We start from the raw sequence: 72,089 nt of genomic DNA on the forward strand, positions 1-72,089 counted from the left end.
TATTAAGGAAAACAAGATAATTCCACAGTAAATAATTCTGATATTTTTTCAAACTGCCCTAGTATTGTAGTGTAGCTAAATCAAGAATCAATTAAACAAAACACTAATTCAAGCTCTCCAGTATAAAAAGATACAGAGTAGTAATGCCTTATCAGAAACTTCAATAAAACCAAACTAAACAAATGCAACCAATCACTCATACATCACTCAAAAGTAAAATCAATCACTCCTTTTAATATCATTAAGAAAAAAAATCACTGCAACAAATTCACCTCATACAAATATGAATTTTATTTACAATTTTCCAAATTATCAATCAAATCCAACTTCTCAGTTAAATGTGTAGCATTTGTTCTTTAAAACAAATTAAACATTGTGTTCTTTTTACATCTGCAATATGGAGTCCATAGGTATATGTTATTTGGGGCATCTAATGGAACAAATTTAGACCACTATGTGTGTTAAACACCGAAGGTATTCTGTGAAGACTCTTTCTTTAAAATTTATCTGCCTCAGGGACAAGCATTTCCACAACCACTTTCTAATGACAATTAATTAGGAAGGTTTAAAAACCCAGTATTTTATACCAGGACATACTGTTCACATATACTTCAAGGTGTGTTATCATGTTCCTATTGCAAAGCTGCCTGCTCTATAAGCAACGCTACTGAAATCAGACTAAAGATTACCCACAGATTTAGATATTATTCAATGTGAATAAAAATGGCCATTGATGACTTTTACTTGAGTATGTGTAATTATGGGCCAACCTGTACCTGATCTGGTACCAGCGTGATGTGATCTGTTCTGAAACTTGAAACCGCATGGGTCATTGTCATAAAATCTTTTACAACTGTATTGCACATAAGGTTCCTCAAAAGCACAAATCTACATAACTGCATCCTGAAATCAGAATTTACCTGCTAGCTCTCATGAAAAAATCAACCAGATGGTAAAATCATTTATTTTTCTCATCCCAGTGTCTGTGAATGAAGAGAAGAGGGAGAAGATATATACACTTTGGAATCCATTCAATTGTTTGTTTCTTCTGCATGTGATTTGTACTTCAGAGATGAGGATTTAAAAAAAAATAAAAAGCCAGACAGACCTTGGATTTATCTTTAAAAGTACCTCAAAAACATAACAAAAATTCAATTTAATTTTGATACATATTAAAATTTTAGTCAGTTCTGCCTGACAGCATAACACGACAGAAATGCACAAGACTTTAAACATGCTTTAAAATGACATTCAACAAAGTATTTAAAATTTAATAAATAGCATACAATCACACACAAATACATTTCATACTGGATCTTTAAGCCTACTAAAAACAGACTGGCAAAGAATAAATAAAACAGTAGTTGACAGTTTTGTTTTTAAAAGGTGTAGTTTCTTGTTGTCACACTAGTAGCCACATATTAACCTGCTTATCACAAAATTGGAAGTTATGAACTTTTATTCTCACTGATCTGTTTTGCTCCAACATGTAATATCATAAAAAAATACACTAAAAGGGTTTTCTTTTGGTTTATTTTTTTAAACAACCAGTCTGTGACCGAGTAAACCAGTTTTTAAATACAATGAATAAATAGGGAATTAGTAAAGCAAATTCAATTGCAACAAAAACGCAACACCCCAAGAAAAGAGCCATGGAAATATATAGCCATTGCAATATTAGACAATAATAGTACTTAAAGTGATAGTGCTTGTGCACTAAGCTCATTAGAGACCTTAATATGATTTTAGTGCAAATCCCTTGAGTCCAAACAAGCCTTATACCCTACAGTATTAGGGAAAGATCTATTACCAGTTGGAACTTATTCTGTAGTGTATTTGTACATATCGGATATTTAAAGAACCAATACATATTGTAATATCTTCGGCCCTTTTTTACTTCAAATCAAAAAGACTAATGACTGGGGATTTTACATACTTATTTGGCTTGTACCATATTAGACTGCAGTTTAGGAAAGTCAGTGCTAAAAAAGCTTTTGCCATCAGTTTATCTATTATACCTAAATAATTTCATATATCATTGCATTTTGTACTTCTGAAAGAAAAAGAATGCTCCTGGAGAAAGTTTCTCCTCCCTTTAAGTAAGTTCACATTATGATGAAATTCAAGAATATTTAGACAAAGTTTGAATAAACTCAAAAAAAGTACATATTTTACATTAACAATCCTTACCAGTATTTAGTATATTAAGTTACAAGTATGTTGGCAATAATACAACAGAGTCAATTCCTAAAGGAAAATAATTCTGTACAAATTCACCTGTTAATATGGGGTTAAACAGGCAGCCAGTAAGTCTTGAGCAGCCATGTTTCAGGTTTGAACTATAGTACCAGGATAAACTAAATTTGAAACTAATGGGGAAAACTTCAGTTTAGAGAGTAATCTGATTATACTGGATACACACATTGTGTATTCAGAGCCATTAAAATGTTCACTCTTATAGTTCCATAATGTCATCCAGTATAAGAAAAGTTTTATCAACCACACAGGCTAAAATAGCTTTAACATAATGTTGTCCTGGATTTTTTAAAACTAAAAACTAATTTTAACTGTGAAGTACAAAACAATGACAGATATTGCTCCAACTTGTACACAATCTTTCCTAAACAATCCGTACCTAGCAGAGTAATAATGCCTCATCGTCACTAGTTTCATTTTTCACTGTTGCCTCTAAGCAAGTGTCGGGGATCTGGGCAGTGTGTACGATGCCACAGCTCTCACAGGGGCCGTCTCGACTGCATGACCTCACACTGTGATGTGTTGCACTGTAAGGCTGTCTAAGCCCTGGTCCTTGATCTGCGCTGAGATCAAGTAGAGGTCTTGAACAGTCATTCATGTCAAAGTCTGATGCTACATCAGAGACTGGAATTAACATTTCAACATCATCATCCTCTTCTCTTCCACTTACCCCATTATCAAGCTGTCTCAAAGGACTTTGGTTCTGATTCACTGAGCTTGATCTTCCTAAAGTAAAGCGTACCCAGCGTAAGCCTTGAGTCATACGGCTTAGTGCGCTCGAGAGCTGGTGGCGTGCGGGACTTGTGCTCGGGGGCTCTACACTTGTCACTTCTCTTCCACCATCTGTGGTGCTGCTACTGCTGCTCTGAGCAGAGGAACTCCCACACACTCCCACTGTGGCTTCTATTGCTGTTGCAGGAGGGACTTTTTGAGGCAAGGTGGCAGCAACACCACCAACTGCTCCTGCTGTGTCTCTCCTTTCATTTTCTGTGTCTGTATCATCAGATTCAACTGAAAACAAGCTTCTGTGAGTATTATTTCTTTCACCTTCTCTACTAGTACTTTGGCTGGCAACATCATCTCCATCCGCTGAGACCAATGCCAATGATCCAGAGTGACGTGACCTTGCAAAATTAAAAATTCGATTCCAAATGTTACTTGATCTGCCAGCAATAGGAAGTCTGATTGAGGTAAATCCAAGCTGAGATCGTACTGCCAGCCTCAGGTTTTCCAGAACTGAAGCCTAAATGAGAAGACAAGCAACAATCAAGCATTGGCAGTCTGCTGGTACCGTTCTAGCAAAAAAAAGAATGATAACTATTGTGCAAACAGCATTTAAAGAAGTTAAATGCAGAATCTTAAATATTAGAAAATGTTGCATCTTTCTTAATAAGGATCCGGTATATGTAGCAATAAGCTATTTAAAAAACAAGTGGGCATGACAAAAGTCTAGATACTCTAGAGAAAAAAAATTATAAACAAGCAACTTAAGTGGAAATACATATGCAAAGGTAATAAAAGAACAATGACTTCTATATAAGGTATATTTCTGCCCCAATCAAGGATCTCTAAATAAAGATAGTATGAAAAGCAAGGCACTATAGCCTGGATATGCAGCACTGATTGAAGGAAAGTACAACCAGAGCCAGTAGAGCAGGCATATAAAATCTATTACAAACAATCTTACCAAAAAAGTAGTCAGTGTGGATTTTAGAGTACAGTACACAGAAATACGTCTCAAAAAGTTTAGGATTTGTAAACGAAGTCTTCCAGAAAGATTTAACAAAGGTGGTCACCTTCTTTATCCACTACCACAGGGATGCCTCAAAGGGACTAAATTAAGTATCTTCTCCAACAGAGGCTTACAGTTTGATTTTTTTGCCCCTTTCTGGTATAATCAGTTATTTCCAGTTTCAAAATGTTTTAATGCTGCTGTTTAAATAAAATTATCTTATATGTTCTAAACTATAAATTTCCCAAATTCAGTACACCTTTTCCAGTTATCGCGCTGAAGAAGAATGCATCCCTGAATTTTCCTGTTTAAAATCCTGCCTAACTTTTCAACTGTAAGGTAACACAAACATATGAACACAAACTCTTTGTCTTGGGTATCCCTAACTCAAATTTAAGAGAAAACACTGTCTCAGCTAAGTAGCTCAGTTCTCAAATAGGGTAGAAGATCTTCCAAATGCCCATCATTCTAAAAATATTGACAAATGTTTTTAATTAGAGGATAAAGCCCACATTCACAACTTTTCATAAAGATTATGGCAAAAAAGTAGAATATTCATCAGAAGAGCCATTCCCTGATTAAAGCCTTAACATATATATGCACGTATTTCCCTTCATTTATAAAAATTGAAATTCAGTGTTCTCATGCTGCCACATTCATCTCCCTTCCACCATCCTACAAAAAACACAGCAGAATATCTGAACAATACTTCCTGTACAACCTACCTCTTCCCTTAGTTCACAGAACGACTGAATTCAAGCATGCAGTATGCATGTACAGCAGCCTTACTTTCAAAAGCTACTGAACAGACTGCTAACTCATCTTTGAAAATCCAGCTCTGAAGGCATCTATCAGTTTTAGGCAGAAAGTGCTACATTGAAATTAGAGCATCCAGCATTCCTACAGCCTGAGCATTCCTATAGCTTGAATAACCATCTTCAGTCCTACACAGATTTGCAATTTAAGATGAGTATTTTGCTCAAAACAAATTTTAACACACCTTGACTTAATACTGACTCCTTTCCCCAACACTTTACCATATTAAAAATCGAGTTTTATAATTTGTATAATTCAATTTACATTGCCTCAAGTTTTTACTAATGTTGTCTCCTCTGGAAAAAAAAAAGGTTTTAAACAATTCAACTTCACTGGTTAAATATGAGTAAAGTTTTTATCATGGAAGCACCAATGTTCTAGAATGACATTTTCATTACTTTTGATGGCCTGCTCATTTCTTATTTCTATGCTAGTTAATTGCTCAGTATAGTTACTTCAGTTTTCAAGGCCAAAAGTCTTATTTGAAATACTGGTGTTCATAATGGGAATTCAGTAACACTGTCACTGTTCAAAACTATTGTACATGCAAGTGTGAAATCATGATTAAACAGAAATACTATGAAGCAACTGCATTTTATTATGTTTAATTACAAAAGTTTGCCATGTAATTCCAGTATATTCTGAAATGAACTTAAAATATATCCAAAGAAAAAGCTGTAAATTCAATTTAAGTCAAGCTAAAGAGTAAAAAAAATTTCAGTACTTACAGATTTTTAAAAGCTCCAGTACCAGTCTCTGACAGGTTTTTGTCTGGGTTTTTCAGAACTGTCCTCTATGAGGACAGTTTACTCACTCTCTACTCATTTTAGTAAATCCCAAGATCTTGACATCACCTTTATGGGATTTCAAGATGAAAAAAGGGTCTGAGCAAGCTAGGTTTTTCTAACAATTTTAATTGTTCCGACACATATTCATGTACACCAAACCTGAAGTGGCCCACACAGGGTAGGCATCTGCAGGAAACACTAGTTTGTTCCAAGTTACCTGTACTAGAGGACTTACACATCTGGGCATGACATCTGCATTGTCTCCAGAGACTTTCTTGAGCTAACCCTACCTCAAGAGACCTGTGAACACAGATCCATCATAAACTGCTGAAGGTTAATTTTTTTGGAAAAGAGAACAGCAAGCCAAATTTGTAAAAGTACAGAATTGGTCTGAAACAGCACCATACTGATCTTTATTATAACCACAGCAACCCACTGAAAAAGAACAAGGTATTCTACACCATTCACTACATTTACTAAATTCATTAATGAAGTTCAGTGCTAATTTAGCTATACAAAAAATCCTTACAATGTTTTTTTAAAGCCTCTCGTGCAAATTGCAATTTATTTTCGTTTTTTCCTCTGCATAATCTTTTGTGACAGATCCCAGCTGCTTGTGAACATGTGAGCATGAAAGAACATGTGATAGTAATGTACTTTTTTATCATAATAAACTTTGCTGTATGAACTGCAACACAATATAATTAATGCCAACTCTGTTAACAGAGCACAGCAGGATTCCCAGACTAAGACTTTTCTTCTATTTCTCGCAAGAGCTCTATAACCGAAAGACATTTTTAACTACTTAAAAAGTTTTTTTGAAAGAAATTATCAAGCAAGTAAGAAATGCACTAACCATCCACCCCTGAATCTGGATGACTAGAAACTATTAACTGCCATTTACTAGTTTTTGCTTTGTTACTCATTCATGATAATTCTATGTGATATTACACCCTGACCTTCTCCATCCTCTCATTATGCACAGCAGGCATGAAATGCACCTACACATTGTGCATGTGAACTACCACTGTGCATTAGAAGTTTAGATCTTCTTTCCCAAACCAGAAAGTGCCATCTTGCAATCTTTACTTTTACTACAGTAATACAGAACAATTAGATCTACCAATCTATTACTTTTCATGCAAGAGGCAGTTCTACCATGTGCATTACTGGCATAATCAACAAAAGAAAGCCTGCAAAACAAACTGTGGTTTATATATCATGGTTACTATATCATGGTTTCGTTCAAGGGCTAGTCATTTGTATAACATTATTGACTTGAAAGGAGAAAAAGGAAATGCTGTGGAGGAAAAGGAAGCAGATGAAAGTTAAAATATCTTTATTTCAGTCTCCTTAAAATTTAAGGGGTCTGTCTGCTATTTTGAAATCTTACCTGATTTGGGGAACAAACAGGGAAATCTTCAACTGGTGGAATTAAACCCTGGGCAATTAATTGTCCATAGGATGGAGGAGCTTCTCTTCGTAACAGTTCAGCCTCAACCCTTGACAAATGAGTTTCAAATGATCTTTCAAAGAGAAAAGAAATTTCAGAATATACATGACACTGATTTATATATATATCTATAAAAAAGAATGAAAGTACATCAGACTACTATAATGCAAAATAAAAAACTTCAGAAGATGAAGTTTTACTAATTTAATTGAAATTTAATTGGGAAAGAATATAAAGCCATTCCTGTGAGTCTGTCCAGCTGAAATGAGAGTAAAAAAACCAACCCAACAATAAATTTCTTAAAAACAAACAAACAAGCCAGCCCAAACCCACGGGCTAGATATAAAAAGCACAAGTAACACTTATATTATTGTAAAAGATTGAAGGATATGTAATCCTGGTATGAACTAGCCTACAAGAAAAGAAACATGCTGTTATATACAGAACTGTGATATAAATTGCAAATTAATTAAATGCATTTTCCCCGCACTTCCTTTTTGGTAACACCATCTGAAAGCTTTAACCCTCTACAGTGAAGTGATCTTCTCTCCTCTTTTTTTCACTAGGGGAGTAGGCAGTCCCTGGAACAGGCTCCCCAGGAAACTGGGTCATGGCACCCAGCCTTCAAAGTTCAAGGAGCATCTGGACAATGCTCACCTATAGGTCTTAGCAAGGTTTAGCTTCAGATGTCCTGCAAGAAGCGGGGAGTTAAACTTGATATTCCTTTATGCGTCCCTTCCAACCTGATAACTCTGTGATTAACTAACCTCGTTTTACTATCAAAGGAAAAGGAGCAATGTCTTTACAAATCACGTGCAACAACATCTGTATGGAAATAAAACTATTTCAGAAAACACCAAAACATTTAATAAAGTTGAGTTCTACTTACCTTCGCTCAAACATCCTGAGTGAGTACAATTTACAAGTACATCCCAGTGCAATGACAAGCAGCAATCCACAAATAAGACTCCCAATGACAGCTGCAGTTATCACTCTAGTGGGCACAATGACCGGGCAATTCTCTTCATCACTGCCATCGCCACAGTCATCTTGAGAATCACAAACCCAGCTCTCAAACACACATCGGTTATTCTTACAGTGAAAATTGCCTGGCTGACAGAAGAAACAATTCTTTTCATCTGAACCATTAGGGCAATGATTCTGGTAGTTGCAGCGATCTGAACGAGGGTAGCAAACACCATTTCGAGAGCAGGGAAATTCATCTCTTTGGCACATGGTGCAGTTGGTTTCATCCCTTCCATTTGGACAGTGCCAGTAGCCATCGCAGCGTTGCTGCTCTGTGTAGCACCCCCAATTTCCACCGCATGGGATTTCCCAGGGCAAACAGAAGCCATCGACTTGATAGGTTGCATTGAACCCTCTCGCAGCATTCACTTTGTCAGCACAAAAATGCACTCTTATCTGCCCTGAGGATGAAACAACTGTGAGGGGAGCATGAGAGTCAAATGCTGTCAGTACACGCAACAGCCTCCGTGGATTCTCCTCTAATCCATCATATATTTTGACATAGTCTCCATAGCCTGTACCATCGAGTTTAAAATCGGTGAATCGCAAGATTACTTTGCGATGATCACCAGTGTCTATCAGCCAGGTGCAGTTGCTGCCAGGTGGATAGAAGTCAGGATAGTTGGGAGAGCTGAAAGTACCATAAAAGTATTTTAACCACTGCCCACATGTTGGCACATCACAGTCTATTTCATCTCCCAGGTCAAGACAATCAATGTTACCATCACATTTTAAAGATTCTGGAAGGCAAGTGTAAAGCTTGGTGAAGCGGGAAAGACACTGGAACTGATTGTTTGCACAAGGCTGAAAGGAAGAAGCTGTTGGAGGATTAGCTTTGGCACAGATTTCTTCGTCTGAGTTGTCTCCACATTCATCCATATTGTTACATTTCCAACTTTCTGGAATACACTTCCCATTAGCACAATGAAACTGGTGACAATCACAACTTGGCTCATCAGATTTCCCTGAAAGTAAAAGGAAAAAAAAATTTCTTAGAGTTTAGCACTTTATGGTTTGTGTTGCATATTTATTTGCTGCACCAGGCATTTAAGAAGGGCAAAGCAAATGCCTGAATGACATGACATGACATGCATGACAATTTTCAGCAAATTTCAGGACAAAACCATTTTTTCAAGTCAAAATTCCATCAACACATCAGCATGAACCTTATCCTTAGCTGATTTTGTCAAATAACTTTAACCCAAGCAAGAAAACAATACTCATTAATAGCTATTGAGAAATCTGACTTCTAATATGCTAAAAATAAGCAAGAAAAACACTCTCTCATCTATCACTCAAAATACTGAAACACTTTGTGCTGCAGTACCAGTTATCTCCTCAAATTCTTTCCCAGAAAAGCAGTCAGACTTTTGGATGTTCCTGCTTTGTACCAAAGGTGAGAGAGAAGCTGACAGCTGAAGATTATCTATTACCACCATCCAAAGAAAGAAATCTCTGTCCTCTCCTTTCCCACTGGTTGCTCCTGCCTCTCCTGCAGCAACTAAGATGGGAGTGCAGCAAATGCAAAAATGCATGCTTGCATTTTCTTTTTAAAGTTCCAGCCATGTTGGACAAAGAAGCATACCTGGGATCCAAGTTATTTCAGCTCTGCAACAATTCAGCTGAGTCAAACACTGCTGTATCCTTTTCAATCACTGTTATTTCTACAAACCACAGTACAGACTGTAAAATTTGCTATAAAACAAACTGTCATGGTCAAAATATTTAAAACAAGTCTGCAATGCAGATGGTCCTACAAAGCAGTAATTCAGAAAATAAGCTAGACAAATATAAATTCATTCTAAGGAACACTATACCTAAGGTTTTGATAAGGAAATGGGAAAGCATGATGAACTCACTGAAATCCTCTAATGCTCTCAGGAGAAGCATGTTCTTTCTTTTTTTATAAGGGAACAACTCAGATTGGAATGAAGGCCAACTAATAAAATTATCTCAAAGCAAGGCCAACTTGTGTTTGATTAGGCTCTTCAGGGCCTTCTCCAATCAAGTATTTTTAAAGTTCCAGTGCTTCACTATACAATATGATAAAAGTTTTCACAGCTAGCTTGAATTTTTCTTGCTGCAACTAATCTGCTGTGATAGGTCAAGTCATATCTTACTTCTATTCTCCTTTTTTTCTACTTTGATGTATCCTAAAAAGCATTAAAAATAAATAACTTAAAATAATTTTTCTTTATTAAAGTCAACACATAATTTTTAAGTTTCACAAATGCTAAGGCTTTTACAAAGTGAATGCAGGAAATAATGAAATCATGGAGAGTGATAAATGTTATAAGCACTGCTAAAGCATGTTTAAGTCTACAAATTTGCCTTCAAAGACTGGAGAATGAAATGAGAGCAAAATGTACATGCTGCAAGTGACTCATTTTTAGAACATGTTCATTTCACAAAAAAAAAAAATTGAAGAACAGATGCAGTATAAATGATACTATCTTCTTGTTCTGTTACAGATATATAAGTATTTATATATATATATATGTATAGTACTGTCACACACATACATATGGTTCACAATATTAGCATGGCAAAGTTGGAACCTTGGCCTTAAATTTAAATTTGAACTGCTAGACTAGTCCTACCTAAATGGAATGACAATGCTCCATAGGTGGAGGTAATAATACAATAGTAGGTAGGAGGTAGTAGAATAATGCATCATTGAACCTGTTCAAGTACTGATTATAATCTAGCTCAGTCCTTCTGCATTGCAGAACCTGGAAAAGGTTGAGAAGAAAGCTGTAACATGGCTTATAAATACTGATGGGAATATTGCAGTAACAAAACAGGATACAATTTCAAACCAAGCTCTTCCTTCTACAAGCTTTTAAACATCCCAAAAAAGAGCTCGGATACTTGATCCTGAATTAGCATTTGTAATCACCAATCTTACAATCATTACACAAAGAAAATTTACCTACAAATCAAAAATTAGAGTCTTAAAATCATAAGAGATGTACCAAGTAAGACTAACTTTGGGAGCTGTACCACAAAAGACTTCAGGATAGCACAAGATCATTAGCAGCACCCATATACAGTTGTAGCCAAAGGGCTAACAGAATTCTTCCCTGCATTTACAGTGGACATTGACCTCTGTGCTTTTAATAACTTTCTTTTCCACTCTACATCACCATTTGACAGATCTGTCCCATTTCAACTCCCATGCTGAAAAAGGCTGATAAATAATAAGCAGTGGGAGGAAGACACAGTGAAGAAAAACAAATAAAAGTGGCATAGAATTTACTTTCTAGTCCAGTGCCCTTTCTACCTGTAATGCTTTTTTCTTTCCTATTGTTGGTTTGTTTTGAGTTAAATATAAATATTTACCTATTATTTTCTTTAAACAGGAATTAATTAAAACAATTCATATGACCTAACTTCCACAGCAGATTTTAAACATGGGGCTCCCTAATGGTAACTTCTGTACTTGGAATCTGTAGTGTTTCTATCATTCCAGCACAGATGGCCTAACTTGCATCCAAGTAACTAATGTATTACTGTCTTTTCCCCTTTTTCTACAATGACTTGCCTACTTTGAGAGTTGCCTTAAAAACACCAAATTAAATTGTCTGTTGAGGTATTAATCAGAGCACTACTGCATGATGCTGATGAGACAAAACCAAACATAATGGCACAGCTGAACACATAGCAAATGCGTTAGCATTTCAGGAGCCTTTTTTGACACTCAAAGGCAGAAATGACCACATTATTATTAAAGCAACTCTCAACTCTTCTCCTATATACAGGTTAGTTTAGAACCATTCTGATCACTGAAACTCTACACTTCCACCTCAACTATAAAATACTTCCTAAGTATTGTATCAAACATAGAGAGCAAACTCGAGCTAAAGTTTCAGTAAGGCTTGCTTGTTAAAAAATGAACAAACGTCCCCAAAAGAAAATTTATTTCTTTTAGAAAGGACATTTTTAAACATAGGAATAAAGTCTTAAGCACGCTAATCTACAGCACAAAAGAAATCAATTAACAGAAAAAACTGCTTATTATTGTAAATGTTACAGCTTCTTCCAAGATGGGTTACATAATGAAATTGTCTTGAGATCAGAGAAAAAGAGAGGAAAGGGTTTTCAGAAAAATTCTACAGAAGTCCATGGCTTACCTCCCCTAGCATTCCACACTCTTATCCAAGGTATACTTCCTTCACAAAACCCCTTAGGAAGGAATGTTGCCTTTCCTCTGCACCTACTTCGAGAGGGAGGTGAAAAGGGAGGAAGCTGGCACCTAACACAGAGTAACAGTGTTCACCTGGGCCACTGGCAGCACAGGAGAACTGAAGAAGCCTGTGGCTTCTTTCCTCTCCCTGACATGTTTTTTGGTGAGACAGTGCACAAAACCCAGGTAGAACATTGCCCTGAAAGCTGGGCCAGCACCAATGCAAGGCTGCATTATTTCCTCAAGACCTGCTGAAGTGCAAGGAGCTGAACCACAGAAGGAGCTTTTTTGTAGACTTGAGAACAGGTGACAGAGAGGAGTAAGCGTGCTTGAAAACTTGTTTGTGAGAGACTAACATAGTGCAGGAAGTTACTAGGTAAGAAAAGTGCCGAGTACAAACCAGGAGTAAATACATCTTAGACTAGCAGAGATCAGGGGTAGATTTACTGAGTCTTGCTGGAACAGTTTTGAAGGCTGGGTAGCACTGGATATGTTTACAAGTATGAACTGTTTCATGGAGAAGCCAGAAGTTGATGTGCACAGAGACCTGGAGCAGGCCAGTTAGTGGATATAGGCACACTCCGAGTGAGCAAGGTAACATGAAATCATTGTGAAAACGAAGAAAAATCTAATCCAGTATTCAGGATGATCATGATGTGGAACACCATAATCATGCTGTTACATATAACTGTATTAACTCTTAAAACCAGGAAAAGTTTAGGACCAGTCTTGACCCACAACTGGATTGCTCCTCTTCCTTGGCAACCTTAAATAGAACAACAGTGGCTCACAGAAAAGTCTCAAACTATTACTACTGGTAACTAGTTTTTATCACATCTTGTAATTATACAAGAAAAATTCTGCAGGTACAGAACTATGTCTACACTTGGCTGGACTAATCTATCATATTAATGTGGTGGGAGGTTTTTAGGTTTACTTTTTAGAAGATAGTATGCCTTCTGGAGATGGGTAAAATGATGCAAATTCTGTGAGAAACGTAAAAAAATATATCCTGCCATTTTTTTCTGTTCTCACTGTATTTATAATGTGCAGAAGTTTACCCAACTATAACAGATTTATTTTAGTCTGATGAAAACATTTCAAATCTTACTATGTTAAAGAACTTCCGGGTGCCTACTACTACTGGCTAACCTTTTCTTCCCAAATATTCAATCTGCTTATTGTTACTCCCACTTTGAATATTAAAATTGTGCACGGGATCAAAATACACAACCTAATCTGTAATTTCTCTGATTTCTTTGAGCTGACTACAGGAAAGACACATAGTCAGTACTGTACCCTGTTAGAAGGAAGTAATTCTTGAAACAGGAAACAAAAAGTGAAACCATAAAATTATACTAGGTGTCATTTGAAACATACCAGCAAAGTAGGCTAATCTGAAGCCTTTTCTGGAGATGGTATCATCTGAATGAAACCTTATCCAAACATGATCCTGTGAAGAGATGTATGGTGAGGGAATGGAAGAGCCACATGCTCTATAGCCTTCAATGTTCTTGTAGCTTCCAATTGTTAACCAATCCGAGCTGCATCGTCGAGATCCCTGAACATCAAAATCTTGAAAGCTGAAAAAGAGAAAAGGTCAAAATTGCTACTGAATTGAATATTACACAAAAAAAACCCTGCTGAATTACTACACATAAAACTTAGCTTGATGTTCTTTCTGAAATAAATACTTCTTCTGAAATAAAAAGAGTAGCTTGTCTACCCATGTAGAAATAGGATTTAACCTTATGCTGATAGTTTCATATTATGAGGACAGCAAGTATCCATTCTGTCAAACAAAATACTGCATCCACCATTTAAGGAAATGCAATTTTGCTACAAAAACACACATTGTTTTAAGCTAAAATTCTGTTCAATAAATCATCCTTATGTGTCTCATTTAATGACTTTCACACACTACTAGGTGATTTTAATTTAAATTTCACCAAAATTTTAGCTAATGTTACACTTATGACAATAAAATATGATTTGACAATATAAATACAGCTAAATTTTTCAAAATTATGTTTTCAGATTAGACTTTCTCCCTGTTGCAATACTCAGCTACCCAAGCATTATGTCATGGACTGCCATGGTAAGGCTGCACTCGGTCAAGACAAGCTGCCACAGTAATGACGTGTGAAGGGAGACTGTGAAAACAGGCCTGTACAGAAACAGAGTACTACAGAACTGAAATGATATGTATGAGTGGAAGTAAACAACATGAAAGAAAAAAGGAGTTTTATTAAAAATAAACAGTATGAAAAGTTTAGAAAGCATTCTAGCAGATGAACAGTTTTACCTACTTTACTTTACATTGCATTTATGCCAGTTAAATATTTAGTAGAAAGGTTGGTTAAATTAAGAAGCAGAATTTAAATGAGTAACTGATGTCAAAGCAAATACTTCATAATGAAGAGCAGTTTCTTAGGTCAGCAAGTCTGAACTGGAAACTGAAGAAAATCTGCAGGTAATGCAGTTTCATAATCAGCTCTATGAAACAGTACTAACTTATATGTTGATGCTAGAAGAAATCAGTTATCAGAAACAAACTGATGAGAACTTGACTCCATAAGTTTTTTACATTACTGCTTTAGAAAAGTTACAAGATATTTGAAACTGTGAGGAGCTCCCTGCATCAAAACTCAGCCTTTCATAAACTGCAGTCATATCTATAGACTCGCTATTTGTTCCTGCCATTTTTAAGAACACCAAGAGACCTCATAGTAATGAAGCATTACGGCATTTAGTCTACACACTTTTTAATGAAAAATTCCTATGTTTCAGACACATTGAAAAAATTCATGTAAATGGGCACAATTAAATTTTTTCTAGCCAGATGCTCCAGCCAAAAAATAAATGCTACATGGCTGTGTGCTAGCAAATCAGATAAAATGAAAGGCAAAAACCAGAGAGAACTGAAATCTTTCACTTCCAAGAAGGAAGAGAAAACTGGTATGTACACAACTGGCAGTTAAAAATGTCTGGTTAGTACTTCTTCAATCCACATGGGTAATACAGGAGCACTGTTACCTTATAGTAATGATCTCCCCTGGGTTGGCATGGATGTACCAGCTACAGTTAATTCGGGCAGGATACTCAGAGGGCCACCCTGGGCTTGTGATTGTTCCGCTTGGTGATCGAATTTGTTCTGGAATATCTCCACAAGCTAAAAAATACATATACATTGAAAGCAACTTGATTAATTCCACTTTTTTAAAAGCCAATAGGACAAAAAATCCCACCCAACCAATCAGCACCTAATCAGGGAGAATATCAAAGTGAGTTAGATGACATACCAATTTAAAAACCCACAACTTCTAACAGAGTTTGTAATGGAATACGCCAGCCAAAAGATGTTTTCCAACACTGCCAGTGCAGCAGTTTTTACTTATGTCAATTACTATTACAGATTAAAAAAGATTATTCTATCTGAACTTTCACAACCTTATTAAGGTAAAGATTTTTTATTTTTAAATTTTATTTTTAGTCTTTGCAAAGATTCAGTTCAATTTAATCATGCATTAAGACTTTATACTGACAAGTGCATTAGAAGGTGAAAAACAAATTAAAGCTAAATATTCAAGCAGCTGAAATTTCCTGTCTTAGGCAGACCCAGTGTTTGCCCATCATTCAAATACCTTTCCCCTTCCAGTTCTTGCCATGGAAATGACCCCCATACATGATTCCAAATGCTTGAAAGGAAAAGAGCACTTACTGCAGCAGAGAGAACTGCATAGCTACACTTCTGATAATGGACTAGAAAGCTTATATTTACAGGTCTAATTATATGCAACTGAAGTAACTCAGTCATTTGTACTCTTACTTTATAATAGGTGTAGCTTTCTGCATCAGCCTTAACTCAGCTGCTGTTCTTTCCACAGCTCTAGTGTTCTCAATTCTTCTGATTTTATTTGAAGTAAAGTACTTACACTTAACTTCGTGGATTTTGTTTTCCTGCTTTCTCTCCCTCTTAGCAGCCTCATATCCAACAGCTGTCATACAGCATATACACAACCTTCACATAAACAGAAAGGCTAGAATACTCTCATTGCAGAGCTTTAAATTATGAGGAAGTCTCACTTGCAAGAAAACACATTAAAAATAACTGCCCTTTGTGCCTTTATTTTTCAATTCCATCACTTATAGTCCAAAATCTGTCAAGCTGTCAAAGTTACTGGTAGTCCAGTAAGTTACACACAGTAGTTTGAACAAAAGAACTATTACAAATAAGGAAGCTCTTCCAGTCTGATCGTCAAAAGCTTTTAGAATTCCTACTTGATTAAAATAGCCAATCAGAACAGATGAATAAACAAACATGATGAAGAATGAACTGTATTTATTACAGTGGAAAAGTTGTAATAATGTAATTTGTGGACAGGTTATTTTTTTCTATTTTTATATGCAATCAAGCTTTTAAGATAATTTTGCAATAATATAGGGATCTGAAATTATAAAATGTTATAATCTTAAATTATTATTACTTTAAAGAATTTCTATATGGCATACCAAATACACTTTAAAATATGTTTTAGAAAGACTTAAAGACAAAAATATTGATGTACATCTGAATTTTCTATATTAACTTATAATACCACAGCAAAAATAAAACTCAGGAAATTTTTTATTTTCCTGTGTATCTGTAAGAGAATAATGCTTTAAACATTAGGACACAGAAGCTGCTGTAATAATACTAGGATGAAAGTCACAAATACAGAAAGGTACTATTTCATTTGAATATGCAATCATTCACTTTCTTTTTAATTTTTGAGCAAACCCTATAGGTGGTGCTCTAACACCATGATAATTTGGAACACAGCTCCTGTGTTAATGATCTTTTGATACTTAACATTTGTTCAGGCAATAAATGTAAGGACTACAAAGAAAAGCTGGTTATTCAGTTGTTAAAGTAAAATAGCGGTTTAAACAAAAACCAAAAAACATACAGAACAAAAACATGCAAAAAAGTAGAAGAATGCCTAAGATACTTTGTACCAAGCTTGCAAATGCTGGCAACAATTCCACATGCTACTTGGTTACTACTGAAATAGTCCCCAGTTTCAAAAAAGTTGCTTGAAAGTGAAATTAACACTACCTGCTATCAGATATTTCCAAACTGACAGACAAAATTTTGTCACTGAGAACCTCTAAAGAAGCTATTAAGTTTACCTGACAAAGGAAACTTTGCACTAAAATACATAAAACCCAATCCATTCATCATGGGTTTGTTCAGTTTTACAGAGTTCACCTCCAAAAATGTTAGATGCTACAGCCCAGTAGCAGTACAAAGAGTAATATATTTGCACACAAATATGAATGGAAGAAATTCCGCATGAAAATCCTGTATAGCCAAGGTAGTGCTTTCAGAGCACATGAAAGCTTCCAGTTTTACTCAAACTCAGTATTTTTTATCCTTTGCAGAACCAACCTTATCCCTGTAATTTCTACATTCTTTTATTAAGGTGTCTTTTCTCTGTTTCCAGTAAAGCTCACACTACAGAACTGAGAGCAAAAGATAACCATTCCCCAATATGGGGAGAGAGAAGCAGACTATGGAGGGCACGAGGAAGCAGGAATGAGCTCCAGCACAATAATACAGGGTGAACAAAACTGTACAAGTGCTGTAGAAAAGACAACACTGAAGAAAGTATTCACGTGACAAAGTGGGGATTCAAAAAAAAAAAAAGGGAATGGACTTGAAAAGCGAATTACAGCTTTCTTAACTTCAAGTTTGCTAGATGAGCTCAACACACCTGCATACTTGATATGTATTCATGCACTAAAAATCTCTTCCTTATAACTCAGGAGACAACAGAAATTTCCTGTTTGCTTAAAGAAGCAAGATATATCTATAAAGATCAAGATCAACTGTGCAGAAGCTGTACTTCAGAAGTGGCGTCTTTTTGAGAGAGAATAATTTCTCAGAGATTTTTAAAATCACAGATAACCTTTTGAAATAGAACAGCTTTAAAGGGAATATACTTTATAAAAACAATAGCAAGCCTTTAAAATCAGTAGACTAACTGGAATGTTTCTCCTACACCTTTATAGACTATAATGCACCATGCATTTTATTCATGCATTTGTAAACATGCAGAATGTAAGCAACATTATGAAAGATATGGGATAAAAAAGAATCCAACTGGCAGCATGTAAAACAGAAATTCATCAATAGAGGCAAACATCCTTACTTTAAGTTGAAGAAAATTTGGACTTCTAATCTCAATTGCTAGCTGCCCTATAAGCATTTGTCATATAGGTCAGTTGTGTCTAGGACAACTTAAAATTACAGGAAAACTGATTAGGTTTAGAATAATTTATTTAAAGTATTAAAAATACATAAGAGAACAGCAAAATAAAAATTAGACGAGCCAGGATAAAAGGAAATGAGTCTGCAACCAAGGCAGAAGCAGGGAAGAAACTGAGAAGGTTGCTTTGTAGAGAAGCAAAGACACCCAGTGATGCATGCCCAAGATGTTCTCAAATCTCATGCTAGTGGCTGTAGTATTTGAAGGAAGGAACAAATTCCTCTTGCACAACCATTTCTACGTCAATATTGTGTCTGCTTACATTCCCTTCAGTGCCCTTGTATTCTTTGGCACAATTCTGCTCATCCATCTCCTACCTGTTTCGAACTCTTTCATAACCTTTATTCTATTAAAATCTATTTGCAATTCTACTTGTTATTCTGATATAACTGTTCAGTAAATTGCAATACTGCAATTAGGAGTGAGGATGTTTCATATATTACAGTGTAAAATAATGGTCAAAAGAGCTTGCACATAATTTTCTGTTGTATATAGATTTTCCTGTTTCTTTAAAAAACAGACACAACACTTTTTCTTATTTCCTTCTTCCTGAAATTTGTTTATAATCCCACATTACAGAACATTATAGTAAACTACAGGATATTGACCAGTAAACAGAAGAAAGCCAATTAAAGGTTTACTGTACTGAATTCAACTACCAAGTTATAACAATAAAATAAGAAACCTGTGCAAAAATTCTGAAGCAAGATCTAGAGAAGTAAAGTACCTGTAGTAAGAGTGAACAACATGTCAAGGAAAAAAGTCACTTCAGAAAAGCAGGGAGAGGGAGATTAGGGATTTATCTTCACAGTAATGCCAGGAGATTAGTTGAAAAGATAAAAGAATTAGCTTTCAATGTGAACCACAGGATGATAAGGTATGCATTATATTGGACATGGTAAGGACATGAATGCAGCTGGATAAATGATCTGAAGGTGTTTAAAACAGCTTAAAGTAAAAAGAGAATAATGTTGTGATAAAGTCTAAACTGTGAACAGGGAGGATAATTATTGCATTGTAACTCTCAGGAGCCACTGAAAGTCTTATGTGGAGAACTACAGGGGAAGAAGGCATAGGAATCTTTGCCTCCAGGCCAAGCCAAAAGGCTTTAATTTAAAATGCCCTTTGCTCTGCAATACAGAGATATATTCAGTTAAAAATCACTATCTATATCTATATCTATATATAAAACAGTGCTGCAGTTCTTTAAAATGCAGAGTGAGGGGTTGGGGAGATGGGGAATTAGTTTTGCAATTTTGACAATTATGGCTCAACATACCTCAAAGACAGACCTGAAAATATTTCTTAACTCTTTAGATTTGAAAGGCATAAACACTTGTTCTGTAGTGATAGCTTATAAGCAAAGAGACAACATTCCACTAATTGCTGCTGGCAGAAAAAGCATGCCCATATATTAGAGGGGTACCTGTAACTTGGCAATATAATATACAGCAGAAGCATAAATACCAAAGGCCACAGAGGTCTGTGCTATTAAAACGTAATTTAGTAAGGCAGGTCATGTAGTCTTACAGCAGCAGCATGACAGGAAATCTACCATAAAGACAAAAATTTCCTCTTAAATCCCATCTCCGTACAACTTTCCAAAAAAATCGCTTGCTTGGTTTCAGCACCAAGTGAAAGTTGGATGTAGAAAGATTAAAGGCCAGATGTCTTTGGTTCTATTTTACAGAAACACTGCTTAAAATTGTTCTGCTAAATAAAGCTACCTGGGTATGCTTGATGAAACATAACCTGCAAGTTCAAAAATATTTCTGGGAGACCCAATTTATTTAAAAGGAACTAAAAAAATAATTTATCACCATCTTGGGCTATACACTTAAAATTTAAGCTGTATATACAAAGAGCAGTAAGGGAAATGCTACTGGGTCAGTCTATATGCTTTCTTCAGGTTGTCCTTAACAGATCACTCCTTCCCCATTACCTCGAAATTCCCCAGTGAAAAACTTGCATTTTGTATTAAAAAAGAAACTTAGAAGTACAAATTTATTTTTTTCCTATCTGGAAAGCTATTTAAAAACACAAGAGCATCAGAGATACCTTTTTTGTTGGTTTTGTTTTGTTGTTTTTCTTATTTTTTATTTCTGAATGGATCTTTCTTGTCAGTATTTAAAGTTCTATCTCCCATCTGCTGTTATCTTGAGTACAAAGTACGTGGTGTTCTGCTCTTCCTGGCACTGTCTATTCAAGCATGCTGGCCAAAGTACTGGAAGCAGAGTCAAAAATTCCATCCACCTCTTGCCCAGCAGATGCTTTTCTGCCTGTATTGTGACCTGTGACACAACCCTTGCAGTAAACAAAGGCATGAGGGGTTGTTAAAACATTCCCTGAAAGCTACATAGCGAGATTTTAGTTTGATTTAGTGTCCAGCAATAATTGCTCCAAGAGGGGAAAGTAGCTATGTTGACATTTATAATTTACAGTGTGCCATAAATGTAGTATATATGATACTTGGTGCACCAGTACTGTTAAAAAGCATCTTCATGATGCAGCACAAGAATGGGTAAGAAAGATCTTCTATAAATAGACTTTTAACAGTCCTTGAGTGGTGAACAAAAAAGAGGAAATAGAAACCAGTAGGTGTAACAGAGACCACTGCCCATAAATTTATCCAAAACCTCAACCATACATATTGCAATGTAATGTTTAAAGCAATACTGCAAGGATAACTACAGTGAGACATACAAGCTGTTCTCAAAAAGGACAACTTTGCGTTTTGACTCTTCTCTTAGGCAAAGGGGGTGTGAAAATCAGTTTGAATTCTAGGGATTAGAGGCAGTTTTCCTAGGAAAGAACCAGGCTTGTATTCTGCTACCTGCTGAGGAGCCTTATCTCCCCATTTGCACAAATTCTGGGTATCTGTATGATAAACCACACCCAGCAGCTGCTGACACTGCACAGCGTCTGAAGAACAAAGCCTGTACACCTCAATGGCCACTCAAGTCCCACCACTAACACACAAAAGACCCGACTGTGGCTGCTGCCCAGAAGGGGCCTAAAACTGACTTATTGGAAGAGAGCACAGTGTGTGCTGCTTTTATACCCCACATTCTCCCAGCATCTCATCAGTTTCTGAGTTCTATTTTTTTGCTTGTATTAAGGAAACTGTGCAGTCAAGTATAGTGTCGTTCAGTTAAATCTAATCAGGTGAAACGCATAACTCTTGGATTTATGTTATTTGATACTAGCAGTGTCCAAAATTACATTTCAGTAAATTTCATTTCACAAAAACTTTACTGTGGAAAGAAAATATCAATTCAACTTAAACCAACTTTTCTCTTAGTTCAATGTTTGTATGGAAAAATAATTAAGCAGTCCACTTAGAAAGGCATAATCTGTTCATGAGCATGCAGGTATCAGTTTTATCTTATGAGAATTTTTCCATGTTCCAGTTGCTTCATTCCTTATTACATGCTGCAAAAGGCAGTAATAATTTTTATAGCCAAATATCTCTTCATAAGATACCAGGTGGCTTTCAATATTTACTATTTAAGTCATGCATGAAATTTAAACATTACAAAAAATGACTTACCCGTTGACACTCCTGAAATATGCACATTTTCAGAATGTTCTGCAAGAGCACCATTTCCTAAAATTAAACATAATGAATAAGCTAATTTCCAAGATAAAATTTGTAAAAATTCTTCAGATACCTTTTTTACAGAACAGAACGAACAAACCTGAAGTTATTTTAATTAATATTAAACATGAAAGGTCCTACATAAGTTTTATCATAAATTAAAGAAAAAACTAGAGAAAAGTTACCATACAATTAAAAATCCCCCCACTCAAGCCTTGTTGGTTTACTAGGAACAAGGAGATATACTAGGAACTTAAGGAATAAGCAGAGACTGATACTGTCAGTTTTGAGAAACTTTATGCATGTTAGATGGTAGACTCTGTATTTTGCATCAAGTGCTATTTTATTTTCAAGAAAGGTCAGTTTCAGTGCATCTTCCCCATCTCCTTCTGAAGCAAGATTTGTAAGTAAATGCTATGCAAATAAAGACATCGAGGGGACTACACTCATCTATTTCAGAAACACTGCAGCCTATACCCTTTATCCAGCTTAGATGCAGCAGGGAACCAGCTCCCTTGAGAGTAACTCCCCACCAATGTTCATTAAAACAAACTAGACTTGCCAAGGTGAACAAGATTCATGTGGTCATCAAGAGTAAGAGACCACAAAAATGTTATCCCTCCAAACTCCATACTACTTTATACTCTCCAAGGTAAAAGAAGTCTGCTAAAGCCAACACGTTTGCTGGCAGGTGGCAGTCCTGGTACGTGATGTGGCACATCAAATTGTATTTGTGTGTATTTCACCCCTCCTTTATCCGTCATTTTTTCCTTTAACCTTTACAATAAATTTTTAGTAAAATCTTTCAGAAATTTTAGGAGTAAAGAGCATACTTTGATACATAAGCTCCTTTGAACATAGGCAGTGAATCTAAAATGTAAAATAAGCAAATAATAAAATAAGCAAATCCCAAAACCACAACTCTTAATCCTTCTAAGTTTTGTAATATTGAAGATTTCCCACATCAGATTTTCATGCATATGGTATTAGTTGTTCTACCAGTGCTGCAATGTCAGCACTACTGGGTAGTACTGGGTACTACTATATCTGGGTAACACGAACCTTAAATATATGAAGAAAACACAGATTCCTTTTATACCAATTTAAAGATTGTTATGAGTTTACCAAGAACAGAGTATACCTAAGCCAGCACCTCAGGGCTCCTCTGTACAGGGATTACACATAAGATGTTTCAGAAATTGCTCCCAGGGTTGACACCAGCAAACTTTAATTTTTACCTTCTTAAAGACACAATACAGTTAGAAACCTGATTATCAGAATTTGTAGAAAAATAGCACGTTTAATTATTTTTTAAAATTAAATTCCTTGGCTCTTCAAAGTGCCACATTTCCCACCCTATTTTCAAAGTACTAATTTCACTGCATATATTTACATACCAAGTTGCTTTGTCTCAGTTATTAAAAAAATTCCACACTGCAACAATTCTCCTCAATGTTCAAAACACTGGAGTATTTTTAAAACAAAAGCTATTTCAAGTACTGTGCTAGTGAGCAACTATTTTTCAATTAAATTATTTTCAAAGTAAAATATACACCCAAGTTTTAAAAACCTGTTCTCCAAATAATTTCTCCACTTTGCATATCACTGACATACCAAGGGATGTTGCCACTCTAATTTTGTGTGTATGGTAACACTTAGATCTCAATTTACAACATAAACATCTTTGCTGGAAAATGATTTTACTTGTAACTAATTCTATAGAAGCACATTTCTGATTGCTTTGTTTTCAATTATTTCCATCAGCATAAAGAAAACATCAACACATTTCAAGACCTCGTCTAACCTAAAAATAACTTACTGACATTTCATCTTTCAAATACACCAGGGATTATTCACATTTTACTTGTAAAATGGGGCAGTAGCACATACAGCTGTATCTGTAGTCATTATTGAACACTGAAAACAAATATCATGACAAAAAGAAGGAACTCACAAACATCTAGCAATATGAAAAACCCAGAAGTAATTACATTGAAGACAGTCAGTATCTGAGCACTCCATTGATGCTCCTGGAATCGGAATTCCTGACAAGCTGCCTGTACATAAAGACCAGTAAAACAAAAACCCCAGAATACTAATGAAATCAGCTCTGATAAAAATACAACAAAACACAAAAAGACTGACATAACACTGAAGTGAGGGAAAACAAAGCAAAGTGTATATATATCAAAGATTGACAAAAACTATAAATCAGTAATAATGAGAAGCATACTAAAATGGAACTTGCATACAAATCCTGTATGTGTTGACTCAGAATTAATGGGTTAAGAAAATTTAAGCCAATACCTAAAGACAGAACACTTGAATATTTTCCCTCTAAATATGCCTTACCATCTAACAATTAATCTCTCAAGATAAAGCGACGTCAGATTTATTGTCAAACTAAGTTCAGTGATTAGTCAGAAGTGGCACTAATGCGTGATGATGATGCCTAAATTCAGATCCAAGTACTACAGTATCAAAATAAGGTCTTTTTATAAAAATAAACTCCCAATACATTAAAGATGAGAAATATCTCAGATTATTACTTCCTCTTTTATAGAAAACTGTCATTGAAAAAGAGTGTGTTCAGATGCCACTTAAGTGTTACTAACTGCTGACACCTTTATGAAATTTTTAGGCAACTATCCTTATATGATCTCAACAAATAATCAGAGGGTTCCATATAAAGTTAGCCTACTAGAGGATCAATATAACAGATAACAGATCAGTAATTTCCATTAAGATGTGGGAACATAATTATCTTTGAAATTCCTGCTAGTCTATTTAACACAGCAGAATATGAAAATGTAAAATGAAATTTCTTAGGTCACCAGTAAGTTTTATTATTTCTTTATGTCCTAAAGAAATATTTACTATTTATCCCTATTCCAGCCTGAAGTTTTAAACTGACACAGGTGTCACCTAACAAAACTTAGCACTGGGCTTGTCTGTATGAGTTACAGGAGTGAGAGAGCAGTGGAAGTTACACACCAAGAAGCTCCTGTCTTCTGTGCTGCCTGTGAGAAATCAGGATTTTTTTTTTTTTTTAAACCAACATCTTCCATCATTATTTTTTTCTGGTGACTTTTGAAAGGAATCACTTGTGTAACCAGGGCTATACCCATCTTCTTCATGTCCTTTTATAAACAATTTGTACAGATGCAAACTGGGAATGTATGTCAACTTTAGCCCTGCAGCTTAAGATGTGGTCAGCAACTACACATAAGTTAAAAAATTCAAATGGACAAGGATCAAGATAAAATCAAGCATTTAATATGCTTTTTCTAAACAAAACAAAATAAATTCATAAATAGAATATGAGATTTTAAACTACTGGTAACCTATTGGTTAAGCGAAAGTATGGAAAGTGCTTTTAATGGTTTTTTACTGAGGTGCAGGAGTTTGTTGTCACCATTCATGGTAGTATCTCTAAAGATTGCTTGACTTCAATACAAAAAACCCACCCAACTGGTTACTAAATGAGATGGACTTTTGATACAATGTTTTACATCATGTAACAACCTCTAACTTTCAAGGTTCCTTTTTGTCTTCAACAAATTCGAAAACCTCCCAAGTGTTTAAAGGAAGAATGGTTGTGTTCAAAGTTGTTCACCCATTCTTACAGATGTACCAAAAAATTCTATTTTACTTTCACAGCACAAAGCCAGACCTTTTCACCTCCATCACATTTTTCTGTTCCACTCAAATCCTCTGGGCTGCAATGCCACATCATCTAAGGAGCAGGCAGAGACAGACAAGTAGTTCCACAGACACTCGAATGAATTCCTTTTGATTCATGTCTCACAGTTGACCAGCCACAGAAGCAAGATGACACTAGGCCTGCCTTCAGGTTTGCTAGCAGTTGGAGAATTTCTCCCCTACAAATCCATATGAAACTACGGTAAACATCGCACACCCCATCCAGAAAATCCTGACACTGTCACAGCATCAGTTTCCAATATCCTGGTCCAAGACTCCTATACATAATCAGGAGAGGTGAACAGAACTAGACAAAAGATAAAACCCATAGGCTTGGAAGGTATTTGACCCACTAACTACCTCTGAATTTCATCACAGACAGGAGATTAAATACAGGCCAGGGGAGTGGGCTGGCAACAAAGAAAATGTGGCAGCAGCAAACACTTCAACTAAAGAGCAAAGGAAAAGAATGCTTTCACACTTGAAATACATGACTTGTTTGGGAAAATCACCTGCCAAGTTCTATATACTTGAAACCCAGACAGCAGCAGTGATGCAGCAGCCTTCATTTCAGGATGTTACACCCCCATATCCATCCTTCCCCATGGCCTATGCAGCACAGCTCTCTCAAAATGGGATGAGTATTGGATTCAAAGGATTATGTGCATCTAACTTCAGAGCATAAAACTAAGACTACTACAATCCTGATATGAGCTACTCTCCTTTGACTTTTACCCAAATTCATGCATTTACAACAGAGCACAGCCAAACAGACCCTTACTTATCTCCATCCTCCAATAACTGTGTGTCCCTTAGTCAAAATATTCAGATTAAACAAGACAACCTTGTACTCTCCAGATTATATAAATAAATATAAATTATATATATATGTATATGTATATATATATATATGAACTTGAAGGCTTCAGACAAAGAAAAAGTTTACCTAAATGGTGATATATTTGAGGCAGCAAATAAGAACTCTTAAATGAAGCCATTTTGATTTCAAAATGACTAAAATTAGTAATACTAATCTAATACACTGAAATGATAAATACTGCAAAAGTACACACAAAGATCTGGTACATGCAACTTTGTACACTGTGACTGTAAAATCAAACTCTCTAACTTAAGTTTGAAAAAACATCATGTATCTTGAGACTCAGTTAAATCCAGATTGTGTTTTACAGAAAATTGATTGTTGAAATGAAAAAAAAATAAAATAATAAAAAAAATCATGGTAGCAGAGGCTATTTAAGTCACCTTTATTTCTGCTGTTACACTAAGTAGTTACTGTCCACAAAGAAAAATCACACCCACCTATCTCCATTGAAGCTAAATTCTTCGGTATCAAGATTAAGCCTGTGCCATTATCCTCAACAGCCAAATTACAACCCCCTATAAATAGAACTGTACAAATTGAAGAAGTGCTGCAACTGAATGACTATGAAGAGAGCTTTTTCTAAACTACCTTGAGTTAAAAGGTGCTGTGGTGCATAATGAATGCTACATAAGCAGACTGGACAGGATATTTTTCTTGAACCACAATTATCAAAGGCAAGAGATCCAACAACAGTTCCTGCATATATTGTGTTTCTAAACACCCTTTATCGTGGTATGTGTTCAACTTGCTTTACTTTAGGCAATGTATTCCATGACCAAACATCCTTTCTTCATCCTACTCCCAAAATTCCTTCCCACCCTGTACCTTACAAACCTGCCTCTTGTCACCTGAAGTTACCTTGCATTATTCTTTAACAAGTTTTGCTTCTAACTGACCGGAACACAGGTACTGTATGTTTTCAGGAATGAATTGGTGATGCTTTCCATATCACATATAGTCACTAAAAAGCCACTTAGCAATGGTACTTTGACTACTGAGTTAAAAAATAAAAACAACCTTCTTCATCTAAAAATATGGGAGTTGGAAAAATCCATGATGCCTCTGCAATATTGCATCAGGCTTCCTGGAAATGACCCTTTTTGATGGCACGTTTTGTGACAGCCCCAGCCAGTGGCCTATTTCCTGCAAACACCTAAGCACAGCAGTGCAGAACCAAGGTTCTACTGAAGATGCCGTGTCCCACTGAACCACAGTCAGACTCCTCTGCCAAGCCTGTGGGAGAGAAGTGCAAAGGCCACTGCCTGCCCACCACGCCTATGGTTAATCCATGGTTATGATGTTACAGCTCAGAACAGGGCATGTGGGAGATCAACAGAAAAACAAGTACTACTACTCTTCTTCAGATAAACTAGATGGTCTATAAAGGTTCCTTCCAACACAAACCATTCTATGATTAAAGCATTAGTTCAGTATGGAACCCAAAATACTGTGTTGAATTATTTACTTGTAGGCCACCTACAGTTCATGAGCCAAAAAATAAATAATTTAGGAGCCTTCTCAGTCTTTTGACTCATCATTTACACCCTCATCTCTTGGACACTTTTCCTGTATCTGTTAAACTATTGTGCATTTAGAATAAAATGCATTAGCTGCAGGAATTTAAAGCTGTAACCACAGCCAAGACCTACACATGCACAGGTATATGGCCACTGCTGCCAAGCTCTCCTGCACTGCAGAAGGATCAGTATTCAGTGTACTGAGAGTACCATCTGGAAGAAACACTTTCTGTAATCTCAGGTGGACATGGGCATGCAAAAAGGACTAGACATGTTTCTTCCTCATTTATAATTTAGTCTCTAAAATTATGGTTCCTCTGGTAGTTTATTTTCTATTTGTCCGCCTCGTGTTCTCCAACCACTGCTAAATCAAACTACAGAAATTCAAATCTTCCCTTTCTCAGAAGACAGAAGAGCTGCACGTACACTTCAAATTACATGAGTGAAGGAACTGAAAGTGAAGCAAACAGTGGAGAAAAATGAAAAAGAAAAACAAAAAAGAGCAGTCTAATAGTTTGAAACTCACCCTCCCAGAACAGTCCGTGAAATAGGGAGTTACTGCTACACGGAATGCTTCAAATTAAGGTGCAGCCGAGCTCAGAACACGCAGTCCACTGAAGCCAGGCAACCATTTGTAGTATCTCCATATCCAGTAAAAAAGCAAAGCAGCAGTATCATTCCCAAATTTCTACAATACCAGTCCCAGCCTTTACAGATACCACCATTTTACTATTTTCTGCCTTCTGACAGCTTAGTTTGCAATCACTACATCTTTTCTATTAGAGACACGCATGAAATAAAGTTAGTTTGTGCACCAGTATGTATTTGAAAAAGACCCACAAACCACAGCAATCTCATTATTTTCCTGTCTTCACTGGTTTTTTTTTACATAATATATTACACTTTGACCAGTAGTTTTTGTGCTACACCCAGCTGCTGCTTACCTCCTTGACAAAGGGCAACATGCAACACATGACAAAAGGCAAATGAAAAAGCAGCATGAGAAAGGATGATACTGACTTTTAGGCATTAACTGATCAATAATCACTGTAGCTGCAGAATCCCTGGAAGAGTCATTGACAAATTTTGTATTATTTATTTTTAAATCAACAGTTTGGCATTAACTCGTTAAGTTCACTTTTTTTTCTTATTTCCTTAGGTTTAAGTACTGGAGTCATCAGAATTTTAGTTGATCATTTGTAAATCAGACGTAAAATGAGCAGCAAGATGCAAAGTATCCTTTATGTGAGGAACAGATTAAACAACCATTAATTTAAATATAAAATCAAACATGCAGAAACACAGAAACACTGAGAGAAAGCCTCACTGCCATACTGGCATCAATCAGAATTTTCTACTAAAGGCAAGCAGAGCAACAGTGACAACCTTTATTCCAAATTCCAGTAACAGAAGAACATCTGCTACAAAGAGGATACAGTTAATATCTCTAAAATGTCAAACAGTGAAAGCCAATGTTCACGTGAATTGAAAAAGTGTTGTATATGCAAACACTACAATAGCATGGATAATTTCTTTAATTGAGAATAAAAATGATTAACAGATGAAACTATACTGAAACAGTGGGTTATTTAAATGTTTAACAATACAAAAGCTAGAAATAACCACATAAAATTTCACTGTAAAGGCAGATAAAGCACAGAATTTGTTTACAATACTCAATGCTGTTATTTTATGTGGCACCATTTTTATTTTAGACCAACTTTGATGCAACTTTATTCAGTAAACTAAAAGAAAAACCTAACAATTCTGCAAAGGAATAATTTTATGTAGGTTTTAGATTTCTTTATTTACCTTTTACAATAAGTATCTACCATTTTGTGCTTAATCAATTATTCTTGTGTATAAAATAATGGGTATGGTGCTACTGAAAGTCTGCACTGCATACTCAAAACTTGTCTAACACTGTTTTCTTGTAATCACTGTCTCACACTGTCCTTTCCTTCTCTCAGCAGGACTTTGTGCACAAAATGTAGGTTCATGACACTTTTGAAAAACAAGTCTTTATTCATTTCTTGGTGAATAAATCAGCCATGAACCTTCCAAATCCACATTTTCTCTAAAAAAGTTAAACTCAGAAGTTCATCAGTACTTGGGTGATCAGAGGGCTGGAGCAGCTCTCCTGTGAGGAAAAGCTGAGCACTGTGGTTATTCAGCTGTGGTTATTCCCGGGCCTAACGGGGGGCCTACAGGAGAGCTGGAGAGGGCCTGTAGTGACAGGACAAGGGGTAAGGACTACACTGAAAAAAAGCAGGTTTAGTTTGGATACCAGGAGGGAATTCTTCACTGTGAGGCTGGTGAGGAACAGAGAAGTTTTCTACCTGTAGAAATGCCCCACCCCTGGAACTGGTCAGGGTCATGTTCAGGGAGGCTTAGAGCGACCTGGTCTAGGAGAAGGTCCCCTGCCTACAGCAGGGGAGGGAGATGCTCCTTTAATAGCACAGGCCATTCTATGATGACATGATTTTATAATCTTGTAACACTGAATTAAAAATCTCCAAAGACAAATATCCTAATACTTCTACATTTCTTAGCATTGTAATTACCTCCGCACCTAAAAAAATCAGCATTCTTTCTTCAAAAATTGACTATCACAACCCATACTCTAAAAATCTAAGTTCACTACATCAGTGAATGCTTTGAGTTTACAAATTACAAATCTATTAGCTTCTCCACCAAAACATAATACATCCTTCACTCCTGATAGTTTTATGGTGTGAACTTGGGATTTGTCTACATTAGTAATTTATTTCAGGTAAGGGGCATGTTTCTGAATCTCTGATCTGCTCCACTTCCTGTGCTTTTGTACAAATTACACTGCGGCCTTGGAACCAGCAAACTGGATTCCTTTTAGAGCTCCTACTTGCAATGGGTACTGAGTTTTCTGGGCCATGCTAGACCTACTCCAAGAAAAACCTTTTAGAAGCATATATAGCACAAATTTATGTCTTCAGCATAACTTGTTTTTCTCCACAAGTCCCCTCTTGCCAGGCTGTGGGATGTACCAACACACAACCCAAGCATGTCCTCTGCACACTACAGCTCCAGTGCTGCCAGGGAGGCTCCACCTCAATTCCAGGAATAAGTTCAGCCTCCGCAGCCATTCAGTGTAAGCCACACTAGCTCTCATCCTGGGTTCATTAGGCGCTGCTTACACTATTCACTAATATTACATCAATTGTGAATGCCATTGCAACACACATAAAAAAATGTTTAAATTTCCCTATCCCTGAGATGTCAGGATAATACAGATTTGACACAGATGCTGCCAGCCAGATGACGCTGGAGTCTTAAAAGAGAGCCCACAGCATCATCCAGGACACATCAAGCAAACATTTGGAAGGTGCTGCAGTCCACAAATAATTCACATTCCTGAGCTTACTGTAAGTGTGACTTCCTACTTTCCACTCTTCCTTGTATTTTAAGCCTGCTATCATTAAAGTAAAATATTTTAAAGTAGAAGCTAAACTAATATGACTTAAGGAATTTTGTGTGAAAGTTTCAGAACAAAAAAACCCACAACAGTTAAAGCTTCTCAGCTGCTGTTTTAAAAGGCAGGGACAGAAAAGAAACTGACATTATTTTTTATTCTCAGTCAAAAATTCCACAAACTATTTATAGACAGCTCTAATATACTTGGCAGCAAGCAGTGGAAATTGGAAATCTAGCAGAGACACTGGCTCAGCTTCAACAAGATTCCTGATTTTAAGCACATAAGTAGTTCTATTCATGTCACACCCTACAATTCTGCCCAGCCAGGTATTAAGGAGGTTACCTGACTGACCACTGCCTGACGGTTGTACATGTTCTCATGTGGTAATCTCATGCAGCATTTCACATTAGACAGAGAGCAGAAAAAAAAATAGATTACTAAACCAAAATTAAATAATTAAAACTACAGCTAAATCTCAACTTAAAAAAAAATAAAAAATCAGGAAATCAGAGGAAAAGGGAGAAGATCCAAAACTAGCAGGGGAAGCAAGAGAGACTATATTGCCTACCCATCCTTAAATGAGCTGTGTCCTTTATGAGGCTTAGAAATCTATTCTTAACTGATTACACCCTATCAATAATCTGAAACTAACACTTTGCCCTCTTATTTGGAAACTTCCACTGGTATACCACTAAAAAAACTATAAAACCCCTAAGTTTCTAGCTATTTTAAATAGCTTTGTTTAAAGTACTAAAACTCTTATTTTACGAAAGAACTGCTCAGCCCATTTGTACGTGTTTGACTGTAGTAACCAACCTTTTCTGAAAGCCCATTTCAGAATTTTAAACTACGTCACATTTGAGAAGTGCCAGACTAGGGGAAAATTTTGATGTGTGGGCTGCACAGTGCTTATACATTAGAGGGAAGAGAATTGCCAATTTGATTCATACTCTTCACATACTTTGTACTTTTACCTACTGGTTTCTTTAAATAACTCTTGCAGTAAAAAAAATTGTTTTGTTTTTTCATCATGCTAAATTATTTCTCATCTTAATTCTTTGTAAGTACAGGAGCAAATGTTAGCACACAACAACTTATATAGAGCTGGTGTGTTGTATTTCAAAAAATTAAACTCAAAATCATAACCAAACAAACAAGATTTCACTACTCTGTCACAAGTTAGATGGTATCAGCAGGACTTCATCAGGTCATATGTTCTTAAAATATAATAGTGCTGGTTATCTTCTTTTCCTCTCATGATTTGGGCCCATGCCATCGTGAAAAAGCGCTAACAGAAGAAATTAAATCATTATGCATAAATAATAACTGCAACCATCAAAAACCCACTATGAAGCTGAAGAAATGAAAATATAATCTGCTATTACTCCATTAATCTCTACCAGGAACCCACAAAACATCCAAGCTTCTGGTTCCAGAATGACTCAGATTTACAACTGATTATTTTTTCCAAAAAAGACTGAAATACTGTAGGAGTACTTGATATTGTAGGGTGGAGGAGAATCACGAGGGTTTTTGAAAAGAAGGAAAACACTGCTCTACTGCTGCACCTTTATTAGTGAGCCCACATCTCATGTGCCCAAAAAAAAAAAAAAAAAAAAAAAGGCCAAAGATACATCCAGAGAATAACGGTTTCAAAATTCAGAAAGCTCACTGGATTAATAAAGTTACAACATCTATTTTCTATTTATTTCAAGTCTTTGTTCAGCAGAAGGGCTACAATGTCACAATCCAGACAGAGATCAAGGAGGAAAGAAACTTCATGGTTCTGACTGAAGCAAAAATAGGGGATTGAGAAATCAAACTGCAATTTCCAGATCTGCTATATTCTTTTTGTAACACTGGCCAGAGCAAAACAGGGAATATTGGAGTCAGTGGTATAGTGCTGCTGAGCTTCAACTCCACCTTTATGACCGTAACAATAAAGTAGAATTAACTGCAACACATCCCAGCTGCATTCACTACAGTGACACAAGTGACTTGAAAGTAAACAGGTTACTGGGAAAGGCAGTAAAGCAACAGTACATTTACAACACATTTTGCACATACATCAAATATAAAAATCATAAAAACACTGCATGTTTACTGTATCTAGGAAAAATATCCTCATTTGAAAGATAAAACTGTGTTTTCTTTCCTTCTTGCTACTTATTACTAGAAATAAAACTTTGATTTTGGCAACTTTTTTATACTCTTTCATGTGTTTTGCTTTCTTTCTGATAGAATTAAAAAGCACTGTAGTGTTCCCAAGAAAACTTGTTTCCTTTAATGTACGAAAACAGTTCACAGAAACTATAGATCATGCAAAGACTTGTGCAGACTTGTTCATGCATAATGTGATGCACCTATTCACACTGAAACTGAACCTGAACCAAACGTCTGCCCAGCCACCTTCCCGTAACACAAGACAGTCTTGGTCCCTTGTTAATGCTTCACTGAACTAATTAAAGTGTAGAAGTTACCTTGCCTAGTGTAACCCTGCACCCATTCACAAGGATTGCAACAACACAGTGAAAGGCATAGCCAAAGGGGGAAAGAGCTCCTAAGGCAATGCACTTTTTTTGCCTGTCCCTTCAATGTCTGTGGAACAATGCTTTCTGTTAATCTCAGGCAAACAACCTTGTGCAAAATTAATTTCATTATTTATTACGAGCTATCTGATCTACTCTAGTTACAGCAGACAGAAGTGGAGGTGTCACCAAATTTCAGGGCAACCAAACATGTAGGTGCTTCTATTCTCGCTACTGAAAAAACATTGAATTGACACAGCTCTTACTCTAATGTCAGCAAGGAAATTTCAATTGCTATGATAGGAAAGGCTATTAATTAGCTGCACTAACTTTCTAGAATTGTCTAAACAATGCTATTTATTAAATATTCTCAGAACTTAGGAAGAATAAGAGATGAATCTGCTATATAACTTGCTGGTCATACTGCATTCCTCAAAATGCACTGTGAATCACAACAAGTCAAAAAAGACAAGACATGAATAGAAGACAGATTGCCTGCAAGACATGAAAATTATTTTACCCAGATTAGTAACTTCTTTAAATAAGAATCGGAACTTGAAATGGCTAAAGTATATTCCTAATGTCTGCAGATGTACTTGCATGGGTACACTCAGCACCCATGAAAGAATTCTGTGCATAGCAGCCTTGATATTTTTAGATTCTTTTGTTCAAACAGACTTGATTCATCAAAGCAAACAAATGATAAGAGAAATAGCCAATAAAATTTATAATTTAGTAAAAATTATTTTGTCTCCAGTGTTTTATGCAAAATCTATATTCCTCTTTGAGAAAACTGAACTACAGCTACTGCATTGATTCAAGTCACTGATTCCAAACAGGAAACTCCAGAGAGCCTCTTGAATATTTTAATAAAGTCTAGAAGCCATCTATATGTATTTATACAATTTTAAAGCCAATAGACAAATAGGTACATATTGCTAAGACCCAAATTCTCACCCTCTCTTGGAAAAGATCTTTTCCTTTTTTTCCTCCTTCCCTTCCATATTATCTGCTATGAATCCTGTGATTCTTGTCCTGCAAGGATAAAACTGGTGCTGTACCTCACACATTAGCATGACAACACCTGTTTTATTTCAAACACCATAGAGTATATTAAAAAATAAATTTTCAAAATAAATTTGTGATAATTTGGAGACTTCTTTACTTGGCTCATGATACAGTAACGTAACACTGCATGGCAATTTTTCCTGTAACAGTACAAATAAGCTTTTCTCATTATTATAGCTTTACTGTGTCAGGAACTGTACAAACAAGAAAAATAACTTTTGTTCCACAGAACTCATTCTTCTTAGAAAATGGGTATGATACATTTTTATCAGATAAAGGACAGTAAAAACAACACGCAATACATAAAACAATTGAAAATTTCAGCCCATCATGTTCCAAAACATAATCAAATGGCAGTGCTTTACAGGAAGTACAGACAGGTGGGGTTGAAGAAAGCACATATGATGACTTTGTGTTTCCTATGGACAGAACCACTGAGGCGGTGGGAAGCACAAAGGAAAGAAAGGTTAGGCATGAGTAATGTCCTTAAGTGATAAAGCTATTAGTACTAAAGGAACACAGCAGAACAACAGGAGAGTAAAACCAAGTGAAACAGAACTCTATTATTCTGTGCTAAAAACTATCTCCTCATTGTGCTTCACCTTCCCTCTCCTCCCCAAGTCACTGCAAAGAAAAGTACAAAATTCTAAGCACCAAAGGGAAAGGCTTGGCCCTTTCATGAAACATTTGGAAAGCCTGAATCACATTGATTGTCCTGGAAGTAGTAACAGAGACAAGAGATTATGTGAAAACTTTTAATACAATAATTGCAAGATAAGGACACTTAACATTAGCACCTTTATATGCATTGGAAACAAGTGCACTTCTGACAGCCAGAATACCATTTCTCATACTGCACAGGACTGCAGGGTACTACAGCCTCTTGCCATTGGGGGTTCCCAGTAGTTAGAAAAGATAAACACAATCTTCTGTTATCCATGACTACGAACATGAGTGTTGGATAGTACTGAGACTCCACAACTGCAAAATAAAGAAAAATAAAATCCTTTCTGTAGAGCTAGATAAGCATTTGACTAGACAGGCAGTTCAGCAGAGTACAGCACAACCTCAGGACAGCCATAGTGTATGTATGGTCGAAGAGAACACAATGGAGTCTGTTTCAAAACACTTATGTAATTTCCCACTATCAAATTACATCCCTGGGACTCACAAATAACCCTCGAAAAACTTTAAATGTGTTAAAGTAGACACACAAGTAATTTGCTATATGGATTCTGGCTTTGGCTTTTTACACAGCAAGTACTTGTCACAGAAACTAAAGGATCACAATTACTAACAGATGCCATAGTTTACAAATGAAGGCTTGTTTGTATGACCCAAAATGCGCTTTCTGTGCCTACTCTCAGTAGTCAGAAAAAAAAAGCCTAACATTTTATGGGTCACAAAATCCCGAATTTTATTATATTACAGTAGCTCTAAGCACTCAAGAATCTTTCGTTCATTTATCTAACATGAAATTTGAACTACATCCAGATTTCCTTCTTAAATATGCACAGATATTCCCAACTGTCTGTCAACTACATCCATGCAGTCCTGGGCAGCAGAACATAATTTCTATCAAAGTTCTTTGCAAGGAATTGGAAATATCTATAAAATTCATGATACATGTTTATCTCGGGATCAAATTAACTCAAATGTGGTGGTACATTGCACTCTGAATGTGCAATGTTTTAGATATGATTTCACTACTTCACTACTTCAAAAGAGCAAAGAGGTTTGCAGGAAGTTAGGTAGCTGAAATAGGCACATTTACAGAGGTGTGAGTTGGCCCACTCCCCCTCAATGTTACCAACTGAATGAAGAAGCCTATGGAGATGAATAACAAGGAAATAAGCTTCCTCCTCTCACTGAAATACAGCCATGCTTGGAACCATACCATCTCCCTCAGCTTCAGCACAGCCAGCAATGAGGCTGCCCATTTCTAATGCTCCTGTTCTCAGGCTCACCCACATGCCGGTCCCACCAGCAGAACCAGGGAAGGAGGTTCAGAGAAACTTGCACCCTGGGGTTGTGCACTGAGAAAACCAAAGAGCATCACACTGCAGTGCTCTGAAAAACCTTACCAAACCATCAGTTCCCCAGGGAGGGAAAAGCAGGCAGCTGAGAGTAAACACACACACACACACACACACACAGAGGCATTTGCTCTAGGACAGACTTCCAATGACAAATGCACAAACAGGAAGAGAGGTTTAAAGATAGTAGGAGGATGAACACCTTGGAGAACAGAATGCCATCTAACAGGTATTTCCAAAACCCTTATCACCATATACCCTTATATTCAAGTTTATAATTACCTTCCAGTATGCTATACCTAACACCTAATACACCTCATCTCTTTGACACAAGCTCTTCTGATCTATGCTTTTCTTGATCAAAAAACGCTCTCACTACTTGCTTACACAAGTCATTAAAACTTCCTAAGTATATTTTTAAACAACTTTTTCTTTCTGCAATCCAGCTTCTTAAGAAAAACTTATTTAAACATATGGGATAATACATAAAAAAATTCTCTCTGTGGAAAACCCTGACAAGAATCATTCTGATTAACACCAAATGACTGAAGGTCAAGTTACATCCAGTTCACAACCTCATCCCCCAAAACCCACTTCAGTTGTTTAATTTGAGCATATTCACTGTTACCCAACAACGTAACTACCAATTCAAGCTTCACTTCCTGTGGATCATTCAGTTGTGCACATCTGTTCCCACAACTCCCAAACGCTTTGGACTATTTCTACATCTGGGAAAACAGTAGCAGTACTAAAAAAACCACTTAATAAAAATTTAAAGAAAAAACTCCTACATTTATATATGTATTCCAACATAGAGGTTTCATTGTCCATTTGTTATTAAATATAACTAAATGTAATGGATTGTGAAACAGAATACAGTAATCCATGATAAAGAATATTCTACCTCTGCCCCAGAAGAAAATGTATCTGGTCTGAAGGAGCTCTTTAAGTGGCCGAAGCAGATCACCACTAAACCTCTTAAAGCAGTACATCCATTCCCTTAAACACAGCTGAAATATACAACAGACTGTTTCTAACGAGCAGAGGAGTGGAAATCAGCTGGTAGCAACATCTGTAAAACCAGACAAGGATAGGAGCTGGAGTTTTAAATAAAATAGAACAGATACTGCTCTGAAATTAGCCTATTTCCAATTCCACAACAAAAACTTGGCAATTGGGTATTTCCCAGAAGGATGCTGTTGGCCTTTAAATAATTTAGGACGACTCTTCATTCCCTATCTTCCCTCTGAGGGTGAGACTAATCTGCCTACACTGAGAATTGAGACTTCTCTGAAGACAAGTTGGGATCATTAAGTCACGCCCCTGTTGCCTCACATTCCTTTAATAAGCCTGTCTTTTCCCACACTGACTCTGCCTTAAATTACGCCGAACCAAGACTCCCCACTTCACTCGCATGGAATCAGTATCGGATCAGACACGTGGAGTAACAAATTCTATGCACGCACAACCATGAAACAGTTACTTATCTTCTGTGCCTCAGCTTCTACCTTGCTCAATATACTTAACTGGAATACTGTCAGTATTAGTCTACCTCAATAATTAAACCTCAGACAACAAAGAGATTTTAGGAGACTATGCAAAGAATATATTAAAACAAAAATATTTATTGAAAGTTTGCTATCAACCATGTCAAATCTTGGAGCACAATAAATTCAGAAACAAGGTTTGCATGCTTTTTGGAGCAAGCCTGTTTTTAAGAAGAAAGCCTAGTACCAGCAAGTCACCACTAAGTACATACATGCTCTTTTATAGAGAGATCACATATGAACTTAACAGCCAACTAGGGAAAGAAACAGCTGCCATTTGTTGGGACATTCAGATTCAACCTGTGTATGACTGAAAAAAAATGGTTTTTTGAAGAAAGGGATGAAGAATGTTTTGGAAAAAGAGCTAAGTGAAAAATACATTACTTTCTTATGTTAATACCATTTATCAAACTTGATAGGCAGTTGTATTCTTTTGGATGTAGCTTCTTTTCAGTGCACATGAAAAGCACCTTTGCATTGATGAAAGCAGATTATATCCCTTACAATTCCTTACTGGTAACTTTGCCTAATGAATAATAACAGTTTAAGGACACAATGATAATAGCTTAAGTCACAGTTTAAGGGCATTGGCTTTGCTGTGTGTTGGCTCTTTGAGAAATGAAAAGGGTATCTCTAGAAGAGGTTCAGTTCTGGAAAAGAAATATAAAGGAAGCCTGGAATATTTCATTGTACCAGAGTTTTCCATTCCTCATCTGCTATGGATGGTAGGTAGATACATGAACAACTTTCTAAAATTCGGGAGAATTTTCAAGTCGATAGAGATTACAAAACTGAAGAGCAAGGCTTATTTGTGATAAAGCAGATATTGTGAAGACAGCATACCTGCAAATTCTTACACTGTTTATACTTCACACTGATTGTTATCCACTTGACTATTTATTTGCTTTTCATTTCTGGATCATCTGCAGAAGTACTCAAGAGGCTCAGTACTGACAGTACATGGCAACTTTTAGATGGAATCTGCCATTATCAGTCAGGGCACCAAGACAACGTGATTTCTCAAGACATTTTCGTATTCACCTGAAGTATTTTAGCTGGTTCAGTCCCCAGAAGGTAACTGGTTAGGCTTGCTGGCTAAAGGCAACCACACAGATGGCATTTCTGTTGGCCTTTATCCTCATCACTGTAGAGGTGTCACAAATGCACATTTTGGTTTTCTTTAAATAATCATGGATCATGCTACAACAGGTGATGCTTTATTCTGCTTCTAAAAGGTTCTAAGGCTCCAACAGCTATAGCTTTCCTTTTTAGGAAATGTAGCTGGAAGAGGAAAAGAGGTAAATTAGGCTTCAATGCATTAATTCAGCTGTAAAATAAAGGGTAAAAAAATACTTTAATTTTACATACGTTTCACTCTATTAAAAGCCAATCTGATAACAAAATTCAGCACTTGCTCCTACAGCCTTTTTAAAGGGAGGCACTGAATTTTAAAATAGCAAAAAATGTGGCACAGCATGGTGACAAGTACAAGATCAATGTCAGACATAATGCCTACATATTCAAATTCCTATTTATCTGCCTTTATATAATGAAGTATATTGCTAATTTAAGTACATATCCTTCCTGCTTAAGAGCAGATTTCCAGATATAGGGAGAAAAGCATTCCCAGGACAATGGAACCCCATAAAGTGCAAACCAAACTCTGATTACCTGTCTAAATAAAAATAAAATATCAAGATACTTCCAAAAAAACATCAAAGTACAATGTATTTCAGTACAGGCATGAAGGAGTTGCTTAGTAAGAATCTAACACCATGATCCTTATGTTCATAGCAGTAATTTATACACCACATTCAACAATTTAAGTTTAAAGCTAGTTAGACCTCTTTCCTATTACAGTAACTCATCTCCCTCCAAAAAAAAAAAATTTTGGACGTGATCATTTCAGTTGAGCAATACGCAAACCTGAGAAACTGCATGTTTATTTCAAATTAGGTGCTTTGAGTACTTTATTGGCTCCCAAATGCACAGTATGGTCTGTAAAACCTCAGATTAAAATTTTAAATTCAGCTTTATTTTAATCATCAATCATTTCTGAAAGCTTTTGCATTTTATGCTGAATTCCTTCATGACCAACACTTTAAACTGCTATCTCAGACTTCAGATCCACCTCCTTTATAAAGCTGCAAAATACAGATGGTTTCAGAAAACTGGTGAAAGAAAGTCAAACACAGACCTATTCACTTAATCCTCACATACATATTCCTGGCTTCCATGCTTTTACTTAACATTTTAAGACTGATGCACAGATGAATATTTCAAGATATTAATTCAAAATAAGTCACTATCAAGCACTAATAACATTCTGTTAGTTAGGAGTGTGGGATGTCTCTCAACTCCCCAGCCATGACCTTAACTTTACTCTCTGGGCAATTTGACTTGGAGGATGTCATCACTATGTAGGACAGTTGCACTGCTGCTCCTCCTAATCTCCACAGTTTAAAAACAGGATCTCTTATTCCAGGAAAACTCCTCATGGACGCTAAAAGCACCTGTATTGGGTTTGCATGGACAGGTTTTGGTAGCAGAGAGGTTACAGGAGTGGCTTTCTGGAGAAGCAGCTGGAAGCTTCCACCGTGTCCAGGAGAGCCAATGCCAGCCACCTCCAAGATAGATGTGCTGCTGGCCAAGGCTGAGCCCATCAGAAATGGTGGCAAAACCTCCGGGACAACTTATTCAAGAAGAAAAAAAAAAGTTATTGTGCAGCTGTAACTGCGGCCAGAGAACAGCAGAGTGAGAATACGTGAAAGGAACAACTTTGAAGATCAGTGGAGAAAGAGGGGCAGGAGGTGTTCCAGGCACTGGAGCTGAGATTCCTCAGCAGCCCATGGTGCAGCCACCCCATGGTGAGGCAGCTGTGCCCCTGCAGCCCATGGAGAACCACAGGGATGTGAAGATCCACCTGCAACTGTGCAGGAGACCCACAGCAGAGGAGGTGGATGTTGAGAGAAGGCTTTGACTCCATGGAAGCCCCATGCTGGAGCAGGCTCCTGGCAGGGATCTACAACCCCTTGGAGAGAGAAGCTCACATCGGAGGTTTCCTGCTAGGACTTGTGACCCTGTGGGGAATCCAGACTGGAGCAGGCTGTTCTTTAAGGACTGCACCCCAAGGAAGAATGGCCCATGATGCAGCAGTTTGCAGAGAACTGCTGCCTGTGGGAACAACTCAACACTGGAGAAATTATTGGAGAACTGTCTCTCATGCAAGGGACCCCACACTGGGGCAGGGGAAGGAGTCTTCTCCCTGAGCAGCAGCAGGGAGGAACTGTGCTGAACTGCTCTAACCCCCATTCCCTGTCTCCCTGTGCCACTGGCAGGGATGAGGTAGAGCTGAGAAAGAGGAAAGGGTGGCAGATGGTGTTTTAAGGTCTGTTTTAACTTCTCATTTTCCTGCTCTGAATTTGTTAAATTCAGTTAATATCTCTAACTTGAGTGTGTTTGGTCTATGACAGTATTTGGTGAGTGATTTCCCTCAAGGACTTTATCTCAACCCATTAACTCTCTGTTATACATTCCCTGTCCACTTGCAGGAGGGAGTTAAAAGAGTGGCTTTGGTGGGTGCCCAATGTTCAGTCAGGGTCAGCCCCCAACAGCGCCACACACAAGATTTACAATTCCAGCTGACAGTGGGGAAAGCTGACTGTGCTCTTCACTAAGGCAAGAGGATAAAGGTATAGTTCTTTCCCCCAAGAAAATGTACTCATCTACAGTGTAAAGGCAAAAGTGTAGTGTCCCACATTCCCACAATGGATGAAGAAAACTGGAAAGCTAGTATTGTGGACCTACAAAGAGGTAAGTAACATTATCACTCAGCTGTGGTACATTGGATTGTCATTTGTATGAGAACTGTGATACCACTGAGGCTTTGTTACAGTGTGCGCAGATGACAGACACAACAGATAATTTAAAATCTGGAATTGAAGGGAGACAAACTAGACAACACCTAGGCAACAGGCACTGGAAACAGCATTAGCTGGATCAGCAGCAACAGGGAGGTAGGTCATTAGTAACTTGACTCTATAAACATGCAGCTCCCAGGCACATCCTGCAGTAAAGCTGCTGGAGTGCAGAAATGCCAAATGCCAGTATCAGCCAGAAAAGGGATCACAAAAAAGGATGCTTAAAAATATTGATGAAAGCCATTTGTTGAATTACAAAATGTTCAAAGATCTCTACTTGTTTATTCAGTTATTTGCTAAAGTGCAGGTCAGATGCAGGAATCCAATGTTCCTGTAACACCCCTCTGCCCAAGAATACTTGGCAGGCCAGAGATCAAGACCTCAAACAATTTCCAAGCCCTTCCTGCATTTGAACCCTTTTTTTTGCTTGCCTGAAAGAGTAACCTCTTAGACTCATTAGATGCTCACTCAGCCACCACAACACCCTCAAAACAAAACGCTGGTTCCTTTCCTCCCTTCTATTTGCCCAACCTCTTAAAAAGAGCTGTTCTTGCAGACATCTTTGCCTCCTATTCCACTCTGAAGAACAGTTCTGCCACCTTTAGCTGTGAATGTGACTTAACTTTCCTCCCCTTGCCACCTCAGCTCTCCTGTCTTGGTGAATCTCCCCAGTCACAGACACCAGCTGAACTTTAGCCATGGAACTGACTGCTCGTTCAGTACTTTTAGATAGGAAACATGACAAATGGGAGGTGCCCTGACAAGGGAAGCTATTTCTACTAATTATACAATCACCCAAATCCATCCCTGTCAGTACTTCCAGCTGCCTGTTGCTGTGATGTGTCTGATGTCATTCATCTTCCTAGTTAAGAGCAGACATCTCTCTCAGATTATTTTAACTGATGTTTAGATCATGGAAAGGACATATGCTCTTTCTCCATACTTTTAAAAAATTACAAATTGGAAAATACAAAATATGTATTCTTTCAAGTCCAGTTACAAATATTTTAGTGGAGTTTAAACACACATTTTGAGTTAAATCTCTGTGCACTCTCCCTGAGCACTTCTTTAGAAGACAGCGAATGGAAAAATTTAGTAAGTAACAAATTTAGTAAAAAAAATTTAGTAACAAAGAGTAGGCTGAAGTAAATACAACAATATTATAAACAAAAAAGGACCTTAATTAGGACTCCGAAATTAATCTCTGTTTGAAAATTACTCTATTGAACTCTATGTGCAGGAAATAAAGAAAAGGAAGGTTAAAGTCTCCACTTAAATCTAAGTGATAAGAGAAGCACATATATATGGATTTGTTTACTGCATGTGATTTATTCATTATCTCAGTCCCAGTTACTACAACATCCCTAAAAGAAGCTTTTGAGATACTCCATACAATTTCATAGAAAGAAAACACCCTACCAGGGTATACTAATTCAGTGGATTATAATACCCTTTGTGAAGCATAGAAAAAAAGGCATTAAGCAAAGTCTTATGAAAATTCATGTTCAGTTAAAATCTAGAAGTCAGAGCATATGAAGGTAAGTGCATGCTTTCCCACTACAAGGCACATCAAACAAGATTTCATTTTTCTGTTCTAAACTGCTTACCTTCAGTTACTGAGAAGTTCTTTCCCTCTGTACTTACAGAGGGACTTATCCTATCTCCCAACAGGTCATATGAGGCTGGAGTAATAAAACCAAGTTACAGGACCCTCTAGCAGACTAATATTTTCTTAACTTTTAAATACAAGCAACTTCCTAACAGACTTCCACCACATGCCAAAGTGTGCCCACACTGCTTGTTAGAGGATCACTCTAGTGTTTTATGGCTACAACTGACTGTGAATGTCTGCTTTAGTTACCCACAGTCAGTGCCAGGAAAACATCTCCAAAGTTAAGCAAAGGGTAGTCATGAATTCCAGACAATCAGATGGGTAAAACATGCAGTTCCCATCCCAGTATGTAGTTCAAACGTGCTTTCTACTCACAGGAAACACAACTAGCTCACTTTCATTGCTCTGCAGAATTTATAATTTACTAAGTGTGAGCACATTGAGCTTTCTCTCACAACAAAAAATTCCACAACCAAATAAACGTATCGGGGAAAGTCCTATAAGTAATAAAACTCATAAGATGCTTAAGTGAGAGACCACCTTGACTCAAGGTACTAAACCAAATGGTTTTGTGTGGCTCCCTTCCCCCCTTCAAAATAATGCTCTACTTGTAAGCTTTCTTCATTTTGGGGAGACTGTTATTTTTGCTTGCTAACTTCCTGACTAGTTCCAGAAAGTTGTTTTCCACAAAATAGCCAAGAAAGATATACAGAAATTCCCCCATAACCTAAAATTAAGTGTCAAACAGGATAGCAGGGGAAAAAAAAGTCTTGTACGTAGCTATTTAAATGTGCTAGCCTTGATAAGAAGACACCACCACCATGTACCAAAAGTTACAGTATATCCAAATTTAAAGTATCTGTTCAGAGAAACAAGTCCCAACCACAACTTAGATTAGGGCTTTTTTGAAGTGTTGGCACTGATCTGTCAATTATGCTGAATTTAGCAGTTTTAACTTAGATACACACAAGAATCAATAATACATATTTCAGAGCAATTGTAATGCTTTGCATGATGAATCACCAGTGAAGTAACAACTGCAGCAAAAAATCAAGTGTAGGAAACAAAAAAAGAAGATAAAAACCCACAATTTTTCAGAGTATGGTATCATACAGCCTGCTATAAAGCACTCTGAGCATTTATTTCCACTGTGGGGATAAACACAGGAACTCAAATCTACAATCAAATTTTTTAGTATCTAATGCACTAGTACCCAGTGTTTTCTTAAAACCATGTAATGAAGGCTCAGCTTTACCAACCAACAGACACCTTGAGTAATAACTGGCACTGCAAAAATGCCACAGCAAGTAATTCTGAAATGCATACAAGCTACAAACATCCCAGGCTGTCAACAAATCATGCTCTCTCAATTACTGCCCAGCTAGATATCTCAGCTGTTCCAGTATTTTAACATAATCATTAACTATCTGGGACAGTATAAATGGAAGACTGAAACTAGAAAATGCAGAGACATCTAAGAAAGCAAAACCACACTATTTACACAGTACAAACAGGACTCATGAATTTTTAAAAACCTGTAAAGAAATTAGTGAATTATACTTAATAAGCATGGAAATAACGTCTACACCTTGGGAAACTGGAAGCATTTCATTAAAGGTACATAATGTGTGAAGGAATGTACCTAACACACCAAAGGCACAAAGTTTAAAAATCTGAGATCTGCTAACAAACCACAAGACTGATAATAATTGTATAATTTTTAGTCAGACCTAGTACAAAACAATAAATATTTAGTGCTTAGTTGAAAATAATACTCATACAATTTCAATCTGTTTGATATTAAAACAGGACTGACTGAAGTAAAGGAATCAAAGAGATTCACCTGTAGGGTCCTTCCAACACTAATGCAGTAGAGCTCTTCCCCTCCGAGCAATGACAGAACAGATGAAGAAGCCATGCTAATTACATGCCTTGCTCTGATGACAAGAATGGAGTCAGATGGCTTCTGTCATGATTCTGGTTACAAGAACACCTCTGCTCTTCCTCTGGCTGACAGTATTCTCATTTAGTGCATAATAACAATCACACCGACTACCTCATATTCAAATTTCAAACTTTTTGCTATGAGCTTGTTTAGGATATGTTTTTTTTTCTCCTCCCCTCAAATGAATGTTGCTTTAAATACTGTCCACGTGACCTCACAGACATTTTGACTATAGATGTGACATTGGCTCTGAACAGTCAGTTTGAATGTGTACATACTTTGACAAGTTGACATTCGATTAACTTATTAGACAACATAAATTTCTACAGTGTTGTAATTGGGACATGTTCTCTTAAAGGACTACAAAACTGTTCTAATAAATTAAATGCAGTGGTTTTGCCAATAATACGATTTACAGCTTATCAGAATATATCTGTTCAGTATATCACCAAATATCACAAAAGACTGACATTCAAGAGTTTAAGATACAATAATTTATTAAGTTAAGCTATTCCTTTAGGACAGTCTGTTCTGCCTTTAGAGTTCAGCTTCTTTAGAAAATTGAATAAACTGGCTGGCAGACTTTATTTGCTTACATGATACAGGATGTTATTTCAAACAAGGTGAATGAACTCAAAGAACCATTTATTCTTCCTGATCTCATACCATCATTACCAACCTGACACGCAAGTTCGGGTCCTGACAAGTGAACTGTTATGACAATTTTACTTGTTTTCCCTTAGAAACAAATGAAGAATGAGTTACATACACAGTGTTGCTATAATTTCAGGCAACATTTGTACCACAGAAACCTGGAATGGTTCTAATCCAAAATGAAATGTTTTAAGGTTTATATAAGTGTACTATGTTTTTCTTTAAAAGGACAAAATACTATCAGTAGCACTGTAGTCTCAGTAGTGTTACATAAAACACTGCTTCAGTCACAATTTTGGAGAATAATCCTTTTCTGATCTCCACTAATAACAAAGTTATTAGAGCATCCAAGGGTACTCACCAAACCAAAAACCAGCCTAGAGATGAGGATAATTAAGATTGACCTCTTCTGCTGCCATTTCTACCTTGGAACTCTTTTAATGTCCCTGTCCTACTACTATAAATATTTTTCTTTGACACACATTTACATCTGGAAGTCAGAAGCAGGGAGATTCATCTGCTGTATCACTGTAGTGACTGCTACCAACTGTACAAAACTTTATAGAAATTGCCTGTAGTCTTCTGCTCAGTGTGACATAAATTCAAATAATTATATAATATATATTTAAATAGTTAAGACTACTTAAAGTTAGAATTTTCAGAAATCTGAAGAAGCCAAATACCCATGCTTCCAAACTCCATTCCAAAGGAAGGCATGTCCTAGTTTCTGCATTATACCACCTCAGAGACTTTTCATAACTCAGCTTCTGCTCTGAACAGCAATCCTTCACAAACTGGTCCCGAAAGTGCTCCATCACAGTACCAATTAGATATAAACAATCATCTTGTCAAGAGTTAAATAAAAACCAAACAAAACGGTAACATTAGAAACTCAGTTCTCTAACCTAAGCTCATGTTTTAGCAAGAAAAGGAATAAAATCAGCATCCCTGGAGGTACTTTAAACATGTGTAGATGTGTTGTTCAGGGTTTAATGATGGACTTGGAAGTGCTGGATTTGCAGTTGGACTCTTAGGATATTGAATGTCTTTTCTAACCTAACCATGATTCTATGATTCTAAGATTTACTTAATTTTCAGCTGATAAATCACAGAACTTTGGTTTGAAAAACATTTCCCTCAAGAACAGGACTGATTTGTAAATGACATTTCTATCCTAAAAGAATTACTTGCACAACATATGGTTCTGTTTTAAACTCAGATAACTGTTATGGCCTTTGAGATAAGCAGAAATGTCTCAATATTTGTCCCAGTAAAAGCTAGGCTAGGATTATATAGAGACACATAAAACCAATTATTTCTTGGATATAAAACTCTCAAGCCAACTGGAAGGCTGGAAATATAAACCAAAAAATACCGTTGCCCAATGCCCTACCAAGCCGTAATTCTTGTTAGTCAGTGCTATTCCAATATTTCACTCATCAGTATTCCTCCTTCTCAAATTTTTATAATTATAGTCATCATCAGAAAGGTTTGAAAAATTCACCAACTACAGGGAAACAGAGAAACATTCTCTGGAGAGCTCAATGCCCACATAACAACCTTGGTGAATTCAGTATTTTGATTAGCAGAAAATTCTTGACATTTTAGCTGTGCAACTGCATAATGGAAGGCAACTGAAGTGATGCACCATTGCTCTTCCAGGCTTGCATTTACCTTGGGTACTGCCTACTGCATTCAAAGCCTTCCCAAAATGGTATCTGCAAGGCTCTGCTCAGAATCAACATCACAGTCCAGGGCTATGCTGACAGCAGCATCTTGATCAAATTCATGTCAATGCTAAATCAGTTTGGTCTGGAAGAGCTAAAAGCAGTTGTACAGGAAGGTAAAAAGCTTTAATAGGACATAGTTCCCAGCCTCATTTTCTTCTCCCAAAATAAATAAATGGGAGAAATCTAAGTGAAAGCTGGAGAAAGGGCTATGCTACACAGTAAATGCTTGCTTTTGTTTTGGATACTAAAGCCTGGGGAGGATAAAGTGCCTTTCCTTTGAGCAGTGAAACTGGTCAGAATTTCAGACATTTTTAACAAAAACTGTTAAAAGAAACGAATTCCTCATGAGGATGAAGTGACACAGCATGCTGATCAAAATCAGAAGTGCCTCCCCCTTCCTGGCAGTGGCACTAACAGATGTTGGTGTGTTTCCTAGCAAGGCTAAAGAAACTTATGAAGCCTCCTTGGCTGAACTTTCAAAAGTCTTGATTAAAGGTCTATGAAAAATGTTATTCTGAAAGAATTTAATTTGGTTGATTTTTCTCTACTCAAAGATTATGCTTGTGATTTAAAGCTTTTGTAAGGGAAATGCTGACAAATAACACCTAAGTTACAGTATCACAATTCAAATAATTTTCCTTAGGTGAGGCTGAGGAGGAATATCACAATTATAATCTTGACTTTTAATTTCAATTCCGAGATGAGTATAATACAACCAGTATAATACACTGAATTTGTTAAAAAAACTTTTCACAGAAATCCATTTTTTTAAAGTACATTAAGTATGCAAACAGAAGAACAGCTTAATATATCCAAACTTGAGATTTTTGCTACCACTTCCGGTTCCACCATTACCTAACTCCTTTTCAGTTGTGCTTGTAGTTTACCTTTTGACATGAAACTCTTTTGCTTTACTTAATATGCATTTAAAAGACTGGTCAGTACCCCACTTTGTTGTGCAAATACACTTGTGCTCAAAAATTAAACTTTCCCGGTGTAACTATTTGGTTACAGGTACTGGCAGAGTTGTAGCTCTGAGAAGCCTTCCTTACTTTTCTACTAATGTAAATATGAAATTGGGAAAGCTCCTTCAAGTTTATGTAGTACATCTACATTTTTAGAGTTCGGACTGACTGTTGTGGCACAGGCTGGACAAAACACTTTGCAAAGGCACATCTGAAATATCTTGATGTTCCAGACACAAGGTTGCTTTTTTAACAGCAAAAGACATTCCAATTACTTATGTTCAATCATGTGTTTAGAGCAAAGGCATCTACTTCAGAAACTACTACAGCAGGGCCCCTGTCGCTGTCCTCCTCAGGGCACAGCACAAGTCCAGCTCCGTGCCAAAGGCTGCTTCTCCTGCTTGAGGCCCGTGGACACAACCTATGCTCGACTCCATAAAGCAAACACAACTCCCTGAGAAAACATGAGACGACTCTCTTTGTCAAGTGTTTTGATCTGTCACGTGTTACTGGACCACCTTTATACTGTAAAAACCAACCTCAGTACATTTACACAAATATTGTTCACCGGCAGTTCTGTTTAAAGACGGGTTTATACCCAGGGATGAAATCCTATTCGGCGACGAACTGCAGACAGGCTGAGCAGAAGCAAAGGTCCCTGGAAGGTCTTCCGGGCCTGTGCTGATGTGTCACAAACTCATCCCCAGCGCCAGCCCCCGACCCCTGGCCCCGACACCAGGCCTCGCTCGTCCCGGCCGGACGTGGAACATCTCCCAGGCATCCATCCCTATTATCCACGGGCAGCGATTACTCGTGACTCAGAGGATTTGGGGCTGGCTTGTTTGTGCGGCCCCGCGCCAACTCCGGAGTTCCCGGCAGCGCACATCTGCGGGAGAGCAGATCCCAGACCCCAGGGCCCCGGGCCCAGCTTTCAGGACTTCCCACAAGAGATTTCCCTCCACCCCCACAAATAATAAATAAATAAACATATTAACAACACGCCAAAAAAACCCAAACAACACAAAACAAACAAAACAAAAAACCCCGGAGAGAATTGTGGAGCGGTAGAGCTGGAAGGAGGAGACGGGGCTGGGGGCAGAGAAGGGGAGTGCGGGGCCAGCGGCGGGGCCTGGGAGGCTCCGGGACCCCGGGGAGGCCGGCCGGGAGAAAGGCCGCTTTGTTCCCCCGCCCCTGCCGCTCCCGGCCCGCGAGACGGAGGCGGACGGGCGGCGTCGCTGCCCTGCCCGGTACCTACCGCAGCAGGAGACGACGAGGAGCAGGAGCTGCGCTGACCTCCAAGCCGGGGAGCCCTCCGCGCTCCCCCAGGGGGCCATAACACCCGCCCGCGGGGAGGCGGCGCCGAGCCGGAGCTGCCACCGCCGCGCCCCCGACACGGAGCCGGAGCTGCCGCCGCCGCCGCCGCAGGAGGAGCCGGCGGCGCTTGGCTCCCTCGCCCTCCGGGAGCCGCCGCCTCGGGGAGCGCTAGCGGCCCGCACGGCTGGGCCGCCCGTCCGCCCGCCGAGCCATGAGCCGCCACTGCCGCCGCCGCCGCCGGCCTCGGCCTCGCTTCCTCCTCCCGGCTGCGCCCCGCCGCGCCTGCGCACTGCCGGCCCCAGCGCGTGCAGCCGCTCCCGGCAGGGGCGGGTCCCCAGACGGCACCGCCTGCCGCCTCCTCCGGATCCTCCGGCTCCTCCTTCCGTGCCTCCTCACTCCCCTCCTTCCTCCCCTCACACTCCGCCGCCGCCGCCGCAGCCGCCGGGGTTTGGCCCGCCCCGTCCCGACGAGGCTGAGGCCGCATCCGGAGGAGGGAGGGTGGATGCCCCGGCGGCTGAGCGGCCCAGATAACCCCGGCCCGCACGGGATAACCCAGTGCGAGTGTGAGAGCCGTGGCTCTGCGCCCTCAGTAAAACTACCAAACCAAAGCTAGTCTGGAAAGCACAGGGGTGCTCTGGCGGCTGCTGTGCTCCTGACCTCCCAATCTGCATTTCAGCAGCGAGACCGAAAAATTACCCTGGAAGCACAAAAAGGGCAACCACTGTAGAGGCAAAAATATGGGCCCCAGAGAAATTTTTTGTGGCGCTTCCTGTTCGATTTTACGGTTGCCCGTTTTCACAGCGCAGTTTTTATATTTAGTTTTAATTTTGCAGTGCCTGTGGCAGACTGTGAGAAGTGTTATTGACCGTGTTCGACTAGAAACATTTGTTTTGGAATAACAAAGTATTGTCATGCTTGAGAAAAGCTAAATTAGTTCGTGTTGATCAGGCTTTATAGCTACACCTTGAAAGCAGACGTGTTGAGTCAGAGCAGAGTTCTTGCTCCACAAATGGTCATTGCAATGGAGAGTGCTCTATCTTATTTCTTCTCATTCATCTCATTTTTTAATAGAATCATGAAACCATTTTGGTTGGAAAACACCCTTAAAAATCGTTGAGTCAAACTGTAAATATAGCATTGCCAAGTCCACTACTAAACCAGGTCCCCACATGCCACATCTAACATATCCTTTAAACACTTCCAGGAATGGTGAGTCAACTACTCCTCTGTTCTAATGCTTGACAGCCCTTTCTGTGAAGAAATATTTCCTAATATCCAATAACTTTTCCTGTCACAACTTGATATCGCTTCATTTATTGTTCTGTGATTTCTCCTGCATTTGTATTCAAATCCCTATTTGGGGAGGAAGAGAAATGTATTGGGAGGATGTCTCATTTGAAAGGGAGGAGATGTTTATTTAAGAGTGAGCATCTGGATGAAGATTGAGTATTATAATTGTCATGGAAAAAGGAAGGTAAACCAGCCAAGCATGAATGCTTTCCAACTCTGGGAAGTTGTGGTCCAGAAACACCCTGAGATGGCATCATTGAGTTTAACAGTACTCAATGGATTGGTCTTCAGTACATTTGCCCAGTCACAGTTTGAGCCTGTGAGTGTTCATCCCTACAAAGCCATGAGTTTGCCCACAAAATTAACGTTTCATGGAAGAAGAATATACAGCCTATAGGTTTATACGGATAAGTAAAGCATTCATAGCAGCTTGGCCAACAATCTTTTATGTTTCTTTCTACTCACAAGTAGAAAGACTACTTCTTCAGTGAAACCTCAGGTGGCCTTTTTTTCATGCACTCAATCCCGTTCCTTTTTTAATTATTAACAATGGGGCACTGAAGGAATGCTCAGGAAGTCTGGTCTGTAGCTACTGAGAGAGGCATTACTGCTTTTATGAACAGACACCACACAAAGCCTATGAAAACACGGGGACTTCTAACCCTCCCACAGGTAATTACAGCTGTGACTGAGAGATGTGACATAATTCTCTTTCCATAGATTTTAGTTGCATAACAAAGAAGACAACACTAATTATCTTTTAAGATTAAATGCAATTCCAAACAACTCAAATATCTGTGTTGGCAAAAGTACTTTCAACCTACTGCACAAACAAGTGGCTACCCTTTACCATGTACCCAGGTTAATTGTTCATGACAGAGAGCAGAGCATCAACCACTGGCATCAGGGGCTTAATTCCATCATCCTTCTTAAAGATGCAGAGTGAAGATTCATATGCAAAAGAGTCCTGCCTCAGTACTAAGTGAACTCGGCAAACTTAAGGTGAGATACCAAAGTGATGATCTAAAGAAAAAAAAAACTGCAGGAGCAGTTTGTCTGCATATAAGATGAGCTGAATCTTGTAAGTCCGGGGGAGAGAATGTGTTAGTAGTGCAGATAAAACACTCAGGATGTCAAGCAACATTTACTCACATAACACCCTTAGCAATTCCACCAGATCTACAAACTTCTTTCCTAGCCAAATTGCCTAAGTAAAAACTCTTATTCATTTTTGGCTTTTTTTTTTTTTTTTTTTTTTTTTTTGCTACTCCTTTGGTCTCTGCTTAGAGCTTTCTTAATCTCTTTGATGTTTTGGAAGAATATCTTTACTCCTATGCCTGGAAAGGATGTTGTAAATCACAGTCATAACTTTATGTACATGAAATTCTAATCATGACTGCATTTTTTGTTTGGATTTTTTTCTGTACTCTTATCTGAGGATGACTAATAGAAATTTATTACTAGGAATAATTTTAAACTGGCACAGATGTTGACAGCACCTTTCTTCTGTATTTGAAGGCAGGTGAAGATAAAATATCCTCAAAGCACACATGCTTCACCTTGAACCAAATCAAGATTGCTGTTACAGGCAGTTATTCTTCTGTCTGATGCTTTAGGTTGGCACATGAAGTTACCAAGACAGCTTCAGCAAGAATTATCAGGCACCCACTGACAATATCAGCATATGATTTTTTTTTTTCTCCTGTACTTTTCTTTGCAACATTGTTGTTTTTAATGATCAGTTTGGTATAGTCACTTCAGTTTCACTTCACTTCCTACTAAATGCACTTTCTTTTTGCCATCCTTGTGATTCTTTTTTTCTCCTCTTCCACATCAGTTCTCCCAGTTCAGACTATGGTGTTAGCAAATGCCACCCACAGATTTAACTGCAGTTTTATGACCCATTGTAAAACTACTCCACATTTAATTCTTTTCTCTCTGTTCTTTCTCTGACTGTGTGTAAAACTGGAGAAAATCTTACCGTGTGTCTCTCTAATGCTAAGTCCTGGTTGGAACCTTTCAGGACCATTTTAATACACAGTGAGAATGAGGACAATTAAAGATGTTGACTAGGTCTCAGCAAAATAAAGTAATAGTATTCTTCCTTTACCAATCTCATTATTTTCTGCCCCATAACTTCCATTCACATGAGGTCATAAGAAATATTGCTATAATCAGTACCAGTATTTAACTTTCTGGTGAGTCCTCTACCACATCCGAATTCACTAGAATTGTTTTTTGCAGAAGTTTATCACAAGAGGGACAGCAATGGAATTCTAAATATTCTTATTATTAAAAAAAATAAAAAAATAAAAAATATTTATAAACAGTAAAGCATAGAAAATAGGCAGCAGAGGAAGTGAATTTCTCTTCTAGACTTATGTTTATTTTGCAGCACAACATATGAACACTGGGACAAAAAGTTATTTGTGCCATCTATTCAATCATTTATTTCTGCTAACAAACAGTTGTTTGCACAGCAGTTGTCTAAAGGGTGCTACTAAACTACATTTTTATACAACGTTAATTTTAATTCTAGACCACAGCTACCTCAAATCTAGAGTACCCTACATAACTTCACTGCAAAATGATGAAAGACAGTAGAAGGTGTCATAAATGTCTGGATCAAGGCCATTGTGCTAAAAATATATGGTATACATCAGAATCGGCTTACAGTGTGCTGGTGTACATATTCATATTGCTCTTCCATACTGGAGGAAATATATCAAATGTGTTAAGTCATCATTTATTTCCCTGGTATTTATTATTAGTATCACTGTGCAGTCTAGAGGTCAGTCAAGAGCAGGGCCCCATTTTGCTAAGGACTGTACAAACATAGGACACACTGTACATTTAGCAGTGAAAATAGTCCAAATATATTTCAGCTAACAGCAAATGAAGTGTGCCTGGAGACAGTGACAGCATAGCTGCATCCTTATAGCTTGCACCCACCCAAATTAATTTTGTAGGGCACATTAGTTTAAGCATTATACTCCACTAGCTGCTTCTGGGATTAATGTTCATTTCTTCAAACAACTGCAGAGCGGTTGGAGTAAGTCACTGCTCTTTTTCCATGCTTCCTGGACTAAGGACCTATTTGTAGACAGTTTGTAACCTCTTTGCCTAGAATCTAAACAAAGTAACTATATCCCCCTCAGGAGAAAGGGATTTGTGTATAAATAAGTTTTAAGAACTGTCTACAAAATTTCTTACTTCAGTTAAAAGTACTTCATGTCCCTTATCATACTAATGTGATAGTAGTTGGGGTTTTCTTTGCTAGTCATCCAAATCTGGACTGTCTCACTTAAATGTATCAGATATTATGCTTTAAACATTACAACTGGTTTGTGTTCAACTGACTCTACAGAATAAATCATGCGTTGTAGTCATAAGCGCTGTAGTTTCTCTGACAGTAATAGCACTTCTGTCATAGGCTGCATGAATTGCAATTGCCTAATTTTGTAGTTTTAAACAGTTCTGGAAATGTTGCCCAAGCTTATTCATTTATTGAAGTACATCGCTGCTCCTGAAAGGACAATCAAACAGAAGTAACATCAATTTGGAATAAACTGTGTAGCAAAGTGTGACCTAATTCAGCCTGCAATCACACCACATAACTTACTGCTTAGATAAGTACAACATGGTAACACTACCAGTATTAAAACTGCTTTTGTTCATTCCTTACTGTTAAGTAAAGCAGCTTAACTTTTACTGTGGCAATGTGGGCCTAGATAACATGCAAAGATCAAGAAGTGTGGTGATATCTTCATTCTTCTACCTGCCTCCTTAGTAACAGCCCCAGAAGTGCTTTAACCATTATATTAGCATTATTTTACTGCAAATTTTCCAGTGCATTAGATAAACAGCAGTGGTTATTTCAAGTGGTTTTAAAGCATCAGAAGATAGGAGATAATCAGAGTCTATAGTTATATTGCATCCCAGAAGAAGATTTAGTCTTTCACTCCAGTTGTTAGAGACCTAAGGCTGCTCTTCACAGCCATTCTCTTACCTTTGGACTTATCTTTTCAGGATTAAGGAATCAGCTCTGCTTGTTGATAACTGGAAGAAAATTCTATCACTGAAATCACAGTTTGATTTTTACACATTACTCTATAAAACATAATAAACCCATAAGGAAAGCCTGAGTTTAAAGTCTAGTAAAGCCAATGTATTTATAACTGAAGATATTTGCATAAAGCTTTCAAATATCTTTTAACAATTATCCCATCACAGAAAGAGCACAACTGTTCAGCTGATTCATAGATAAAATTAAGAACTAAATTACTATTTTAATTTTAATTTTAGAGCAAGTCCAAAGACCAAAGGGATGAAAAAGGCAAAAATCCTGACTATGCAAAAAAAAAAAAAAAAAAAAGAAAAAAAAAAAGAAAGACTTCATGATTGCAAAGAAAACCAAAAAATCTCTTCAATACCAAAAGAACATTTCATGAGCAGTTTTCAAAACCTAAGAGGCTAATTAGTTAGTGTGGAAAGAACTATTAAAAACCTAGAGTGGTTTTTTTTGGTGTGGATTTTTTAATTTTCTAAATTAATTTTATTTTTTCTTACATACAATTTTTGAAGCAATTATCTTTTCAAGCTCCATACTGACACTGGTAATATTCTTGATTTTTAATTAGGTTAAATTAGAACCTCCTTTATCTGGCCTGCACATGCACATTATGTCTCTGCTGGTCATTAAAGCAGAAACAGCACAAAGTCAGAAGTAGTGAACTACTTCTAAAGTACAGCAGTTTAAAGTTTATTGAATTTATTAAATTTGGAAGAAGCACAATAAGTTTTAGTTTTATAGCAGTAATCATGTCCTGCATGTTGACAGATCTGGAAGAAAAGGCAACAAGTGTAGTATGTTAATATTTTGCCCAAATAGATTTTTTAATCTTGTTGAGTGCAGCTAGTAGTCATAGTTCCAGATCATCTGTTTCTACTGTGCATCCATAACCTCCAAGTGGAAGACTTTGAGTCAGAGGGAGGGATCCCAGACACAAGAGTACTCAGCAAAAGAAAGCTCTGGACCTGTTAGAGTGAGTCCAGAGGATGACCATGAAGATGATCCTGGAGCTGGAGCGCCTCTCCTATGAAGACAGACTGACAGAACTAAGGGTGACAGAACTAAGCCTGGAAAAGAGAGGAGTCCAGGGAGACCTTAGAGCAACATTTCAGTAGCTAAAGGAGGCTTATAAAAAAAACCAGAGAGGGCCTTTTTATATAGGACAAGGAAGAACTTATTTAAACTGAAAGAGGGCAGGTTTAGATTAGGTATTAAGAAGAAATTCTTTACTGTGAAGATGGTGAGGCACCGGTACTGTTTGCCCAAAGAAGTTAGAGTTGTCCCATCCTTGGAAATGTTCAAGGCCAGATTGGATGGTGTTTTGAGCAGCCTGGTGCCTGGTGGAAAGTGTCCTTGCCCATGGCAGGGAGCTTGGAATTTGATGATCTTTCAGGTCCCTTCCAACCCAACCCGATGCTATGATGATTCAGGGACTTAATCCAGTCTCCTTCCTTAGTGGATGCCAGAACTGATGTCTACAATTCTCCAGGACCAAGAATGAAGTGGTTTGTTTTATTTACATGATGGCAGTTGAAATGATTCTGTTTAAAAATTCTTATCATATTTTGTTTGGCTTAGCCATATCTAATGCCCTCTCATTGACGTGATTTGCGATTTGGAGAAAACCATGGGGCCTAAACTTGTAGAGGTGGTGATGAACACTCTGTAGGATAACTGCTAACTTCAAAGGGAGGAACCCCTAGATGAGATGTTCAGAATGGGATTACATTACTTCAGTCTTACTCATCCTTTCCATTGTTTCAACCAGTGGAAACTACCCTTCAAAGCCATAATTTGGGTCTTAAAGCATGACTGAGCTGGATTTTCAAGAGGAACTATCATCTTAAATCCAAAAGCAATGGTATCTCTTAGGTTCATGAGAACTGAGTCACATAATCTAACTATAGTAAGAACCTTAAGCAACAGGATAGCCAGGGTTAAATGAGAGTGTCTTTTAAGAACTTCTCTCTAGATGTTAAATACAGATGGAACAACTGACAGCTACTGGCTTGAGCAAAAGTATTCCAAGGAGTACCACACTTCTGCCTAAACTTCTGAACATGACAGCTATTCTGTCAAAGGTCCAAATTTATAGCAGACACATACACACCTCTGTGTGCGTGTGTTTGTGTGTGTATGTATTACATTAAAATACACCGTTACACCTTACACAGTAACAATTGTTACTTAGGTACTTTAATCTTAACAGTATCTATTTCAAAAAATCTTAAGAGTCATTCTAGTTCTCACCTTCCCTTGCCTTGAATTACATGGTTATTAAAAATGTAAGGCTCTCAATAAGACTTTGCATATGACTTATAAAACTTGGCAATGTAGTAAAGCTAAGACATAAACCATGTGCTAATATGTTAAGAGTGCCAGGGATTTAGGAAGCTCTGGATGTACCCAACGCAAACTTTTTAGTTCTGAAGTGTGTAAAAAAATGCACGTAAATTAGAACTCAAAGCAATTTTAATTTTGTAGTTTGTTTCCATTTACAAATGTATTTTACAGACCATTCTAATCTATTCTGACAAAACCACCTTTATCTGAAACCTCATACAGAAATTTTCCTTATTTGTAAAAGCAAATCTGCATTAAGCCACTCATAAGACAGAGCAAGTGCATGTCAAGACTTTGTGCATATCCCTGAAGATGTACCTTAGTATATTCAAGTAATATAAATTAAAATAAAATGTCTTAAATTTAATAACTCAGTATTTTAATTGGACCTCGTGGTAGGGTGATATCCTGTAGTGAAGAAAGATGGATTACATTTTTGTTTTATCATTTCCCCATCTTTTAACTAAAATACAAGAAAATGTGAAAGGAAGATTAAGACATTCACATTCTATCACCTATTCTTTAGAGAACATATCAACAGTACATTTTATATCTAGTCATTAGAGCTACAGGAGTAAATTAAAGCCTGAGTGTCTAAATCCTATTTGCATCTTTCAATGCATCTCCCATGAGTGACAGTGGGAGATTCACAGCAGAAGAGATGTCCTCATATTCCCTGTTTCCCTGTAACTACACATATCAGTGGGTTGCAATTAGAATGATCATTTGGAGGAGCATTTAAATATACCAAAAATGCATTTAAGACTAGACTCAGTTGTTTTACATTTTAGTTCTTCACTGTGCCAGGCAATTCGGCACTTCATTTTTCCCTTTTAAGCTTTAGTCTTGCCATGTTATGCTGCTTATTTATTGAAATGATTTTTTGAATATATTCCTGTTAGGCTTGTAGAAGCCTTTGACACATTTCAACGGAGCAGTACTACAATAACACTGAAATATTTTCATGGCAATATTCAGAGACTTTTGAGTTAGAGGCTGTATCATGAACTGAAGGAATTAGCATTATTCCTCAAAGTGAATAAAACTCCACTAACATCAGATTTGCCTGAAATCACTCTTGGATCAAGCTTCAGATTTTGTGTTTGTGAAAAGTTCAAGCATTTGATGAAGTTTCATTTGTCTGCAAACAGACATCTGGCTTTTTTTCCCCACTGGAAAAAAGTGATAGTGGTTAATAGGCAAAGGCTTTTGTTTGTTTGCTATAGACCAGCTGCTCCTAATCTACCTTGGACTCACACTGGTATTGCAGTATCAAGGAGGATGTAAGCAGACAAACAAGAGGACAATGAGATCCTGAAGGGCAGATTTTAAACACCAAAAAACCCAGTAATAGTGGATTCAGATGCAATTTGATGCAATATCAATGTAGTTCATTGCAGTCATTTATTACATTGTCCTTTAGCTCCAAATGTGTAGAATAGTTTACTACTGAGCCTGCAAAATTGCACTGCTGGAGATATCTGGGACTCCTGGAAATGCTGGCAGCAGGGATCATTTTCATGAGAACTAGCATATGAGGGTCTTAAAATTCAGAAAGATATTTTGTTATTTTTCACAGTTACTTGTTTATTCATGACTGTCCAGGGCCAAAGGGTAGACACGGGCTCTGTCAGCACTAAATCCTCTATCACTGTCCCTGATGACTGGCCTGCACAGAAAGCCAGCTAGCTGACACTGCTGCACCCATCTCTCATTTCACTCCCCTGTGTGCCCTCCTCCCCCTCCTTATTCATCACAGATCTGGAGCTGGAAGGATAAAAATAGGGGGGAAGCCAGTATTTCCTCACACTTAATATGTGTCTCCAGAGACAGTATACACTCTGGCCATGCTGTTAATTTTTGAGAACCCTAAACAGATACAGCTTTCTAGAGAAGATGCTGTAGACACCAAGGAGAAGATAAGACTCCCTTGGATGCTTCCCTGGAGGACTTCAACTCCCTAGCCTGAATCTGGATATCAAGTGCAGGATTCCCGGCAATTTCTTCCTGTAGGAGGAAATAAAATCTGATGAAAAGAGGGACAGAACTATAAAACATCTTTCAGCAATCGGAGGCATCAAGAAACCCATTAAGACAACCTCCCACTGAGCTGCTGTTGGGCTGTTTGCAGGCAACATTCTGGCTTTTCCTGACCAGGCTCAGTACAGACATGGCACTTGTTTCTCTAAGGATTGAAGTGTTCTTGACAAAGGGATGATCACTGAGAGTTCCATATATTGCTGTAAGTATTCTGTAGACTCCTAGCTACTCATTTCTTGTTCTTCTAACTAGTAGTGCAGAGAAGTAGAATATTTCAGTTTGCTGACTCCTTCAGCTGCCCATTAAACAGACCTAGACTAAAGTATCACTTTCAGCACAGACAGTTCTGCATAGGATAATCCAGCCTACCTGTAAGATCTACTTAGCTCTGTGACAACCTGTGGCATTTAGGCTTTGCCAGAAAATAAAAAAGTGGAAGCCCAAGAGTAATAGAAGATTGGAGTGCTGCAGACAGGACATCCATGGAAGCTGGCACAAACTGGCACTAAATCAAGAGATAACATCTTGACTCTGCTCCAGTTATCCTCACTGACCTTGTTAAAAAGATTTTTCTGCATCTGAGTTTCCAAGGGAAAGAATGAGGTAATATTCTTTTACCCGCCATTTTCCTTAAACTGGGAAGATTTTTGATGGTGGATGTCTCGCTGCAAAAATATACAGTGCCCATAGTTCAAAGATTCTGATTTTAAGCATGCTACACTGTGTTTAGTAAACTGAATTGAAAAACTGTCTTTGTAAAATAGAACTATAATTCATGACATGTATGTCTGGAAATCCAGCAGCTTCTTAGTATAACTCATTAGTAAAAAGCCTATTCATCTGCCTTCTTTAAAAAAAAACAAGGACAGGACAAAAGCATAAGACAGATCAATGAAGTAGAAATTCAGAGAAAGTAGAGATGCAAAGGTAAAGCCTCTGATTAATTTTACTGCAGCCATTAAGGTTCATTTCTTGGGAAATTCTTCCTGTGTGTAGATGTGCACCAAACACCTGGAAATCTCTTGAGTGAAATTTATAGTTGCAAATTGCTTGCAAATTACATTTTAAGCAGCCCTCTCCTCTTATTTTAATTCCTCCAAGAAATGACCTAGTCCACATAAGGAATATACAAACTTTTTTGATATATGTGTATATATACATGCATAATTCATATGTTGCATGAAAAAGTACTTTAAACTGTAGAGCATTCAAAAGTGAATAAATTTTAGCAATGGATGCACAAACAGCCTTAATTCTGTATTTGTACTTGCTCATTATATATATATGTGTGTGCTCTCCAAATATTAAAGGAATATTTACTCTCTTACTGTTCTTCTTAGGTGGCTAGCAGATAATAGTCCCATCATCAAATGGTTTGTTTTTTAAACCTGTTGCTAATCTGTTCAACAGACTGCTCAAAATCTGCATGTCTGGGGTAGAAACCCCTGACTAATAATTATAATTAAGTAATGAAGATTATGCCACTATATCTGGTGATTTGACAGGTAAGGGAATACATGAAGAAACAGAATATATAAGGATGAACCAGTCTAGAAGATATGTATCCTGTAGTCTTCAGGGTATTCACTAATAAAATTACTGTATGGCTTGTAATTATATTTTTTAAGTTAAAGGAGAGCCAGAATTATATCTAAGGGATTGGAAATGAGAAGATAGACTGATTAATTTTTTTGGTTATATATAAAGAAATAGTAGTAATTACAATTTGCTAAACATACCTTGAACTATCAAAAATTTAATTAAGATCATAAATAAGTACATCTGTAAGTATCTCCATCAGTGAGGACAGATAACAATTCAAAGGATGCAGATGCAAAGGCATATGGCACCCTAATATTTTAGGTTGGATTTTCATTAGATTATTAGATACAACTATAAAATCTGATGGGACTTGAGGAGTTATGGAAAAAGGAGAAATTCCACAGTCAACAGCAATATGAGTTTGAGATCACAGATTCATGTAATATTCTGAGTTGGAAGGGACCCACAAGGATCAAGTCCAACTCTTAAGTAAATGGCTTGTATGGGCATTGAACCTACAACCTTGCTGTTATTAGCAGCATATTCTAATAAGCTAAGATTAGTTAAATACAGAGAAACCCTTCATTAAAAAAAAAAAATAAGAAGAAGAAAAAAATATTTTATTTCAAATTTGACAGAAATTTTCAAGAAAACCTTCCAGTTAGCTTGAAAAACATGGGTGGAATTCTTCATGAATTTGAAGACCCATAAACTCCTGAGGGAGGCAGACAATATTTTGTTCTATTATTTTTAGACTGCATTTATTGCTGTAGTCTCTGAGTATTTTGCAGGGCATTAGGGTGATGACTGCCACTCAGCTGCTCCCTTGGGGCAGAAGTGAAGGTGTGCTGGGTGGTATGCTTGTCTCCAGAGGTGAAGTGGAAAGACCCCACTAGGTCACTCCAGTTCAAGTATGAGAAAACTGCAGTGGATGTGGATGCGGGAGGTGAAGTATACCTGGAATGAGGCACATATGCTCAGTGGCTACCACACAGATCTGGCCACTGAAAGGAGCTCTCTAATGATGCCAATGTAGAGAGGCTGCCAGGACGAAGGTCTAAGCCCATGTCCATACATCTCCTCACCAGCATGGCTGTACGGCTCTTATAGCAAGGTCTGAGCAGTAAGGAGCTGCAGGGGTAAGGGAATTTGCAAAGGCATTTCACTTTCATGGCATTATACTGACAATCTTTCATCTCTGGGGTTATCTGACTTTTATTTCATCCTGTCCAAAGTAGCTTAATTTCTAAGAATCTTCCTCTTAGTACACTTTTAATTCAGAAGAGTAGCTTGTACTGATTATTGTGCAGGACCTCTGAGTTTTACCAGAGGTGGAATACTATCTACCTTTATTTAGCTAGCTCAGCAAACAGTCCTTTAAGGTAATGATTGACAAATTGAAGAAGTCAACTGCTGCAGGGATACAAAGGGATCACAAGGAATGTCTTCATCAGAAAAATACTCTTTGAAACAAAACGTCATAAACGTCATCAGAGGCTGGTAAATTGAAAAATATAAAACCTCTATTAGATAACCCATTTAAAATTTGATATACTGTCATAGTTCTTAAGAAAAAAAAAACAAACAGAAACAAAACAAACACAAACTGCTTTAGCTGGTCACTGGTGGAATACAGAAGAAAGAATTTCAGTAATCAGATGATACAAAATTATGGAAATTAAAAAATAAAATAAAATGCCCATCTCTTAATTTAAGTAGAGTCTAATGGTATCCAAATGACAATGTCTGAAATTACAGCTTTCTAATTAATATTGAGTTTAAATAATGTTCTTAGAGATTATATTGCTAACTCTAGGGAACACCTAAATAACAGATCAATCATCTGCTATTTTATTTGAAGAGTACTGATTATGTATTGGATGTAGCATTTCCTCAAATATTGTTCTTCCCTGATCTGAAAACAAAGAAAACAGATGTGATTTTTTTTCCAGTGAAACCGGCAACATTTTATAAAAGAATTCAAGGCTGAACAATAAAAAAAGTCCAATTACAAAGAAAATTAAAACACCATCATATTCTGCTGTTACAATTATGAAAACATTCAGCTTGTATGTCACACAGTCCCTGCAGGGGAAAAAAAAAAACAGGTTCAGCATTACGTAAACAATAACAGTGTCCTTACCTGTAGGAAAGCTAGGGAAAGTCACACCATGAAAATTGTCAATGTAAAGGAGGTATTGAGGTTGTCTCCTCCCCTCCAGTTACTCACTGGATTATTTGGGCAAGCTTCAGTTCATTTCCCTGAACTCTGTGTTGTCAGAATCGCTTTTATTGTTTTCTCTTGGTTTAAGAATTTTCCTCTTTTCTTTTTTTTTGTCATTTCATTTCTGTAGGTTCTTCTCCTCTTTCTTTACCTTTCTTCCTTGATTTGATTACTTTAATTATACTCATTTTGACAAGTTTTGGTCCTTTTCACTATCCCTCATTTCATCTCAGTCCATTTGGTTGTAGTCATTCCATTTCCATATTTTCTGGGTTTTTCAAATGAACTGTTTTTGATAATATCTCCTTTCCAGAGTGTTTGATCTACTTTGTTCACTGATTTCAAGATTCCGTTCTCTTTCCTGAAAGGAAGAATTTCCTTTCAGGAAAGAGAACGAAATCTTGGGATTTCAGTGAGGATTATTTAGGTAAGCTTCAGCCCCTTTGCCTGCACTTCTTGTCATCCCATTCACTTTTATTGTTTTCAATTGGTGTTGGAATTTTCCCATTTTGCATTTAGCATTTCATTTCTTTAGTGTTTTCTCCTTACTCTTTGTTTACCTTTCTTCCCTGAATTCATGATTTTAGTTTTAGTAATTCTGGCAAGTTTTGTTCCTTTTCAATGCCCTTCATTTAATCTCAATCCATTTGGTTGTCATCACCCCTTTTCCAAATTCTCGGGTTTTTTTTCAGATGCATTGTTTTTGATCATATCTCATTTCCAGTGCATTTGTTAGTCTTTGTTATCTGTTTTCACAATTTCATTCCCTTTCCTGAAAGAAGAATTTATTTTTAGGAATGGGAATGAAATTCTGAAATGAAATTCTTTCTTTCAGGAAAGGGAATGAAATCTTGCAATGACAATGAGGATCAATTGTGCAAGCTTCGGTCCATTTCCCTGCACTTTTTGTCATCCCATTCACTTTTATTATTTTCACTTGGTTTCAGAATTTTCCCTTTTTTTTTAACATTTCATGTTTTAGGTTTTTCTCACGTCTCTTTGTTTACCTTTCTTCCCTGATTTAAGGATTTTAGTTGTAGTAATTTTGGCAAATTTTGGTCCTTTTCACTATCCCTCATTTCATCTCAGTATATTTGGCTGTAGCCAGTCCATTTTAAAATCTTCTGGGTTTTTTACCTGCATTTTATTTGATCATATCTCCTTTCCAGAGCATTTGTTGGACCTTCTTCATTTAAAGGAAGAATTTCCTTTCAGGAAAAGGGAATGTAATCTTTTGATTTTAGTGAAGACTAATTGGGTAAGCTTCAGTTTATTTCCCTGCACTTCTTTTCATCCCATTCACTTTAATTGTTTTCACTTGGTCTTGGAATTTTCCTTTTTTTTTTTTTTTCCCTAATATTTCATTTCTTTAGATTCTTCACCTGCCTCTTTTATTACATTTCTTGCATTTCTTGTCTGATTTTGTTATTCTGATGGGAATAATTTTAGCAAGTTTTGGTGCTTTTTACTTCACTCCATTTCATATCAATATTTTTGATAGTCCGTTTTCAAATTTTCTGGTTTTTTAACTGTATTTTTAAAAATCATATCTCCTTTCCAGACCATTCGTTAGACTTTGTTCTCTGACTTCAAGATTTCATTCCTTTTCCTGAAAGGAAGAATTTCCATTCTGGAAAGGGCATGAAATCTTGCAATTTCAATGAAGATTATTTGAGCCAGCTTTCATCTATTTCCCTGCACTCTTGTCATCCCATTCACTTTTCTTGTTTTCACTTGGTGTCAGAATTTTCCCTTTTTATTTTTAGCATTTAATTTTTTTTGTGTCTTCTCCTTAGTCTTTGTTTATTTTTCTTCCCTGATTTCAGGATTTTAATTAGAGGTATTTTGGCAAGTTTTGGTCCTTTTCACTGCCCCTCATTTAATTTCAGTAATTTTTTTTTTTAGTCACCCCATTTCCAAATTTTTTTTTTCAATTGCACTGTTTTTGCTCATATCTCATTTCCAGAGCATTTGTTAGCCTTTTTTTCTCAGATTTCGCAATTTCATTCCCTTTCCTGAAAGGAAGAATTTCATTTCAGAATTTCATTCCCATTCCTAAAAAGAAATTTGTAAGGGCATCCGTGGACGGCAGGGAGAAGGAACTCTGCAGACCTGAGATATTCTAGAAACACGGGGTTATATTGCAAGGGTCGTGGGTAAAAAGGGCTTTGCCTTCAGCCACCAGCCTCAGCTGAAGGGAAGCCCCAAAGAGAGAGGGAGAGAGAGGGGGTATGAGGTAAGGGAGATAGCAGGGGTAAGGGAGATAAGAGAGCTAAGAGAGCTAAGAGGGCCAAGAGCCATAAGAGAGCTAGGGCAGTAAGAGAGCAAGGACCTTGTTACAATACATTATATCTCCTTTTGTGTTGAATATTCTAATTTACAGTGACCAACCGGCGTGAGATACAAAACCCACAAACTTTGCATGAAGCCTATGAGAACTACTATATTACCGTATCATCCTATATTCTAAACTCTAAAGACTACCTTTCTTAGCTACCTTTTCCCTGATACCTTGACAGGGTGGAGAGGGGCTACACCCTTGGGTCCTTTTGTTTTCTATCCCTCTACCTATCTCCAGCTAATCACCGTCTTCCTGCCTGCCATGATCACATCTCAAAGCTGGCCTTCATTTCTATTTAACTCACACGTTTTATATCATTAGTATTTCTTGCCAGGCAATCATATTTGTAAGCTCTTCCTCTTTCATCTTTCCCAACAGAATTTTTTTTCCTTCAGGAAAGGGAATGAAATCTTGTGATTTTAATGAAGATCAATTTGGCAAGCTTTAGTCCATTTCCATGCACTTCTTGTCATCCCATTAATTTTTAATTGTTTTCACTTGGTTTCAGAATTTTCTCTTCTTTTTTTTTTTTTTTTTAAATTTCATTTCTTTAGGTTCTTCTCCTCTCTCTTTGTTTACATTTATTCTTTGATTTGGGATTCTGATGGGAATAATTTTAGCAAGTTTTGGACCTTTTCACTGCTCCTCATTTCATCTCAGTTCATTTGGTTTTTGTCAGTCCATTTCCAGATTTTCTGGTTTTTTTTTTTTTTCAATTGCACTATATTTTAAGTCAGCATTATAAAAACTGGCAGCTGCTGTTAAATCTTAGTTACTATATTAGAATAATAAATAACTTCAGTATCAAATCTATAACTCAGTCTTTTGATTACCACTAAATATTGGTATTTTAGTTGTGAAATAAGGTCTGGGTTTCTTTGGATAGCTCTTCAAATTACAAAAATTTCTATCCATTCTAAATGCACATAATGGCAACAGTCTCAGACTTAAAACAGTATCAAAATAACACCACACTTAAAATTTTAACTTAAATTCCTATACTTCCTTCTATAAACAGTAAAATGTTAGATACTACCACTTAAAAATAATAAAAGAAAACATTTGAAGTTATTGGTCATCTATACTGTTACCAAGCAAAATATTTACTTCAATTCTCTTGTTGAAGTTTTCCTATATAGTGACTGGCAGAAGTCTCTTTGCTTCCCTAGGATATTTCACATTCACCCTTGCTTTAAACTTTTCAACATTTTCTTTTAAATGATCCAATTGGGTTTTTTAAAAATCTGGATCTATAATACTTTTGCACAAAATTAAATAGCCCCCACTGGTATATTTTGAATACTGGGGAATTCAGAACTGTTAGTAGTGATGGTCCATACCAAAACTTCATCTGTGACACTGAGACATTCACTTTTCTTCCCAAACATAGTATTCATATTCCTTTCTAAATTCACATGTGAAAAGGGTTTCCCTAATAATTTTGAAGGGATGCCTTGTGTAATGTGGGCACAAACATATATGATGAAGTTCCAAAAACACATCAAGTGGAATGGGCAGTATCATACTTTTATAGTTTCTGTAGATGCTAGCCATAATATGCACAAAATGAAACAAATATTCACAAAGCCAGAAAGCAGGATGGCAGTGCCAGAGCACAGCTAAATCTCGTGGACCAGATGGACTGACAGCAGATATGTGCATCTTCTATCCAAGGCTATAGGGAAGAAGGACAAGAGGGCAGAGCCATCACCCCAAAGACTCATGTCTGCAGTTGTGTGGGGAAGGAGAATGTTGAGCTCTCAAGGTGAAAGTCACTGGAAAGGACAGCTTGAAAATTGTGAGGAAATCAACTGGATATTTGGTCTTAGTAAGTCCACAGAAGCAGGACACTGTATAGATGTCTTTGTAAATAGACTGAATTTCTCTAAAGAAAGACCTTATTGTAAAAATCAATTTCCCTTACCAGCAGACTAATTGAGCACAGCTCTAAATACTGGCTAAACACTTGAGTCAAAAAGCAGCAAGATAAAGCTTTGAGCATAGTAGAAAAGTTAGTAAAAGAATCTTTTCAAGCCTATTCTGGAATATTACACAGCTTATTTCTTCTTCAGCTTTATCCCCAAAGCTCACTGTCACCGTTCTCAGAGGTTCATTCTTACTACCAGTATTGAAAAGCATAAACACTAGAAATAGTCTGTCTTTCTACAGCAGATTTCTTTCATGCCTCTTCAGGTTTCAAAGCAAAGTCCAAATAGAGATGTGGGAAAATCACCTCTACCAAATGGGAAATTGATGTCAAATAAATAGGTAGGGGCATAAAAAGAAAGCTTATCTCTTACTAAATGTTTTCTATCTTTGCTTCAGTGTGGAAGTCCTCACTGTTTTTAAAGGAGCTTTTCAAAAGCCCATGTTGGCACAGAATGGTGAAGAATCAGGAGAGATTCCAGCTAAGCAGTGGCTGAACTCATTATCAACTTTCTTCCTCCAGCTCACAAACCCCAAAATTGTCCCTCTTATCTAATGTAATTATGCAAAAACAAAAGACTTTCTTCTGTAACACCCCCAATACACAATTAGGCTGGGGAAGTTAGAAGATGCCATGTACATAAATGTGCATATGCCTTTTTGTTAAAGTCTTGAAGAAATATTATTATTAAATAAGCTTATATATCTTCGTGCTTAATGCCAAAATTAAGCAGACTATCATATAACAATCAAAAGAGTGCAACAGCACACATAGGGATTTAATAGGAACAAAAGTTCTCTCACATATAGATGTGAACACTAAGCAACTTCCCCAAATGCTTCTTGTAATCTGTGTAAATTAAGCAGTTTATGTCTTTTAGTGTTTAAGTCTATGGATATGTCTTCAATCTTGAGACAATTGTATAAAACTTCATTTGTAATGAGTGTTGTTCATTTGACTTCATGAAAGTACATTTCATTAATGAAAGGCCTCCTCTTACTCAGAATCACATATTTTGAGTTTAGGGCCATAGATAAATCACAGTGTACACAAACAAAATGAAAGTAACATTTGCACTGGGAATGATTTTCTTTTCCCTCTTGCTGGAAACATTCTCTCCCTCCCTGCTAGTAACCATAAATCTTTCTGTGCACTGCTCTGTTAACTTTAATAAGAAGTACAGCACACTAGCCAGTGCTGGCTTTCACTTACTGTAGCTGAATGTTAAGCAGCATTGCAAAATGTTGAGTTGCAAGATAACTGAATAGTTTTCTTAAGTCTTTGTATTGGGTTTCCATGGCAAGATTTTGGGAGTGGGAAGGCTATAGGGTTGGCTTCTGTGAAAAGCTGTTGGAAGCTTCCTCTATGTCCAATGGAGCCGATATCCAACAGCTCCAAGATGGACCTGCAACTGGCCAAGGCCAAGCCCATCAGTGACAGTGGCAGTACCTCTGGGGTAACAGATTTAAGAAGGGGAAAAGACCTGTGCAACTATGGATGGAGCCTGAAGAAGGGTGTGACCCTGTGAGACACTTATGCTGGACAGGATTTGTGTCCTCTGGGGGGCCCACACTGGAGCAGCCTGTTTCTGAAGGACTGCACTACATGGAAGGGACCCACTCTGGAGAAGGGAAGGACCCACTTTGAAGAAGTTAATGCAGGACTGTCTTCCATGGGAATGACCCCACACGGGCACAGGGAAAGTGAGGAGTCCTTCCCTGAGGAAGAAACACCAGCAGAGACAATGTGTGCTGAACTGACCACAGCTTCAGTTCCCTGGGGGAGACTGAGAATTAACAATACTTCTCACCTCCCTCTAGACACTCCAATAGGAAAATACTAATATACTAATAACCTCATCACAGCTGCCTTGCTTTCCATTTTTTCTGTTTCAAACAGGAACATATACACTGACACCATGCATTGTTGATGGGAAAGTACTTGGGATTTCTTTCAGCGAAGATTTTGCTCACAAAACTTCACCCGAGAGAGGGAGAAAACTTGAGGTTTTTAGGGCATAAAACCCATATAACAGAATTGCATAGCTTTTTCCTATGATCTTGTTAGTAATCTTCCAGTGCTATGTGGCTAAGTTCCTAATCACAGATATCTATAGACCGAATTCTGAAAAATAAAATTCTTCTTTAGTTCTTTTAACACTGTTGGCAGCAATGTGTAATGAGAGGATGTGTTTATACTGTTGGACTGGATTTCTCACAGGGGTTCTAGGCCACAAAAATCCATACTGCCTATGTGTTGATCTGTCTGCAAGGAAAAGTTTGGAGGCAGGCAGATGGTTTCAAAGCAACCATAAGTGGCCACAGCTGACAAGATTCCAGTTGGGATTCCAGTTTGCCTATGTACTTTGCCCCCTCCTTGCACCAAGCACAAGGCTCTGCCCAATGCTGTGACATGCAGTGCTTCAGTGAGCAGCTCTCACCTATTCACTTCTGCTGTAATGGCAGCAAAGGTGATGAGGAGGAGCATTGTTTTCCCACAAGTAATGGTTAAGTTGCACAAATCTGTCCCAGGCCTGGTACACACAGATCAGGAAACCATTGCACTTAGAAATAAAACCCCAGAGTGGAACATCCTTGTTCCCCTGAGATGAGTCTTCAGTCTTGAGTAGCTCACCAGATTTATCCTTGCTACTAAGCTGGTTCTCATCCTTTACTAAGGGTCTATGACCAAATCAGATCATCCATCCTGTCTGTATTAGTTTCCAAGACATAGAATAAGTTTCTTCCCCAGCCCAGTCTGAGGCCATGGCAGTGACACTTTTCCTCCAGTTCAAGATAAGTCGAAGATAAGCTGCCTGACCTGGCCAGCATTATGGCATTACTCTGCAAGTGACCTGGTGCAGGTATGCTTGCTGTTGGTGAGGGGAGCAAGGCTGAAGGGCAGACTGCCATCTTTAGAGAGAGGACATGCTCTGCACACACTTGTTTATACAGGGTATACTGACAGCCAGTGGCCAGAGCTGAGTGCCTGGGATTAGGAAGACTGTCTGAACGACTACCCTCTCTCCCAGTCTCCTCCACATATGCATTTTTGCTGTTCTCCCTTCATCCATCCAGCAGTAAAGCAAGCACTTTAGAGTGTAGAAGAGGTTCTACACTCTACTAGTCATATTTGCAGGTCCTCAGACCTATACTGCGAATCTAGTCCTCATCTATCAGCTATGTAAACAGGCAAATTTCAAGCCTTGTTAGTTGCAGGCTGTGGTTAACAGCCTGTAGTAGTTATAACACTCCAGACTAGATCACGTTTTT

At 37.5% G+C, this 72,089-nt stretch overlaps 1 protein-coding gene across 1 annotated transcript; it reads right to left on the bottom strand.

Annotated features, from left to right (window-relative positions):
- Positions 1–267: 267 nt before the first annotated feature.
- On the bottom strand, positions 268–51,074 carry LRP12 (LDL receptor related protein 12). The gene is made up of 7 exons (XM_083881118.1): positions 50,980–51,074; positions 22,119–22,175; positions 15,294–15,429; positions 13,638–13,840; positions 7,935–9,036; positions 6,986–7,118; positions 268–3,499 (listed from the first exon to the last, which is right to left on the bottom strand). Exons 1-7 carry the CDS (start codon positions 51,056–51,058, stop codon positions 2,636–2,638), a joined length of 2,574 nt encoding a protein of 857 aa, XP_083737244.1. The 5' UTR covers positions 51,059–51,074; the 3' UTR covers positions 268–2,635.
- Between the last annotated feature and the right edge of the window lie 21,015 nt (positions 51,075–72,089).

This window comes from Zosterops lateralis, assembly GCF_965231275.1.
Source record: "Zosterops lateralis genome assembly, chromosome: 1".
Classification (NCBI taxonomy): Eukaryota; Metazoa; Chordata; class Aves; order Passeriformes; family Zosteropidae; genus Zosterops; species Zosterops lateralis.

Coding starts and splice junctions, on each gene's coding strand:
- LRP12 (XM_083881118.1), bottom strand. CDS start 51,058: ATGGCCCCCTGGGGGAGCGCGGAGGGCTCCCCGGCTTGGAGGTCAGCG. Junction 15,430..22,118: donor TATTTCAGGAGTGTCAACGG/GTAAGTCATTTT, acceptor TGTATTTTTTAG/CTTGTGGAGATATTCCAGAA. Junction 9,037..13,637: donor CAGATTAGCCTACTTTGCTG/GTATGTTTCAAA, acceptor TTTTACTTTCAG/GGAAATCTGATGAGCCAAGT.